We start from the raw sequence: 53,094 nt of genomic DNA on the forward strand, positions 1-53,094 counted from the left end.
CCTACATTTTTGATGTTTACAATGCCCATTGTGTGTAATACTGGAATTTCCTACTACCCGTGAACGCCTCATCTTTTACCTGACTGCCGGACATCCGCCTTTCCGCACACTTCGCTGAGTCCGCTCTGGGTGAGTGCTGCTGCTCTGCTTCTCCTCTTCTCTCCTAAATGTTTATAGTCTGTTTGTGCGATTTAACGAGTTCTTTTAGTGATTTATAAAGCCAACCGAGGTATAACTCATATTAGAGTAACACAGTGGTTGCTTTTTCTTAGTGAAACTTTGTCATTTTTGTATGTAAAAGGAGTGTTTGATGAGCTAACAACCCGATGCTAATGCCTAGCGCTCCTTTGAGCCCAGTGTGAAATGAAAATTTGACTGTGAACCACGGTTATCGTGTTGTTTTATTAATTACATTTGGTGTGTTTGTCAGTCTGTTACATAAGGTGCAGTTAGTTCTCTTCACAAATCAGTTGGTTAAAACAGCCTCATTCTTTATGCTGTAAAGATTTTAACGAACCGCCATCTTAGATTCAGTGTCAGCTGTCGGCAAGATCAAAGGAGCCATTTTATCGCCTCTGACCGAACACGGGAGAAAAAGAGTCACGTTTGTCCAGGTCTTGTGGATTAATTAAGAGAAAGGAGGGGGGGAGAAACTGAGGATTAAACATAGGCTATGTCCCCACATACACGGGTATTTTTGAAAACTGAGACTTTACGTTTTCGTTTTAAAAAACAATCCCGTCCACACATAAACGCAGAAATGAAGGAAAACTCTGCTAGGAACATACCAAAGCAACAGGTGGCGATATATTCCTAAAGTGTAGAAATGTTGGCCAATCAGAAGTCTAGAAGCCTCGGTGGGAAATGGCAAACAAAGATGGGGCATAAAAGCAGAACAGAGTCATATGTGTGGGGGGACAGTAACTGTGTGCGTATATGTAAGCATTTAAACACTGCAGAGAGAACAATTAACAGTAACCGTATTGTAGAAATGCATTTCATTGAAACAATAACGTGGCGCACAGTGTGACGTCAAAAAAGGTGCTGCGTTTTCTCCGTTTCCCTGTCCACACATAAATGCAAAAACGGAGTTTTCAAAAATATCCTGGCAAGCGTTTTTAGTTTTTCAGTGACCGAAAACGCCGTTTAAGTGTGGACGAAAGGTGCAAACGGATAGAAAAATCTCCATTTTCAAAAGTACCTGTGTACATGTGGACATAGCCCAAGAATATTAAGAACTCCTAATTTGTAGACTTTAATTTTTAAGAACTGTTTAACAAGGCTTGTTTGTGCCAACCTAAATCTGCAGCACAGTTTAAATTCTCACTTTGTGGAAAATTAATGAAATAAACAACAGCCCACCTTCACATAAATAAAATATGGCAGTATATTATTAGTAGTATGGTACATAGATATTTATTTTAAAACTACAGCATATTTAATGATACTATGTGCAGTTGGTAATATTTTAGGAAGTAGAATTTGAATGCAGACCACCTCAAATATTAAAGCCTTAAAAATATACACCGTGCAGTTTTTCATGTATGAGTGTTTTGCAATCTTAAATGAGATGTAGACCAAAGAAAACAGAGGAGAGTTGTTGTTTGTATTCCAGCTGTAGTAAACAAAGAAGTTTAGTGAATCTTTTTGACAACAGAGAGTGATGCAGTATTGATGCTGATTTGAGTTTTCTGATCCTGTACTTTTGTTCTTTGTCTTTTGTTACACAGAGTGAACTAGAAGCTTGGTTTTGCCTTTGCTGGTAAGTAAACAGTGATTGTAACTGAAGCAATATGAAATTGGGATTGTGTAACATGTTTAGCAATTTATATACAATAGTTTGGCTTTCTGTGATATCTTGCCATTTGCTCATGGGCAAAAACACATTTAGGATTTATAAGCAGTAAAGCCCCCCCCCCCCCCCCCCCCCCTACTAGATCTCTGAGTGTCCCTAAAAATGTCCCTGAAGTTTAATAGGCCATTTATGTCTAATTTTAATTTTAAAGGCTTATCAAAGCATTTCTCTAGTAATTATTGTTTTTATTACACATGTTAAGGCCATTTGAGACTCTGCAATTAAATTTTGCCCTCTTTAGACTAAAGTGAGTTCATTTTGTCTGAGGTACAGTGCTGGGAAAATTCTTTTTTTTCCTTGCAGATTTATTTTGTTCATGCTTTTTTGTCACATGTTTCAAATCATCTAACAGGGATGATATGAATAAATACAAAAAAGCATTTTAAAGTGATGATTTCACGTATGAAGCAGAGAAAACCAAACCAGAGCTATCTGTTCTAATGTGAGAACATGCTGGTCTCTAATACCCAGTTGTGGAAGCCCTGATACGAAGAACTACCATCAAGCATTTATAGTATCAAGTATTATTTGTGATTGTTGCATGCTTTGAAACTGTGATGTTATCATTTGATCAAGTGTGCAATGCGAGCAAATCATTGCTTGTGGTATCTGCTGTGTTATGTAATAGCACCAAAGTATTAGAGCTTTACGTTAATGAGGAATTTCTGTGGCTTATTGCAGATCGATAAAACGACACATCACCTTAATAAAGACAGAAATCTTTAATAAGGTGCAGAAAGAGAAGATCGGGTGTTTATAGTAAAGCTGTTGTAAACAAAGAATTTAACAGATTTTTTTTTTCACTACAGATTGTGATGCAGTATTGACTCTGATGCTGATTTTAGTTGTCTGATTCTGTATTTTTGTTCTTTTGTGAAACAGAACTTTGGTTTTGCGTTTGCTGGTAAGTAAGCAGCAATTGTAACTGCAGTAATATGACATTGTCACTGTGTAACATGTTTAGCAACTTACCTAACGTAGTTTGGTTTTTGTGAGATTACCATTTATTGATGGGCAAAATCAAATGGTCAGAATTTATAACTTGTAGCAGCAAAGGCCCCACACATGACCTCTGACTGTCCCTGAAGTTTAACAGGCCATTTGTGTCTGATTTTTATGTTTGAACACAAACAACTGTTTTTATACAGTTGTTTGTGTTCTCCGTTTGTTTGTGGATTTACGTAGCAGAGCACCACAGTTGTTGATTTATATCTTCACTCATATTCTGCTTATGTATTGATAATTTCCCCCAGGGATCAATAAAGTATTCTGATTCTGATTCTGATGTATTAAAGTCAGACCACTATAGAAGTATTTTTGCCTGAGTGAACAGAAGTGGTAGGTTAAACATTTAAGCAATAATAAAAAAACTCAGAGAACCAGAGTTGTGAGTAGGCAATGTTGTGTATGTTAAAGCCTGTGTGTAATTTATATACAATAAGTTTAAATCAGTTTCTTAATAATTTGCTTGATACATTGTGTTTAAAATTTTATATAAAAGGGAAATATTGCAAAATACAAAAAGATTCCTGCCAACAGGTACAATGGAAGGACTTTTTATTATAATTTTTGTAATTGCAAAATGGTGTGCCACTGTTGTTACTATAACATGTCAGAATTTACATGTATTTTAGGATTTACATATTCAGATCAGAACTAAAACCTGGTGAGGTTTTCCGTTGATTCTAACAGTTGTGGTTTTTCCACACTTTATTAAGCACTGACTTGTGATAGAAAATGATGGAGCTAAAAAGCCATAATCTGTACCAACAAATATTGGTGCCTCTTCTTTGCACTTCTGTAGTATGCATGCCTTTATTACACATGTTATCACCATGTGAGACTCTGTAACTGAAGTTTGTCCTCTTCAGACTACAGTGAGTTCATAAAGGCTTGGAGAAATTGAGGATTTTACTAGTTATTTCATGTCACAGTAAATTGGATTGTGTGCGAAGAGGTTCAACAGTCTAAGTCATTAAACAGTGATCTGATGTGTTGTTTCCTTTCTCTAGGATACTGATCTGATCGTCTCAAGTCTGGTAAGTAAAGGTTTTGTCTGCGGTACAGTGCTGAGAAAGGTCTTTCTTCCTTGCAGATTTATTTTGTTTATGCTTTTTTCACGTTTCAAATCATCTAACAAGGATGACCTGGATAAATACAAAAAGCAGTTTTAAAGTGATGATTTCATTTTTGAACCAGAACAACCTGGTCTAATGTAAAAACATGTTGGTCTCTAATACCCAGCTGTGGATGCCCTGATAGCAACAATTACCATCAAGCATTTACAGTAACTGGTAATGACTGGTTTACATCACTGGTTGATTTTGGTCCACTATAATTTCAGAATTGTCATAATTAGATCCAAACAGGACAGGCAAAAAAAGAAAAGAAAAAAGTCTTAATTAAGGCCCAATATAGGGTTTTCAAGTCATACCAAGAATCTTAATTTCATTAAAGTCCAGACTGATTCGTTTACACCATGTGTTTTGTTTCATTCATTCAATTGGACTTGCTTGTGTGCTTCAGATCCTAAGTGTGATTAAACTTAAGCCCAGGACCTGATGAGTTGATGTAGGTCCTGAAGTAGTAAAGGAACTCTGGGACATCACAGTAACAGCACCATGTTTGACTTTAATGCTGGTGTTTTTCTCTCACTATAGATGATTCAGTTTAGTGCAGTTAGTCAGCACAGCTGTTGGTTATCATCGAGATATTATTAGGCAACTTGTTTTTGCCTGTTCAGCTACAACGTCTGGGAGGGTTTCTGTTTTCTGGGGTCTCCAGATCCTTAGAAATCTCTTTGTAAACCTTTACAGAACTATATGTGTTTGTTTCACATTAGAGCAGCTCACGACTAGCAGTTTAGGGACAATTAAATATTCACATAGGACAGGGGTCTCAAACTCCACTCTTCAAGGGCCGGTGTCCTGAAGCTTTTCCATGCGTCCCTGTTACAAAACACCTGAATAACATTTGTAGGTCATTAGTGAGAGGATAGAATTTCACTGTGTGCTGAAGTGACATCCCCTAAGACTACTCAAATTTAAGTAATTTAAGTGTTTGGAAAAATGTCCTTCTAAAAGTACTTTCATTGCGTCATGTTCATTCACTCATGAGCTGCTATAACATGAATCAAATGGCTGAATTACCACCTCAGCATGCAGTCACGTTCTGTAGAGTTTTGCTAATGACCTACTAATGTTATTCAGGTGTGTTGCAACAGGGACACATAGAAAAGTTTCTGGACACCAGGCCTTAAGGACCAGAGTTTGAGACCACTGGTGGTAGGACATTGTGGATTTCAAAAGCTTCTTCCCTTAAATCACTGCCTAAAAACTGCTTTTTGTAATTTGTCATAATGACTTGCAAAATATAGGTGGGATGAAAACATAAACATAAGACATTTTATAGTGGCCTGATATTTTTATCAAGGCTGTTTTTTGAAAATAATCCTGCCCTAATTTACAAAAGATGAACTGTGTCTGAAAGTCATGTTTGTTTGTTTGTTTAAGAAATGTGGGAATCTCCAGCAAAGATCTTACATGCAACAGCTCAGATACAGCACTCACTTCTGTTCTTTTTTTTATCATGAAATGATCTACAAAGAAATTATCATCATACTAAATTTTGCTAATTAGGCCTTTATATCAGCTATGATACGTTTATTATAGATTTAGTGTAGTGCTTATTGCTGTGTATCAAACATGCCCCAAATGTGACTGAAATATGTAGAAACTGCTGTGTAGAAACTAGCTGTCTCCAAATTTCTCATTTTGCCAAAATTCATACAGAGTGGCCTGAAACTGTCTGCTGTAACCTCAGTGTGTTGGTTTTGTTGGACCATATAATATTTACAGTAAGTTACTGTAGCAGCACGTCTTGGTTTGAGTTTATAGACTTAGTTTATTGTTTTAATAGAACGTAAAAATGTCCTTATAACAGTTCCACCATCATTTGTTAAACATTGTCATTCTGTTCACTCCAATAATTTACTGTAGAAGTCTTTAGTATTTAAAGCCCTACATGTACTGTATTTTTGAGATTATAAGGCATAATGTCAATAAACAAGCCTGTTTTTAAGGCAGATTAAGCCAAACAAACAGTCAGATAAGTCAAACTTTATTCAAGTCATTCATAAACAACTCTCAACACTGTTCAGTTGTAACACATAAAATACAGAACAATACACTCACTTTTTCAGTTCATTCCTCATCCACAAATTCATCAAACTCTTCATGGGTTGATCAGTTTGAAATCTGCTTCTTAAGCATGTCTCTTAGCACGTGCCAGGTCCTTGTACACACACCATAATGTTATGTTGAAGCACCGTACGAATTACTCTACGAGGGTCCTGACTATGGTAGCCATAATGCTCTGACAATACATCAAGCAGCGCAGCTTTGTAGCTTACCGAAGTATTACTAAAATATTTGACAGAATTTTGAGCGCTGTGTACCACAGAAATCCCGTTTGAGGTCAGTAAGCATAACCAGAATCGATACGCTAGGCACATTGTATGTTTTTGAGATAATGACAGGATTTTAGGTGTGCCATATAGTCTGAAGAATATGGTAAATCCAAGCATGTTGGAAATATGACTAATTCCAGGCCTTTTGTGTCTTACAGGTGACCTGCTGCAGAAGATCCTCTCTCTCTCTATCATTATAAGCAATTCTGTCTATCCTATCACTCTCCCAACTCTATCTAATTTGAAAGCCATTCTATCTTGTATCCCTCTCTCTACTGCTCTATCTAATTTGAAAGCCATTCTATCTTGTATCCCTCTCTCTACCGCTCTATCTAATTTGAAAGCCATTCCATCTTGTATCCCTCTATCTCTACTGCTCTATCTAATTTGAGAATCCAAGTTTTCAGAAATCCTTTTCAGAATCCAATCTATCTGTTACAGAATTCTGAGAGATCTCTGCTCTCACTGCTCTTTCTTTCCTGTCTTTAAACTCTCTCACATTCAGTCATTTTGCTGGAAATTACAAGTTGAATATACAGTAGTAGAATTACAGTACAGTAGAACTTTTAGTAGAAACTACTTACACAGCCCTACATTTGTCATTTTAATTTTGCATTAGACTTTAGTTTGGACTGCTAGTTTGGCTTACTTTGATCAATTGTATAAAATATCACCTTTTTATAAGTTTATTTGTAATAAGATAATCTGGTTATTTTGTAATACATACATTCAGATAAATAATAAATTAGATCCAGTCTGTTAGTCTGTTTCATTGGCTATAACATTTGACTGCAAGTTTATAGTACTATTATTTAAGGACAAACCCATTTTGTCACTCAGTGTAAGTATTCAGTTAGTATTGTCATCGAGAAGCGCCTGAGGACTTCCTGTTTCCTGACTGCTGCAGAAAATCCAGCTGGAGAATCCTCATCACCAGTCATCTTATCACCACACCACCAAAGCTCCATATATTTGATTTCAATTTTAGATATCTGAAAGATTTACATAAACTCCCCTAAGAGCTAAGACTTTTAATATAGCCTGTTGATTGTTGAGATTTATTCTGCATATCATTTTACAGAAGTTGTAATTATTTACCAGTCTGGTTAAAAAAATATAAGTAAAATTATACAGTTTCAAAAAGAGCTACAATAAAACAGATCAAATTGTTTCCAGAGAACTTTGAATTTCCTTTATTTTGAGTTTGGAGTAGAAAATCAGCTTTTTATATATAATAGTACATTTCTCAGATTTAACAGTAATTTGAGGAGTTATACGTTTTTCTGTGTTTCAAGGTTCAGTTTTGTTTACATTTGTGTATAACCACATATAAGCTCCAGGTTGTACTTCAGCAAAATGCCAAGAAAAGGTCAAAGGTCGCAGTCCCAGAAGCTTAGATGGCAAAAGCAGAAAGAACAGCTGAATGTTTCTCAGAGCAGTGAGCAGGTAAAGGTGTGTGTTTCAACTTTTCCCAGCACTGAAGTGCAGAGCAGTGTTCAGACAGCCACAGTGTCTTATGCAGATGTGGTAAAGAGAAGTGTTCCCTCAGTGTCTGTCCCAGAGCCTGAAGTTATGCAGCTAATCCAGACTGAACCCCAGCTAACTGTACAAACACAGCATGATGAAGAGACAGCCACAGTGTCTTATGCAGATGTGGTAAAGAGAGGTGTTCCCTCAGTGTCTGTCCCAGAGCCTGAAGTTATGCAGCTAATCCAGACTGAACCACAGCTAACTGTACAAACACAGCATGATGGACACGCTCCAGTGCAGTCTCATGTACAGGTTACAAACAGTGAAAGTCGTCCACGAGTGAGTAGCGTCTGTGCTTCCCGAAGCCAGGCCGCTCCTAGGTATGGAAAGTACCGGAATCAGCAATGCATGGCTAACAGTTTGGTTTTCCTGTCATTCTTACACGAGGATGAATTTATTACCAGAGCAGATCTAAACCGTGTGTTGGACAAAGGCCATGCCGTCTATTCAGATGCCAGACTGAGGTTTGTGAACAGTGTGTTTCTAGCCTGCGATGAACTTCCTTCAGTTGTTACCAGCCGCAGACACGAGTATCAAGTCGACATGTCTCAGTTTGCTCATTACGGCACATTTGATGGTACAGATCACTTTCCGAGCCTTGAACAGGGATTACAGTGTTTGGCTTCAGACGTTCGCTATGCTTTGCTAGTCATGGGAGGAACAGTCATCGCTGTTAGCAGGCTGACTTCAGGTGAATATGCATATTTTGACCCTCACCCACGTAAGTCTACTGGTATGCCATTATCGCCAAGTGTAAGTGGTGGAACTGCAGTTATGTTGAAGTTCACACGTCTTAATGACATGATTGACAGGATCAAACGTTTGTACAGAATGTTCAGCATCGCACCAAGCTGCACTTATGAGCTACAGCCCATCGAGTTTCACAGTGAAAACGCTGCTGACCAAAGAGATGCTGATGAAAACAGACAAACAGCTACAACTGTTCCAGCACCAGCTTTAAATGAAGTTGTTCATGAAATAAACTCCCAAACATCTACTGACCAGACACAGAAGACTGTGAGAGACACTTTAACGACTGAAGTGACATCATCCAGAGTGGATTATTCAAATGAGACAGCTGCTACTGAAAACAACCATCTTCCTTCTGAGTATTTAGAAAAAGAAACATCTGCATCCTCTGTGAGAGAAACGCAGGTAACATCAGATTCTGTTCCTCAGAATGATTCAAACACTGCCTACTGTTTAACTAATATAACAGAGGAACCCTCAGATAAACTGCTGAAATATAATAAACAGCAAAGGAGAAAAATAAGGAGAAGATTATTAGCCCAAGAAAAAGTACCACAGAGAAAGGAAAATCAGAAGAAGAAAGAAAGGCAGATGTACACTTTTGATGAAAGTTTTAAGGCAAAGAAAAAAGGTTGTAGTAGAAAGTCTAATGATCCTGATCACAGACAGAAGAAGAGTGTGTACAAAAAATATCTGTATAAACTAAATGCTACATATAGAGAGAAACAGAGAGAACATTTCAGAAGAACCTATAGAGAAAGTGCTAAAATAAGAGAGAAAAAAAGAGAATGTGTCATAAGGATGTATAAAGACGATTCTTTATTCCGAGAAAAGCAGAAGGAACGTATGAGAAAAACATATAAAGAATCTTATAGACAATTTCCTATGTTTAGAGAACAGCAGAAGGAACGTATAAGAAGAAATTACAGAACTTGTGCTGAATTCAGAGAAAAACATAAAGCTTACATGAGGTCATATGTATATAACCTATATAAAAAAAGTGAAGATTTTAAACAGAAAAAACGATCTTATCTGACTAAGCGTTATGGAGAAGAAAAACAATTTCAGCAACAACACAAGGACAATATGAGAGAACGAATGAGAGTAAAATATTGGAACGGTTTTTCTTTCAGACAGATGCATAATATCAGATGTGCAATGAATATAAAACGGAAATATCGCCAGATGCATCGACCGGCTGAGACTTTACAGTGTCATCCAGAGAACACTTTAATGAATGAGGCCATATCTCGTTTCAGATCAAACATTAAGTCAGCACCATCTTATGTTTGTACTGTTTGTCTAAAAGCTTCTTTTCCTAATCAGGTAAAAATCTGCAAAAGAGAAAATTACTCAAAACACCAGACTGTAGCTCATCAGTGCCTAACTGGTAAATTTGTTCATGTGTGTGATGAAGCATGTCATGATCACTGCAGCTTTCCTGTTGAGAGAAAAAAAGAGTATATCTGTCACACATGTCACAGTTCCCTCAAAAGTGGATGCATGCCCAGGCTTGCTGCTGTTAATGGTTTAGAACTGCAGGATATTCCAGCTGAACTTTGTGATCTCAACATTCTGGAGAGACATCTGATTGCCAAATGCATACCATTTGCTAAGATTATTCCTCTTCCAAAGGGGAGACAGAGACTCATACGTGGTAATGTGGTGTGTGTACCATCTGAGGTCCAACAAACAGTTGACAGTTTACCGAGGATCAGAAGCCAATCACAGATCATGAGGATAAAGCTGAAAAGACGACTGTGCTACAAAGGCCATCAGCTGTTCCAGACTGTCACCTGGTCTAAACTCATTCAAGCTCTGCGTAAACTGAAACAAATTCATCCACAGTACACAGATATTGTTATTAGAGATGATGCATTGCTTTGTGATCCAACGTTACCTGATGATGACAGCAGTGATGAAGCCAGCATGGCAAGTGATGATTATAATGAAGCAGATTTAATGGAAATTGACAACTATGAAAAAGATGCCCTTTTGTGCGAAAGTGAGTCTCAAAGTGACCAAGATATTAATATGCAATCCTGTGATGAACAACCAGAGGAACAAAATCCAGATGAACCAGAAAGTGATTTGAACAATGGAGGTTTTGCTCTAGAAAGTTGTCTGCAGCCTGTAGACATTTCAGAAGAGATTCTCTGTTTCACTGATAACACATATTGTGTGGCTCCTGCAGAAAGAAACAATCCTGTTAGCTTCTTCAGAACTCCTCATTTGGAAGCCATGGCATTTCCTGTGCAGTTTCCTACTGGTCAGAATACACTGGATGAAAAGAGACGTCTTAAACTCACACCAAGTGCTTACTTCAAGTCAAGGCTTTTCAACATTGATGCAAGATTTGCTAAAGACACAAATTACCTGTTTTTCTCACAGTTTGTCACTGAAATACACTTGGCTAATTCCAGCATGACAATACAGCTAAGGAAAGGTAAAACTATGACCAAAGATGGACGCAAAATCACATCAGGAATGTTACAAAGTAAGACAGAAGTAGAGAAGCTGGTAAGAAATAAAGATGCAATCAGATTTATGCAGCCACTCAGAGGAACTCCAGCTTACTGGCAGAAAACTACCAGAGATCTATTCAGCATGGTTCGCCAAATAGGAACACCTCAGTTCTTTGTCACTTTCTCTGCTGCTGAGATGAGATGGCCTGAAGTGATTCAAGCAATAAAGAGACAGCAAGGTGAAGAGGTTGATTTTGAAGCCCTGGACTGGTCAGAAAAGTGTGAAATTCTAAGATCAAATCCAGTAACCACCATGCGAATGTTTGATAAACGTGTTGAGGCTTTGTTCAGAGATTTGCTTTTTTCTCCTGCACAGCCCCTTGGTGAGATCATTGATTACTTTTACAGAGTTGAGTTCCAGCACAGAGGTAGTCCACATATACACATGTTGCTGTGGATTCGAGAAAAGGTAGAAGCAGATGTGGATGACGACCAAACTGTCTGTGACTTTGTTGACAGATACATCTCAGCTCAACTCCCTGATCCAGAAAAACAACCTGAACTGCACAAAAAAGTCACTGAGCTACAAAAGCACAGCAAAAACCACACAAAGACATGCTTTAAGAGTGTGAACTCTGGTTGTAGATTTGGGTTTCCCAAACCACCAGCCACAAGAACAATGATTGTGAGACAGGATGAGGATTCAGACACTGAAGCTGCAAAAGCCAAACTCAGACCTTTGTTGAACCTGCTGAAGGAACCTGAAGCTGCTTCCCTCACCATAGAGCAGATTCTGTCACGATGCAACTTAACAATGAATGAGTATGAACAATGCCTCCAAGACATAAACAAGAAAACAGCTCTGATTCTGAAACGTGACCCAAATGAGTGTTGGATCAACAATTACAACCCAGACCTGCTTGAAGCCTGGAACTCTAATTTAGATGTCTCATTCATTTTGAATGCCTATTCATGTATAGAATACCTCTGTAAATATATAACAAAGAAAGAATCTGGCCTCTCTGAATACCTGAAGACAGTTATTGACAACTCTGATAAGAACACCGTCAATGAGTGTGATGAAATGAGAGCTGTGATGCAGGCTTACTCAAAAAAGAGAGAAATCAGCGCACAGGAGTGTGTGACTCGAGTCTGTGGCCTAAAAATGAAAAAATGTTCCCGCAGTGTTGTATTTGTACCAACAGATGATAACCCGGTAAAAATGAGTCGGCCCATGAGCTTCCTGGAAAGCACAACACACGACAGTTGTAATATTTGGATGACAAGTTTGAGTGATAAATACAAATGCAGACCTGAGACCCCAGAATATGAGGAAATGTCACTGGCTGATTTTGCTGCCTTGTGCAGGTTGGTGAGTGGTCCAAATGAAGGAAAAGATGTGCTTCCTCTTCTAAACCAGCTTGGATTTGTACAAAGGCGAAAGAATGATAAACCAGCTATAATCAGATATTACCACTGTTCACAGGAAAAAGATCCTGAGCAATATTATGGTCGACTGTTGAGACTTTACCTTCCACACAGATCAGAGCAGGAACTGAAACCACAAGGGTTCCAAACCTATCAGTCCTTCTACAACTCAGGTTTTGTACGACTTCCATGTTCAGACCACAGTGAGTCTGTGAAAAGGGTTGTGAAAAGAAATAAAGACAAGTATGAGAAGAACTCTGAGGATATTGAGAGTGCACTGGAAGAGTTTGAACAAAATAGGGATGTTGTGATTGATGAATGGTGTAATCTTGCTCCTGAATCTGAAGTTGTGAGGCTGCAATGTGATGAGAATCTTCCTGAGAGACATTCTGATGATGAGAACGAACAGGAGAATGTCCCCGACTACAGTCGTCAGTCTGATGCTGTAACAGAGATCAGAGCCATCAGAGAACAACCTGCAGTCGATCCAGCCGTGGTACGTGTAATGTATCAGAATCTGAACCAGAAGCAGGCCTGCGTGTTCTATGCCATAAGAGACTGGTGTATTCAGCGAGTTTGTGGTTTGAACCCAGATCCATTTTTCTTCTATATCAATGGTGGTGCAGGAACTGGAAAGTCACATCTGATTAAGTGTATTCACTCTGAAGCATCAAAGATCCTGAGCAGACTGCCTGCTAATGCAGAAGAAGCTGACATATCAAATCCAACTGTTTTACTGACTTCATTTACCGGTACAGCAGCTTTTTCTATCAATGGCTCTACATTACATTCTCTACTGAAACTACCCAGGAGTCTGAAACCACCCATTCAAGGACTTGGTAACCAACTGGATGAAGTCAGATCTGAGCTGATGAATGCTGAAATTATTGTTATTGATGAGATTTCAATGGTTTCAAAACCCCTTTTTGCTTATGTGGATGCAAGACTGAAACAAATCAAAGGCACTCAGAGACCTTTTGGTGGAATGTCAGTTTTAGCTGTTGGAGATTTTTACCAGCTGCCACCAGTGCGACAGTCTAAACCTCTCTGTGTTTACGATCCAGAACAGATTGACCTATGGCAGGAGCATTTTCAGATGATCACTCTAACCGAGATCATGCGTCAGAAAGATGATGTGGCCTTTGCAGAGATGCTGAACAGGATTAGAGTCAAAGAAAAGACAGATGAGCTTTCTCAGTGCGACAGAGATTTGTTGTCACAGGCTGTGACTGCACCAGAAGAATGTCCAACTGAGGTCTTACACATTTATGCCACCAACAAGAATGTGGAATCCCACAACACAGATACCCTGAAGAAGCTTCATTCAAACATCATAATCATCAATGCAGACGATTTCCAGAAGGATAAATGTACAGGCAGAATGGAACGAAGAGACAAACCATTTACAGGTGGGCGAAATGATTTACCTGACACTCTGAATGTTGCTGAAGGAGCTCGAGTCATGCTGACCAGAAACTTGGACACACTAAACGGTTTGGTCAACGGTGCTTTTGGTATACTGGTAAAGGTGGTGAGATCTGAAAATGATGGACACATAATTAAACTGGGGCTCAGGATGGACAACCGGCAGCCTATGAGACACAACCGCAGTGCTAATGCAGCTTCTGATGATCTGGTTTACATTGAGAGAGCAGAGGAGAGTCTGAAGTTTAAAGGAGCGGTACGCAGACAGTTTCCTGTAAAGCTAGCATTCGCTTGCACAATTCACAAAACTCAGGGTCTTACAACACAGACAGCTGTAGTTTCAATGAAGAACATTTTTGAACCAGGTATGGCTTACGTTGCTCTCAGCAGGGTGACGTCTCTCAGTGGACTCTATTTGCAGGACTTGGATGAGAAAAAGATTTACGCCAATCCCGAGGTAACTGCAGCGCTCCAAACCATGAGACAAGCCAGTGTTGAGGAAATGATGCCTCTTCTTCAGGTCAGAGAAACAGCCAGCAGACTTGACACTCTTACACTGATCCATCACAATACAGAGGGTTTGCCATCTCACATCAGTGACATCAAGAGTCATCATGAAATGTGTTTAGCAGATGTTTTGTGTCTCACTGAGTCTCACCTTCAAGGCTCCTTTGTTGCAGACAGTCTTCATTTGGACGGCTACACCATGTTCAAACGCAACAGACATGTGTCCTACACAAACTTTCCTCACATGGCCAGCAGAAGTGGTGGGGGAGTTGTTGTGTATTTAAGGAATCATTTTCAGGTTCAGGTAAAACAGTATCTGCATAATGTCACTGATCTTGAGTTTTTAGTGTTGAAGGTTCAGGCTCCATTCCCTGCACTCATTGCTGTTGTGTACAGACCCCCTGACTACAGTTTGACACCATTCATGCAAAACCTGGTAAGTCTTTTAGATTCACTTGAAATAATGGACTGTCACCCAATAATTGTGTGTGGAGATTTTAATGAGAACCAGTTGCAGAGTGGAAGAAAACAGATTCTGGAGCAGTTTCAGTCGAGAGGGTATTCACAGCTGATCACTTCTGGCACTACAGACAAGAACACCCTGCTTGACCTCATTTTTATTTCTCAGCCACAGAAATGTCTATATTCAGGTGTTCTGAGATCATATTACAGTTACCACAACCCTGTGTTTTGTGTCCTGTCCTCGAGCCAATCATGAAGTCATCTGGTGAGTTTTGAAACAATTACAGATCATGTTTGTTACAGAGTTTACTGATTGTAGAGCATGAAAAATATTTTTCATTGAAAAAATTGTCTTCCCTACTCTGTCTGTAAGAAGACCCTTTCTTATTGCAATGTTATTAATCATTTCACCAAATCATTGCTGAACTTCATGCAGAGCAGAGAACATCTGCTATCATGCACCTCTGATCTGAAATGTGCTGCAACATTTATTAAACCAACATCATTTCTTTTATTCTCATGTTTTAAATGACTAAATCTTTTTACTGTGACGTATGTAGCTCAACAAACGAGATCTTCCCCTCCAAGGGCTTGAAAATATGAAATAGTAAATAAATAAATCCCACATAAATGCAGGTATTTATTATGGGTCACATGAATAAATACAGACAATTATATTTTCTTGATTATAGTAGCTTTTGTAGAATCAAAAGTTTTTGTGATGAATGAGTTTTTGCTTATCATGTTTTACAGGTAAAAAATGTCAAAAGTTATAAACTATCTTTAGGCTACCAGAGATGTCTATAATGATACATTATGTAGAGAAAAACATTAGTACAGCTTACAGAATATGTATAAAAACTGATTTAGAAGTAAATGGATAGTTTTCTGAAAGTTCCCGACTACAGTTTAACACCACCCACCCAGATCAGCCCCCAAGTGTCTATGTAATGCTGGTATGGTGTGTGAGTTTGACTTGGCCTTTATCCGGGTGGGTTTGGGTTTGGGTGGATAAAGGCCAAGTCAGAATTCTCTGAGCAGCTGGAAAAAGCTGCTAATAAACAAAGACATCAAAAAGTGTGGGCTTTAGGTGTAGCCCCCGCTTTCTGATGCACTAATTAGACTTAGTAACCGACACCCCATACCAGCATTACATAGACACTTGGGGGCTGAGCTGGGTGGGTGGTGTTATAAGCACGTGTTTTGTTAGATATATTTTTTCAGACACCATCTTCATGAACTGCTGAGCCAAACCTGATCCATCAGTGCTGGACTGCACAGATAACTACATGCCACAAGGAGACTGCTGTGTTATGAATTGCCATACCAGTGTGTCTTCAATGGAGAAGATGACACACCCATCACCTGACCTCCTGCCTGATCTGGAGACCATCATCATGCTGCCACACTACACACCTCTGAGACCATCAATGATGACTCATACTGAGGAAACTGTATTTCCTGTCAGAGATGCTCAGTGATCCTCAGAGCAGAGAGAGGTATCATTCTTTATCTTTGATAAAAAAAAAATGTCAGTGTTTTTAATTCAATTAATTAATTAAAATCCTGTTTATTGCATAAATAATTCCACACTCAAATGATTATACTTGTTGACACTTTTTGAGTTTTAATTCACATTATGGATTACAAATCTATGCTTTTTCTACTCTGTCTCTCTGTGCAGGTATTGCTGTCTTCTGAGTTCTTCCGTGTCCCAACTGAGGCCTTCAAACCTCATTGCAGAGCTCATGTCTTTCCTCACCATCATGTGAGTGTGAGATTGCTCTGGATTCTGGTTATGTGGCCCGCAGCACCTATAAGGTATTTCAACATTGTTCATTGTATAACTTATTTGTAGTTTTTAGGGTTTCTACAGACAAAAAAAATGTTCCTTTTTCTGTATCTTTTAGAACAAGCTCGTCCAGTGTGCCTGCATTCCAGCTTCTTAGACTCTACGCAAGTGGACAGAGTATCAGTGTTTGGCCACTCTTACAGACACTGACTTCTGTCAATTCACTTCTACTGATCGGGTACCTCACTCCAGGAAGACAGAGGGCTGCAAGCCTGTCATCATTTCCAGTGTGGCTTTGTATTCTTGGGGTAGCATCAGATTTTTCCCACAAATATTCAAAGGTAACACTTGTTTTAAGCTTAGTTATTAAATCAAAAGTCTTCCCTTGTGTCATGTCTGTGAAGGTTCTCATGATGTCCTTTGATGTAGTCTCTCTCTTCACTTGCATACCCACTACAGAGGCAGTGGAGACTGTCAGAAAACGACTGCAAGAAGACAGCTCCTTGGAAGACAGGACCAACTTCACACCCGATCAGATGTGCACACTGTTAGACCTCTGCCTCACCACTACATATTTCAAATACAACGAGGGTTTCTACAGACAAAAACATGGCTGTGCCATGGGTTCCCCTGTGTCACCTGTTGTAGCCAACCTTTACATGGAGGAAGTGGAAAGGAAGGCTCTTGGCTCTTTCAAAGGAAGAGTACCCAGCCACTGGTAGAGATATGTAGACGACACCTGGGTCAAAATCAAAAGGCAAGAAGTGGAATCCTTCACTGCGCACATTAACGCCGTGGATAAAAACATCAAGTTCACCAGGGAAGACACAAAGGACGACTGTTTGCTTTTCCTGGACTGCGCTGTGCACATTGAAGAGAACGGCAAACTCAACATCGAAGTTTACTGGAAGCCCACACACACGGACCAGTACCTCCTCTTTGACTTCCATCACCCTCTGTAACACAAACTTGGAGTAATTAGGACACCCCCCCGGGCAGAACATGTTCCCTCTAAGCCTGAAGGGAAAAAGAAGGAACACACACATGTAAAGGAAGCACTCAAAACGTGTGGCTATCCTAATTGGGCGTTCTTAAAGTCAGCAAAGATGCACAGAAAAGAACATCAGATACCAGCGAGGGAGGATAAGAAAGACAGATGCAACAACATTGTCATCCCCTATGTACTAATTAGACTTAGTAACCGACACCCCATACCAGCATTACATAGACACTTGGGGGCTGAGCTGGGTGGGTGGTGTTAAAAGCACTTGTTTTGTAGATATATTTTTTCAGACACGGCACAGTCTCCTTTGTGGCAAAACCTTCAAACTTCACCATCCTCAGCTGACACAACAACATCTTAACACCATCTTCATGAACTGCTGAGCCAAACTTGATCCATCAGTGCTGGACTGCACAGATAACTACATGCCACAAGGAGACTGCTGTGTTATGAATTGCCATACCAGTGTGTCTTCAATGGAGAAGATGACACACCCATCACCTGACCTCCTGCCTGATCTGGAGACCATCATCATGCTGCCACACTACACACCTCTGAGACCATCAATGATGACTCATACTGAGGAAACTGTATTTCCTGTCAGAGATGCTCAGTGATCCTCAGAGCAGAGAGAGGTATGATTCTTTATCTTTGATTTTTTTAAAAATGTCAGTGTTTTTAATTCAATTAATTAATTAAAATCCTGTTTATTGCATAAATAATTCCACACTCAAATGATTATACTTGTTGACACTTTTTGAGTTTTAATTCACATTATGGATTACAAATCTATGCTTTTTCTACTCTGTCTCTCTGTGCAGGTATTGCTGTCTTCTGAGTTCTTCCGTGTCCCAACTGAGGCCTTCAAACCTCATTGCAGAGCTCATGTCTTTCCTCACCATCATGTGAGTGTGAGATTGCTCTGGATTCTGGTTATATGGCCTGCAAGGTATTACCTATACCTATACCTATAAGGTATTTCAATATTGTTCATTGTATAACTTATTTGTAGTTTTTAGGCCTTAACACAAAAAAAATGTTCCTTTTTCTGTATTTTTTTAGAATAAGCTCGTCCAGTGTGCCTGCATTCCAGCTTCACAGAAAAGAACATCAGACACCAGCGAGGGAGGATAAGAAAGACAGACACAACAACATTGTCATTCCCTATGTAGCCGGTGTATCAGAAAAACTCAGGAGAGTTTTCTCCAAATACGACATCCCAGTGTACTTCAGACCCAGTAACACACTCAGACAGAAACTGGTTCACCCGAAAGACAAAACTCCTAAACACAAACTTAACATTGTGGTGTACGCTGTACAGTGCAGCGAGGAATGCCCAGACTTCTACATCGGAGAGACCAAACAGCCACTTCACAAGCACATGGCACAACATAGAAGAGCCACCTCCACGGGACAAGACTCAGCAGTTCATCTGCATCTAAAGGACAAAGGTCAGTCTTTGAGGATGCCAATGTTCACATTTTGGACAGATGGAGGAGTGAAAGAAGCCATTTACGTCCACTGTGAGCGACCATCTTTAAACAGAGGCGGTGGTTTATGACACCAACTGTCTGCCATCTATAATCCAGTTTTGAGTTCCCTCCCCAGACACCGTAACGTCCACTCACACCCTGGGAGTGGGCGTGGGTGATTTCCTGACCTCGGGAAATCACATGATAGGGTGGGGCCAGGTTTCACAATGAGCTCACCCGAAACCCTGGCTGATTGGGACCCACACCCACTTTCACACCTTGGCTCATGTGATTAGGTAGAGGATCATCAGGGGGTTCTTTGTCCCTCTTTGGGGGGAAACTCCCACTGGGTTTAAATCTGGGACTCTCCACCATTGACCCTTAGAACTGAAGAAGCTTCTCGGATGAGAGGTGAAACGTCTTCAAGTAACTTAAACAAGTCCAGACGCTTTTCTTTCCAAGCTCCTTAGACTTCACTTGTGTTAATTACATTTTATTTGTTGTTGTTTTCTTTTAGATTTATATGCAGTGATTGGATGTGGTGGAGCTTTGTTAACCGTGTGGAAAACATCTGTTTGTGATGATATTTACAATGAGGCTTTAAGGTGACAGTTTCCATGTAATTTCAATCCTCTTACTAAGCAAAAACATGTTTGCAATTAACATATTTTTTCAGTTTTGTCTTTTGGATTTATGGTTAACATTCCTCTGTGACAGCAAATACTAAACTGGTCCAAGTAACCAGCATATCATTGGTCAAAGGCAAAAAGGACCACATGTCACACTAGCAATGAATTTTTGACTGTGTTTGTGTTAGTATAGAGTAGGTCTAACAGTGGTTTTCCACATCTGCTCTAATATATATAGATAATGGGTCAGACATATAAAGTCATTTTGAAAAGTTCATAAAGGTCATTTATATGTGTTCCTCTTTATCATTTTATATCAGGTCAAACAGCAGACTTGAGTTTTGATCAGGGTAGAACCATAACATTCATGCTAATGGTTCTACTGTTTACAGTTACTTTATGATGGATTTCACCCTGGTCACAGCACTATCTGAAAAGCTGTTAGAGGTAAAGTTAAGCCAATTAATACCTCATCATAAGTCACTCTCTAACGCAGGGCAGTGATTATTATTCACTGTAATTTATTCCACAACAATGTTCTTTATTTGATTCTTTAAATATGCACATCGATTGTTTAGCTGTGTGACTCTCCACACCTGAAATATATCACAATGTCGACTTCATTTCGACAGTATTTTGTAGATTGGTACCATATTTATCATCGAATCATCTTGTGCATTTATTAACTAAATGTTGTTTGGTTTTTTTTTGTTTGTTTGTTTGGGGTTTTTATGTTGCCATTTTTACATTTCACCAACTGTGTAAATTCTGCAATTTTACCTTGGTTTTGTTTCACATCAGTTTATCTGCTGGCTGGTATTCCTGTCTTCCTTCTCTCACCCCAACCGGTCGCAGCAGATGGCCGCCCCTCCCTGAGCCTGGTTCTGCTGGAGGTTTCTTCCTGTTAAAAGGGAGTTTTTCCTTCCCACTGTCGCCAAAGTGCTTGCTCATAGGGGTCATATGTCATATGATTGTTGGGTTTTTCTCTGTATCTATGAAGCGCCTTAAGGTGACTTTTGTTGTGATTTGGCGCTATATAAATTGAATTGAATTGGTTTTCTTTCTTTTCTAATGTTTCTGGTCATTTTTCACAGTTAAACAAGTAACTTTGAGGTTACTTCATCGTTTTCAGCTGTTATCTGTATAAATTTTTTTCCTAATAATTACATTTCTGCAAAATTATAGCAGTTCTGGTAAGTTGTAATATTTCTGCCAAGTTATTAATTTTTGACTAAATTATTACATTTCTGCTAAGTTGTAGCTTCTGGTAAACTACAACATTTCTGCTGAATTGTTATGTTTCTTCTAAGTTATTGCATTTCTGATAAGTTATTACATTTTTGCTAACTTGATGTTGTTCTGCAAAGTTATTAAAATTTCAACAACTTTTTAAACACTGACTTTGATTTCTTCAGCTTCTTCAGCTATTTTCAACTATTTTCAGCAGACAGCTTCAGCTTTACAGCATGCACACTGCATTTTCGCAGGAAATGCAAATTTTTCTAGTATAGATTTGTTTAACTGACTGAAGCAATGACAACAGTCTTCTCCTGAACAGCAACACCAAGGAGGTGGTAAAGAGTTCACCAGACCTAAAAACAAAACAAAACAATGCAGGACAGTCTGCAAAGATGTTGAGTCAGTCAGACATCGTGCAGAGCAGATGAGGAAGAAGTTGTAATCTAAAATGGAGAACAATAAATACAGCCACCTAAGCATCCTCACAGTACAAGATGAACTGCAGTGAGAGGGTCATCTTACTGCACTGCAGGACTCAGAGGTTCAGGAGGGTCTTTATCCCCATTGCCATGAGGCTTTTTAAAAGAAACTACTCACATGTTCTTCTCACATTTATTTCTTTTACTCTAATAAACACTGGTAGTAATCATATGAATTCTGAGCTAAATGGACTTGCCCTGATAGGCTTCAGCCAGCCCAGAAGCTAATACACCACAACACTTAGGGAAACTGAAACTGACTGTTATTAATGTTTTCAAACTGTTTAAGAAAAACATATATAATCTTTCAGCCTTCTAGAAAACACACATAAAAACAGTATTATATGATGTTGAACATACAGATAGGCAGTTGTTGGCCTACAGGAGTGTTCTTTATCGAAGGTTTTAAGTGCTTAAAAAGTCTGTTAAGCTCTGTACAGAGCATGCAATGTAACTGTACATTAGAGAGTGTTTTATAAACCATGTCTTCTGTTTCATTTAATAAACATGAGACTGCTTTATGCATTTTCAGCTATTTATTAGATTTTATCAGATTAAAAAACACTTAGCATAAGAATGCAGTTGAAACTATAACTTTTAAATATTGTTTAAATGAATGAACATAGCAACTTGAACATTTTAAAAAATACAAACAAAACAAATGAACTATATTTATATATATAGATCTATATATATATATACATATCTATATCTATATATATATCTATATATATCTATATCTATATATATTTATTCTGTTTTTTTATGTGTACTATTTGTTTTCCTTTGATTTTTACAGTAAAAGTGATCCTGTGCTTCTCAAACTCCTCCTCGTAGGGCTTCCACATCTCCTCTTCAATGAAGAGGGTTTCTCCAGTTAGAAGGAGAACTTGCAGCTGGGTGGACTGCAGTGCACTGCACTGCTCTGCAGTGTCCACACCAACTACAGTTACTTGAGTACGTTCATCTTCCTTTGTCTGTCAATACACAAAAAGCATATATTTAATATGGTAATCACATCTTGATGCATGCTCAATGATCCATGTAAGTAAATCCCAAAAGGATGATTCTGTTCATCTGGACGTAGCATTTTCAAGTGGGAGAAATGTTTTGTCACTCATCCAGGTGACTTCTTCAGTCTGTTTTACCCAATCTTTTAAACAGTACATTGCATAATGACTGAAACTAGCCCACTGAAGAAGCAATAGGCTGGGAGGTCAGTTAATTGGTCAGTAATATACAAATTGTCACGGGCACTGATCAAAGACCACAGAAACCTGCAGTCCGCTGAGACTGAAGAAGTCACTTGGATGAGTGATGAAACATTTCTCCCACTTGAAAATGCTACGTCCAGATGAACAGAGTCAATCTTTTGGACCACCTATAATTCTAAACATTTTGGCAAATGACATTGCTATTACATGTTGGTACAAACATATGGCTTCTTCATACCTCAGTCTTTGTATGGGAAGTTGACTGGAGCTGTACTCCATAGGCGGAGCGGTGCACTTTCACATGGGAGATCTTTACCTGATCTCCCACACGAACGTCAACAATTGACGCCTCCCTCCACAAGGAGACAGTCATGGTATGTCCATCCTGAAATCACAAAAATGACAGAATGAAACATTTATTCATTAACTAATGGAAATCTCAAATGTGCCTATTTTCACCATTTTCAATATTACACTTTAGTTGCACCATTACCTGTTTTAGCTGGAGAGTGCGTATTGGCACCAGTTGTTTGCCTGAGCAAACTGTCCTCACTGCCGAACACTGAAAATTCAATTAAAATATAATGTCAGTTATAGTGATTGCATAAATCTGTGTGTGTACATCTAGGTGCTACTTTCTTGACTTACTACATCTATTATTTTATTATTGTTGTTAATGATAAATCTACAACCATTTACAAAATAATAGTGGTTGATCTTGTTCTCACCATTTTGTGTTTGTTTGACAAGAACAATAAAATTATTATTTTTACTTTTAAAGACAAAAAAGTAATGGTTTCTTTGAAAACCTGAAGCAATATCAATTCTGATGGAACCACAAATATTTACCTCCACAACCTCCCCTTCCACTGTCATGAGCCCTCCAGATGTTGGGCTCATCTTTAGTGGTGTTACTGGGGAAGGTGGATTAAGCAGCTCCTCCGCCTTAATGATGAGGGCCTCCGAGACTGCCAGGGCAGGAGCTTTAAAGAACTGTGTCCTTGCAGTGATATTGATGAGATAAGGGGGAGCTTGGCCCCTCAGCTCATGTCCCCTCATCATGTAGGACATGTCCTGTTTTACTTTGGAGGAGAACTCTTCAAACAAGGTGATCTTCAGCACTGTTTCACCGTCTGTGATTGCTGCCACTTTATTTTTTTTTGTTGACAGTGCTTTGACCTCTCCATCCTCAGTAACCCAGCTGATCACCTGATAAATACATAAATAAAGAAATGTATTTCTATGATCTTACTCCATAGTCACGTTCATACATGTGAAAGTCTACATCATATGATTGTTGGGTTTTTCTCTGTATTTATTATTGTACGATCTACTGTACAATATAAAGCGCCTTAAAGCGACTGTTGTGATTTGATGCTATATAAATAAAATTGAATTGAATCACCTTTAGCTGGTCACAACATTTCAACACCCGGATATGAATGGGTGGGGGCCGGAAATACGGCGTCTCAGGCCGGTTGTCAGTCAGTTTCCTTAAGGCCATTCTGAAAAAAAAAAAAAGCAAAATAAACACATTAACAGGTTCATACATTTCTGCTGGATCCAGTTCTGACAGAATACAGTAACACCTGTTGCTTTCATGTCATCTCTTCACATTTTGATATAAAACAAACACATCATGAACTTCCTCAACCCTACGTGTGTTTCTGAGGTTCCTGCTTGATATTTACATACCTGAAAACATTTCAATATTTTTGTAAAAACACAAATTATCTTTACAAAATGTTGGTCTGAAAATTAATTAAACGCTTATGAGCCTTCATAAAATACATACAAATATTACAGCACATGTAAGTCTATCCAATTCACTCTGGATGGAACGCAGAAAAAAAATCACAATTTTCTTTTCCCCACTTAAAATTGTTTTCAGATAATAATTAAAATAATTATTAATTAAAATAATACTTGAAAATAGGTTACAGTGGACAATAGAAAACAATGAATCATCATAGGAAGATTATCTGAAAAAGGATTCATGCTCCTGAAGTGAAAAACAGCAACATTACAGACATCTTAAAGATTGCCTGCCTGCCCTTCCCCCTCCCCCAACACACACAGGCCAGGTGCACACACACAAACAAAAACATAGTGCGCCTGCTTGGTCTCTGTGGCTTTAGTTCATATTGGCTCCCCTTTTTAATCATTTGAGCCAATAAAATTATAGAATTACTGTCCCTGCTTTTTGGTCAGTCCCGCCCTCCTTAACTGGGCAGAAAATGGCAATTTTATGACCAGAAACAGCAAAGTTGGGAGACGGTTGCCAGGGCAGAGTGCCAGCCTTAAGCAATTCTTTCCTACTAACAGCCCAAACGTAACGTCTTAAAGTTTATAAAACTGTTATAGATCTGGAAGATTTGTCTGATTCTGTAAGATCTTAATATTTCATAAAAAAATAGATGCCATTTTCATGAATACATTCAGATAGTTTTTTCAATTAAATATCCCTGAAACAATAAGTTCATCAAACTATGACACCTACAAATACATTGCTATCAATACTAAATGTGAATTTATCAAAAGTAATTTTTTTTCTTCGAGAGAAAAATGGAGATACACATATCGTTAGCTTCATAGCATAAGTGCCTAAGTCATTGACTTAGGCAATTATGCTATGAAGCTAACGATATATAAAACATTCATAGGCCGATAGAAAAGTCAGACCAAATTTTAGGGGTACTTTGACGGTCTTTATATTCACAGGAACTTAAATGGCTAGATTTTTTATCTTTCACTACATTATAATGTGTTATACATGGTATAAAGGCACTAAAAAACGGTTTCAATATCAATACTTACGTTTTATGAAGTTCTTAATAGAGCACAAAGTAGAAGAGCTGTGACTGTGTCTGTAAGTTTCTTCAGAAAGACCGGGAAAGGGACCGCTGGTCTTTGATGTTACAAATTGTGATGCAATCTGTTGCCATCGGCCTGATTGGCTAACTATGATTGTTGTTTTTCCCAATTGTACTGCCTTGTGTTGATTTTGTCCCTTTACTTTAGGGCGGTTTTTGTTGGTGATCAGACCCGATTCTTGTCTAATTTGAATTATGAAATTATCAGTACTATTTTATAAGTCTCAAACTTACAATTTAAAACGTATAAAATTACTGGTCTTTTTTATTTTTTATGTAGTTAATGTATTATGTAGTTTTTTTAAAGTTCGACTGCTAAAGCCCTGCATGTATTTTTTTAGATGAGCTTTTATTTTGAAAGTGGCGATCTCTTTTCCTGGTGTCATGGAAGCACGCCTAACAGATCCACGTTACTGCTAGTCCCCGGGACAGAGTGCGGGAAATCAATGCGGTTCGAATACGTTCATAGACGCAGGAGTGCTAATTCCCTCCAGATTTCGTCCGAAGGCGCAGGTTTCAAGGCTGCACACGGTGACTGAGCATCCTAACATTTCAAAATTCAAAGGGTCAAGCTTCAAGGTTTTACTTCAAAAAGGTAAGCTAAACTTGGTCAACACATGACAGGAAAAGGTAAATGTATTAGCTATGTTAAATATAAGTGCCTAATCGTGATAGCTTGCTGTAGGGTAAAACACTTAAGGTCAGAAATCTTTACAGTTGTGTTCATTGTAAAGCTGTTGTTTAGGGTATGTTTAAAATAATGTATTATGTAGTTGCACCACCACAGTTATGAAACTCAGAAATGTAATGATGTAAAAGCTATAGTATGGTTGGGGTTTTGGCTTGGTGAGCTTACAGCCTCCTTAAAATCTGTCAGAATTATGTACAGACAGACTGTTTAATTCATATAACCATTTAATTCAACAAATATATGAAGAAATATGTCAAAGTTAGTATGACTTTAAATTTATCATTGTAAACGACCACGGCAGACCCAGTGGCATTTTGATATTTTTTTATTAATCCCTACATGGTTGCTGTACATTCGCACTCAGAGCTGCAGCTCTCCTGCTGCCAGCTCAACATAACACCAACAACCCAACCACAGGACCCAGTACAATATTTAATTCGGCGGGGCGTGATTGCGGATGCCGTACAGGTGTGTCCGCCTCCTCTGCACGGCACCGCAGGCTACGCCTCGCCACATACCCCCATCGCCTGACTGAGGCCGGGGAACCATCCGGCCGAACGTACTCCCCCCACCGCAGGCGGAAGGTCGGCCGCGTGGCAGGTGAACGCGGCGCGGTCGGCACGGTCGTGCGCCCCGGCTCGCAGGCGGCTGGGCAGATGTCCGGCAGGCACCGGCCTCTGGTGGAGGTGAGGCCGCTCTGCTCACCCCGCCAACCTCGGGCTTCGGTGCCGCGGACTCCCCTAGCACGGGCACCACCGACTTATCCCGCGGCTTCTCCGCCCCTCCCGGTGGGAGCAGCTGCCTCCGCCGCTGCCTCTCCCGGCTGGAGCGGGTCCTCGGGCACCGCCTCCGCCGCTGTCTCTCTCGGCTGGAGCGGCTCCTCGGGCGCCGCCTCCGCCGCTGTCTCTCCCGGCTGGAGCGACTCCTCGGGTGCCGCCTCCGCTGCTATCTCTCCCGGTTGGAGCGACTCCTCGGGTGCCGCTTCAGTCTCTCCCGGCTGGAGCGGCTCCTCGGGCGCCGCCTCCACCGCTGCCGGCTCCGCCGCCTTCTTCCGGGGCGCAGGAACAGGCACCGGTCCCTGCCGAGCCCCAGCGGCTCCCACGCGAGGTGTGGGGACAGGCGTATATACATGTGTGTGTATGTGTATGTGTATATATATATATATGTGTATATATATATGTGTATATATATGTGTGTGTGTGTGTATATATATATATATATATATGTGTATATATATATATATATATATATATATATATATATAATTTAGAAGTAAAGGCTTTAAAACCAAGTAATTGCTGAAAGTACAAACATCACTAATGTCACATAACTTTGCCGACATGTGGCCAACAGTAATGTTTTAATGTTCTTCATTAAACATTCGCACAAAAATCAGTGACGTTATATTCATTGACAGTTCACTCTTCGGCCGCTGCCTTTTGCCATATTTTGCTGCAAAATTATCTACACCCACTGCCGCGCTATGAATTGTGGGATATATGGGACCACAAAGCGTGCACCGGACCACGCTTGATATTTGGGGAAATCGACGGCGCATTTGGAGTATGCATTTGAAGTACACTTGGAATTGGGACAGCCGTTGTCCCGTGGCGGTGACGTAATCACACTCAAAGTGTGCGGTCTCTTAATTGGGACACAGCCATAGTGTGTGTGTTCACCTCTGTTTTCGTTAGATTGTCTGCGTTACTTCTACGTTCTCTGCTATCTATCAGCCCCTGTGTTTTCTCTGCTGGACATCCCCTCTGAGTTTCCACGTCTCAGGTTTTCTAATGATGTTTCAGGTATAGCTTTCCCAGCTTAGGTTTTGTTTTTTCTTTTTTGTCTCTTTCTCCTAATGCCACACACTTTGCCTCAGTAACTGTAACATTCAGATGACTACTATCCAATTATTTCTCTGATGGTTATGCAAGAAGAGCCTAATAAACTTAAAGCCAGAAGACCGTAAAGCAGAGGTATAACTGTATGAGCTACAAAGTTTAAATGTTTTATCACAATCATAGTGTGCAGCTCACAAACAGCTGATTGTTTTAGTGTTTTCTCTGAAATATCAGATGTAACTAGTGATGTCACAATGAAAATGAAATAATATTGAACAGTATAGAATCAGACATGTTAGAATTTGCTTAAAATTCTACTTGTTTTATTTTTAAAAATTGTGCAACATTTTGTTTTTCAGATGTTTTTGCTGAATTGATCAAGACTGACTGTAAGAGTGTAAACATCGAGTAACTATGATGTTCGAGCCCTCTCAAGAACAGGTAAATAGTCATTTAGAGATTAAATTTGTCCCAGTTACTTTGCTCTACTCTGTCTGTAAAGCTTCACTTTTGTCACACTTCCTGCCTCCAAGAAGCTGAAGTAGAAGTAGAACTCTGCACCAGAACCTTTTTGTGACTTTTGTGACATTTCTGTCAATGGTGTAATTGTTGGTCTTTTGTGAATTCTAAGTAGGTGATTACTGAAAGGCAAGAGAGAAACCGAAGGCATCAGGTGACCTGTGATATGTCAGAGCTACAGAGAGGAATATTTGTGACAAGTATCCAACATTTGGGGAAAAATAGTTTCAAAGATGCATATTAAACAGGCAAGCTTTCATATTTAGAGGACAAAAACTATTACTTACTTTTAATCATTATTATGTGGTTAAGTACTGGACTGTGTGCTTTTGAGGCCAAGTCACACAGGGTTTCTTAGCTTAGACTGATGAGTATTTGAAATGTCAGCAATTCTTGATTGTAACACCTTTTATTGTAGTTTTAACACTGATGAATCAGCTTTCATAAATGAAGCAAATGTTTCATTTATCTATATTAATACCGTAAGTAATGCTTAGTAGAATCATCTTTGCTGAATCCAATGGTGAAACATGGAGAATTTTTCCTCTACTCTGAGTAGAGCTAGATTTGGTTAAAAATGACAAAAATAAGTATGGCATTTGACAAAATACTAAAGGTTTTTTGCTTTGCTTTTTGGAATGTTTGTAAGTTGTGCATTGATAACTTCCCTTTTTAACCAGTGTCAAACAATGACTGGGTGACCAGTGTTGTCATCATCAGGGCAGGCCAGCACAGCAGGAAAAGTGAAATGGCCAGGCTGAGAGTTACAGTGTGATGCAAAAGTTTGGGCAACCTTGTTAATAGTCATTATTTTCCTGTATAAATTGTTGGTTGTTACAATGAAAAATGTCAGTTAAATATATCATATAGGAGACACACACAGTGATATTTGAGAAGTGAAATGCAGTGTATTGGATTTACAGAAAGTGTGCAATATTTTTTTTTTTAGACAAAATCAGGCCGGTGCATAAATTTGGGCACCACAAAAAAAGACATGAAATCAATATTTAGTAGATTCACCCTTTGCAGAAATTACAGCCTCTAAACACTTCCTGTAGGTTCCAATGAGAGTCTGGATTGTGGTTGAAGGTATTTTGGACCACTCCTCTTTACAAAACATCTCTAGTTCATTCAGGTTTGATGGCTTCCAAGCATGGACAGTCACACCACAGATTTTCAATAATATTCAGGTCTGGGGACTGAGACGTTGTACTTGTTCCTCTGCATGAAAGCCTTAGTGGATTTTGAGCAGTGTTTCGGGTCGTTGTCTTGTTGAAAGATCCAGCCTCAGCGCAGCTTCAGCTTTGTCACTGATTCCTGGACATTGGTCTCCAGAATCTGGTGATACTGAGTGGAATCCATGTGTCCCTGCACTGGCCACACAGCCCCACAGCATGATGGAGCCACCACCATATTTTACTGCAGGTAGCAGGTGTTTTTCTTGGAATACTGTATTCTTTTTCCTTGATGCACTACGCCCCTTGTTATGCCCAAATAACTCAGTTTTAGTTTCATCAGTCCACAGCACCTTATTCCAGAATGAAGCTGGTTTGTCCAAATGTGCTTTAGCAAACCTCAAGCGGCTCTGTTTGTGCTGTGGGTGGAGAAAGGCTTCCTCTGCATCACTCTCGCATACAGCATCTGCTCGTGTAAAGTGCGCCGAATGGTTGAACGATGCACAGTGACTCCATCTGCTGCAAGATGATGTTGTAGGTCTTTGGTGCTGGTCTGTGGATCGACTCTGAATGTTCTGACCATTCGTCGCTTCTGTCTATCCGAGATTTTTCTTGGTCTGCCACTTCCAGCCTTAACTTGAACTGAGCCTGTGGTCTTCCATTTTCTCAATATGTTCCTAACTGTGGAAACCGACAGCTTAAATCTCTGAGATAGCTTTGTGTGTCCTCCCCCTAATTCATGATGGTGAACAATCTTTGTCTTCAGGTCATTTGAGAGTTGTTTTGAGCCGCTATGTTGCTACTCTCCAGAGAAAATTAAAATAGGAGGGAAACTTACAGTAGACCCCCTTAAATACTCTTTCTCATTATTGGATTCACCTGTGTATGTAGGTCAGGGGTCACTGAGATTACCGAGCCAATTTGAGTTCCAACAATTAGTTCTAAAGGTTTTGGAATCAATAAAATGACAACAGTGCCCAATTTTATGCACCTGCCTGATTTTGTTTAAACAATTATCACACACTTTCTGGTCATTTCACTTTTCAAATATCACTGTGTGTGTCTCCTATATGATATATTTAACTGACATTTTTTATCATAACAATCAATCATTTATACAGGAAAATAATGACTATTAACAATTTTGCCCAAACTTTTGCATCACACTGTAAGTTAGGCATCGGCTGGGTGTTCAGTTCTCACCTGTTCCTGTTTAGGGAGAGACATCAAGCCTCTTAGGGTAAGAAAGAACAGTAGAGAACTCAGCGATTATGACAAGTCCCCTTATTACCACTGTTTGTCTCACAACCAATACCATTTTTTTCCTGAAGCCTAAAGCTTACCATATTGTTTTAATTAAACCTGCAGCAATGTGCTTTTTTTCTTAACAAAATGGCACATAAGAAAAAGGTTTAATTTTGACACTTAAATTTATTCCCAGAAATAACTTTTAATACTCAGGTAAATTTAATATCAGTTATTTGTACTCAAATGCTATTTATTAAAATTATTTATACTTGTATTAGAATGTTACTGTGATAAAGGTATCCTTTTAGGTACTGTACTCTGTAGGACACTAAGAAAGGACAGTGATCATATTCTGTGAGCCCTGGTAAATAATGGTTGTTCACAGAATTATAAATGACTTTGACTGTAACTCCTGCTCCATCTTGAGCGCCATCATCTAACCCTGAAAAAGTCTCTAGCCTTTGTCAGTATGTGTAAGACTGGCTTTCTATATGGTTTAGTGCAGACTGAGCTTCGGGACCCTGTTGTCCTTTTTTTCTGATCGGTGCTGGTGTGTAGCTGGCAATGCAGTGTGTAAGCACACTGTTTTGCCCTTTCAAACAGTACATTTTTCAGAACTGAAGCTGCAGGTTGTATCTTCACACCAGCACCGAGACAGACCAACAGTGGGACAAATCCAAACAGCAGTAAGTGCTGAGATTCATATTCAGGACTGACCCTTTAATGTTCTTTTATAACCTGTTATAAGTAATATGTATAAGTATTTTTTTTCTTTTATATTTGTTATTGCTATTTTTTTTTTTTCAGGGTTTGGAACCAGGGCCAGTTCCATGGATCAATGAACTCAAAGACATTTTTGAATAATGATGCAGGTACAATGTCAAGTTGTTGTTGTTATTATTATTATTGTTATTGTTATTGCCTAGATGACTTTCACAGTGCCTTGTTTTATCCTCACATTATTATGGTCCTTTAAAGGAGTACGCTGTACAAGAACTTGGCTGGTGACCCACTTTACATCTCCTTGCTAAACACTGGAAAATCATGCAAAGACATTGATGTAACAAATTGACCTCTTACCGCAACCATGGCCTTCAGTGACAAGAAGACCAGTCTTAAGACAGCATTGGTGAGCGTGTTCTCTAACCAGGAGCCCAGATTACCCACAAAATCTGTAAACATTTACCAAGATCCTCCTCTTTACCTGCCACTGCCACTCAGTACAGGCTGGATCCCACACAGAGTGTGCATGTCTACAGTGAGGAGGAACTCTTCAACCTTGAAAGCTTACTGGTCACAGAGGACATGGTACATAAGATTGAGACAGCAAAAGGAGAACAGACAGCTGACCAGGAATGGCATCAGCTCAACAATGCAAGGATCACATCTTCATCTTGTTATGTGAGGGGTGAAATTGTACAGAGAATGCTCTATTTTGAGACATATGTCAGAATACTGGAGAACAAGGAGAACAAAATATTTGACACCATTATTGTGCCCACTCTATCAGATGAGCTATTTTTCTGTTTAACTCATTACTATTGTGCTAAATCATACTATTTCTGCTTTTAATAGGATTTGTGCCAAATATAGTATTTCTGCTTTTTATAGGATTTGTGCTTAATATACTATTTCTGCTTTTTATAGGATTTGTGCTTAATATAGTATTTCTGCTTTTTATAAGATTTGTGCTTAATATAGTATTTCTGCTTTTTATAAGATTTGTGCTTAATATAGTATTTCTGCTTTTTATAGGATTTGTGCTTAATATAGTATTTCTGCTTTTTATAAGATTTGTGCTTAATATAGTATTTCTGCTTTTTATAAGATTTGTGCTTAATATAGTATTTCTGCTTTTTATAAGAATTGTGCTTAATATAGTATTTCTGCTAAATGTAGTATTTATGCTTAATCATACTATTTCTGCTTTTCATAGGATTTGTGCTTAATATAGTATTTCTGCTAAATTTAGTATTTCTGATTAATTATAGTTTTTCTACTAAATCATAGTACAGTATTTCTGCTTTTTATGGGATTTGTGCTAAAACAAAGTATTTCTACTACATGTAGTATTTATGCTTAATCATACCATTTCTGCTTTTTATAGGATTTGTGCTTAATATAGTAATTCTGCTAAATTATAGTATTTCTGCCAAATTATAATATTTGTGCTAAAACATAGTCTTAATTTAAAATTACAATATTCATAGTTCATCACAGTGTCTCTGGTAAATCACAATATTTCTGCTCTGTTGTACTATTTTTCTAAATCATAGTGTTTCTGTAATGTTTAAGTATTTTTGGCTAAATATATTCTTTCTGTTATCTTATACTATTTCTCCTAAATTCTTGTATTTTTGAGAAGTTATCATGTTTCTGGTAAGTTACAATATTTCTGCTAAATTCTGCTATGCTATTGTATTTCTGCCAAGTATTATGTTTCCTCTAAGATATTGCAGTTCTGCTAAGTTATTCCATTTTAGCAAACTTCTTTTGCTTCTGCAAAGTTTTTACAATTTCTGCAACTTTTCAGCTTTTTCAGCTACTTTTTGCATGCAGCTTCAGCTTTAAGCATCCACACTGCATTTTCGCAGGAAATGCAAATTTTTCTAGTTATTATTATTATTCTAGTTGCTTCCGTACACTTTTTGGCACTTAACTACTTCCACAATTTTCAGCCGATTTTCACCGTTCAAATTTTAAACTATTCTGCTATTTCTGCTAATTTACGCTACGATTTTTGCTATTTTTAACTATTATACTTTTTAAAATATTAAGCTTTTTTCCTTTAATTTGTCCCATTGAAATGAATGGGAAACTTCTGCAATTCTGCTAAAATTTGCTTGTTTTTGAAACTTAACTACTTCCTCATATTTTCACCTAGAACAACCATTCAAACTTTAAAATGTTCACAAATTATTGGGCTATTCAGGTATGATTCAGCTTTTTCAAATGTTTTACTGTTTTACTTTTATGCCTCTTAAAGTTTTGAGTTGCAAAATTGTGATTTTTCACAAAATACATGCGTTGTTATGGTTGCTATGCTCTTGGCTTCCAGTGTGCCACTGAAGGTTTTGCAATTTTCACTTCATGTCCGAACAACTTCTTGCTACTTGCTCAATTTTCACTCAACTTCCACAAATTATACATCAAAACGTAGGTATTTTTGCTGGCTTTCAGAAAATGTCACTATCATTGTTGTGGGATTCATAGAATTTTTGCAAATCTCCTCAGACCAACACAAGGTCTCAAAACTCTCCATATAAAGTCAATGGAGAGCTTGTTCAAAATCATCGCTGGATTTCTGTAATGAGAGGCATATTCGAATCGTCATATCTCCTTAACGAAGCGACTTTAAGACATGAGGCTTGTCCCCGAATATCTTCAGACACCCCTGACGCTCACAATTCAAGAATTTCTTTCTCACCTATTACCGTTCTGAAATGAGTTGGACTTGTTTGAGGGTAGGAAATTCGTCCTTCGCTCAGATTTCTTCAGATTTCAAACTGTGGAAATGAACCACTTTTTTCTCTCGTCATAACTTTTTGTTGGATTTCCACAGAGACCTGAAAATTTCCATGATTGTTCACCAAAGCCTGCTGTCTCTTACGGTGAAAGAATGATATCGATACTCCAAATAGATTTCAAGTCACAAAGCGTTGTTTGAGGGCAAGTCAAGGCAGTTTTTGCTTCGCTCTACTCAGTTATGGTGCATTAGAAGTCAAATATCTTTAATAATTCATATTTTAATGATAAATTGTAAACACTGGAAGATTCCCCCATCTCTTCTGAACAAAACGGTGTAAGAATGACCGCTCTAGCCCCTACGGTTTGGAAATTATGGTCATTTGTTTGAGGGGAGTCCTCACTATGAGAAATAGGCTGCAATAATCCTGTGCATCTCTGTGCTGCGTGTGTAAAAAGAGGAACATGTTTTGGCGGGAAAAAGTACACAGGCTCTCTGATTGGTGGATTCAAATTCAGCAGCTCCCAGGCTGACCTAGAAACTTACTTCTCTCTCCCTGTGCATTTTTTTGCTGATTTTTTCATTTAACAAGTATATTTGAGGGACCCTCAGCATGTTCAGCATTTTTTCAGCTGTCCATTTTGCTTTTCCAATTTTTCTGTTTAACTTATTACTATTGTGCTAAATAATACTATTTCTGCTATTTTATAGGATTTGTGCCTAATATAGAATTTCTGCTAAATTACAATATTTCTGCTTTTTATACTATTTGTGCTAAAACATAGTATTTCTACTAAATGTAGTATTTATGCTAAATCATACTATTTATGCTTTTTATGGGATTTGTGCCTAATATAGTATTTCTGCTTTTTATAGGATTTTTGCTCAAACATAGTATTTCTACTAAATGTAGTGTTTATGCTTAATCATCCTATTTCTGCTTTTTATAGGATTTGTGCTTAATATAGTATTTCTGCTAAATTATAGTATTTCTGCTTTTTATAGTATTTGTGCTAAAACATAGTATTTCTACTAAATGTAGTATTTATGCTTAATCATAGTATTTCTATATATTTCTGCCAGGTCCCCAGGCAGCCAATCCTCTGTGAGGACTGAGAAATTCAAATTTTCAAATCAGGGCCTGCACGGCTTCCCAGCCAATCATATATGTGTCCTGAGGCATTCAAATTTGCATATTGGGGCCTTCATGGCTTCTAAGCCAGCCAATCATATCTGAGGGCTGAGGAATTCAAATCCACAAATCAGGGCCTGCACAGCTTCCCAGCCAGCCAATCATGTATGTGGGCTCCAGGTATTCAAATTTGCATATTGGGGAATTCGTGGCTTCTAAGTCAACAAGTCATCCATGTCATATATCTCTAAAAATTCATATTTTAATATTAAATTATCAACACTTGAAGATTCCCCCACCTCTTCTGAACAAAACGGTGTAAGAATGACCGCTCTAGCCCCTATGGTTAGGAAATTATGGTCATTTGTTTGAGGGGAATCCTCACTATGTGAAATAAACTGAAAGAAGCAGGTCTATGTCTCTGTGCTGCGTGTGTAAAAAGATGCACCTGTTTTGGCGGGAAAACGTAAACAGCCTCTCTGATTGGTGGATTCAAATTCAGCAGCTCCCAGGCTGACCTAGAAACTTAGTCCTCTCTCCCTGTGTGTGTGTGTGTGTGTGTGTGTGTTTAGTGGGAGAGAGAGGACCCTGCCCTTATTTGGCAGCATGTCATTGTAGGATTTAAATTGAACATAGTTAGACTGGTTGACTGGATTAGAGCCTGTGTTTGTGTGTCCCTCTGTGCATTTGTGTTTCAATAAGTTATTACTATTCTGCTAAATCATAGTATTTCTGGTACTTTTCGGTACTTGTGCTAAATACAGTATTTCTGCTAAATCATACTATTTCTGCTTTTCATAGGATTTATGCCTAATATAGTATTTCTGCTAAATTATAGTATTTCTGCTTTTTATAGGATTTGTGCCTAACATAGTATTTCTGCTAAATTATAGTATTTCTGCTTTTTATAGGATTTGTGCCTAACATAGTATTTCTGCTAAATTATAGTATTTCTGCTTTTTATACTATTTGTTCTAAATTATAGTATTTCTGCTTTTTATAGGATTTGTGCTTAATATAGTATTTCTGCTAAATTATAGTTTTTCTTCTTTTTATAGGATTTTTGCTCAAACATAGTATTTCTACTAAATGTAGTATTTATGCTTAATCATAGTATTTCTATATATTTCTGCCAGGTCCCCAGGCAGCCAATCCTCTGTGAGGACTGAGAAATTCAAATTTTCAAATCAGGGCCTGCACGGCTTCCCAGCCAATCATATATGTGTCCTGAGGCATTCAAATTTGCATATTGGGGCCTTCATGGCTTCTAAGCCAGCCAATCATATCTGAGGGCTGAGGAATTCAAATCCACAAATCAGGGCCTGCACAGCTTCCCAGCCAGCCAATCATGTATGTGGGCTCCAGGTATTCAAATTTGCATATTGGGGAATTCGTGGCTTCTAAGTCAACAAGTCATCCATGTCATATATCTCTAAAAATCCATATGTTAATGATAAATTGTAAACACTTGAAGATTCCCCCATCTCTTCTGAACAAAACGGTGTAAGAATGACCGCTCTAGCCCCTATGGTTAGGAAATTATGGTCATTTGTTTGAGGGGAATCCTCACTATGTAAAATAAACTGAAAGAAGCAGGTCTATGTCTCTGTGCTGCGTGTGTAAAAAGATGCACCTGTTTTGGCGGGAAAACGTAAACAGCCTCTCTGATTGGTGGATTCAAATTCAGCAGCTCCCAGGCTGACCTAGAAACTTAGTCCTCTCTCCCTGTGTGTGTGTGTGTGTGTGTTTAGTGGGAGAGAGAAGACCCTGCCCTTATTTGGCAGCATGTCATTGTAGGATTTAAATTGAACATAGTTAGACTGGTTGACTGGATTAGAGCCTGTGTTTGTGTGTCCCTCTGTGCATTTGTGTTTCAATAAGTTATTACTATTCTGCTAAATCATAGTATTTCTGGTACTTTTCGGTACTTGTGCTAAATACAGTATTTCTGCTAAATCATAATATTTCTGCTTTTCATAGGATTTATGCCTAATATAGTATTTCTGCTAAATTATAGTATTTCTGCTTTTTATAGGATTTGTGCCTAACATAGTATTTCTGCTAAATTATAGTATTTCTGCTTTTTATACTATTTGTTCTAAATTATAGTATTTCTGCTTTTTATAGGATTTGTGCTAAAACATAGTATTTCTACTAAATGTAGTATTTATGCTTAATAATAGTATTTCTATATACTTCTGCCAGGTCCCCAGGCAGCCAATCCTCTGTGAGGACTGAGACATTCAAATTTTCAAATCAGGGCCTGCACAGTTTCCCAGCCAATCAAATAAGTGTCCTGAGGCATTCAAATTTGCATATTGGGGCCTTCGTGGCTTCTAAGCCAGCCAATCATATCTGAGGGCTGAGGAATTCAAATCCACAAATCAGGGCCTGCACGGCTTCCCAGCCAGCCAATCACATATGTGGTCTCAGGCATTCAAATTTGCATATTGGGGAATTCGTGGCTTCTAAGTCAACAAGTCATCCATGTCATATATCTCTAAAAATTCATATTTTAATATTAAATTGTCAATACTTGAAGATTCCCCCATCTCTTCTGAACAAAACGGTGTAAGAATGACCGTTCTAGCCCCTACGGTTAGGAAATTACGGTCATTTGTTTGAGGGGAGTCGTCACTATGAGAAATAGACTGCAAAAATCCTGTGTCTCTCTGTGCTGCTGCGTGTGTAAACAGATGCACCTGTTTTGGTGGGGAAAAGTGCACAGCCTCTCTGATTGGTGGATTCAAATTCACCAGCTCCCAGGCTGACCTAGAAACTTACTTCTCTCTCCCTGTGTGTGTGTGTGTGTGTGTGTGTGTGTGTGTGTGTGTGTGTGTGTGTGTGTGTTTGTGTGTGTGTGTGACAGAGAGAGAGAGAGAGAGAAAGCCTTTTAATGGGATGATCCCATTGTAAGATTCAAATTCAATATATTTAGACTGGTTGACTGAATTGGATCTTGTGTGTGTGTCTCTCTGTGCATGTGTGTTTCCTCATGTGTACATATTTGTAATTGTGTGGCAGTCATAAATTTTTTTGCTGATTTTTGTCATTTAACAAGTATATTTGAGGCAACCTCAGCATGTTCAGCATTTTTTCAGCTGTCCATTTTGCTTTTCCAATTTTTCTGTTTAACTTATTACTATTGTGCTAAATCACACTATTTCTGCTATTTTATAAGATTTGTGCTTAATATACTATTTCTGCTTTTATAGGATTTGTGCTTAATATAGTATTTCTGCTTTTTATAAGATTTGTGCTTAATATAGTATTTCTGCTAAATGTAGTATTTATGCTTAATCATACTATTTCTGCTTTTCATAGTATTTGTGCTTAATATAGTATTTCTGCTAAATTTAGTATTTCTGATTAATTATAGTTTTTCTACTAAATCATAGTACAGTATTTCTGCTTTTTATGGGATTTGTGCTAAAACAAAGTATTTCTACTAAATGTAGTATTTGTGCTTAATCATACCATTTCTGCTTTTTATAGGATTTGTGCTTAATATAGTATTTCTGCTAAATTATAGTATTTCTGCCAAATTATAATATTTGTGCTAAAACATAGTCTCAATTTAAAATTACAATATTCATAGTTCATCACAGTGTCTCTGGTAAATCACAATATTTCTGCTCTGTTGTACTATTTTTCTAAATCATAGTGTTTCTGTAATGTTTAAGTATTTTTGGCTAAATATATTCTTTCTGTTATCTTATACTATTTCTCCTAAATTCTTGTATTTTTGAGAAGTTATCATGTTTCTGGTAAGTTACAATATTTCTGCTAAATTCTGCTATGCTATTGTATTTCTGCCAAGTATTATGTTTCCTCTAAGATATTGCAGTTCTGCTAAGTTATTCCATTTTAGCAAACTTCTTTTGCTTCTGCAAAGTTTTTACAATTTCTGCAACTTTTCAGCTTTTTCAGCTAGTTTTTGCATACAGCTTCAGCTTTAAGCATCCACACTGCATTTTCGCAGGAAATGCAAATTTTTCTAGTTATTATTATTATTCTAGTTGCTTCCGTACACTTTTTGGCACTTAACTACTTCCACAATTTTCAGCCGATTTTCACCGTTCAAATTTTAAACTATTCTGCTATTTCTGCTAATTTACGCTACGATTTTTGCTATTTTTAACTATTATACTTTTTAAAATATTCCACTTTTTTCCTTTAATTTGTCCCATTGAAATGAATGGGAAACTTCAGCAATTCTGCTAAAATTTGCTTGTTTTTGAAACTTAACTACTTCCTCATATTTTCACCTAGAACAACCATTCAAACTTTAAAATGTTCACAAATTATTGGGCTATTCAGGTATGATTCAGCTTTTTCAAATCTTTTACTGTTTTACTTTTATGCCTCTTAAAGTTTTGAGTTGCAAAATTGTGATTTTTCACAAAATACATGTGTTGTTATGGTTGCTATGCTCTTGGCTTCCAGTGTGCCACTGAAGGTTTTGCAATTTTCACTTCATGTCCGAACAACTTCCTGCTACTTGCTCAATTTTCACTCAACTTCCACAAATTATACATCAAAACGTAGGTATTTTTGCTGGCTTTCAGAAAATGTCACCATCATTGTTGTGGGATTTATAGAATTTTTGCAAATCTCCTCAGACTAACACAAGGTCAGAAAACTCTCCATATAAAGTGAATGGAGAGCTTGTTCAAAATCACCGCTGGATTTCTGTAATGAGAGGCATATTCGAATCGTCATATCTCCTTAACGAAGCAAAGTTAAGACATGAGGCTTGTCCCCGAATATCTTCAGACACCCCTGATGCTCACAATTCAAGAATTTCTTTCTCACCTATTACCGTTCTGAAATGAGTTGGACTTGTTTGAGGGTAGGAAATTCGTCCTTCGCTCAGATTTCTTCAGATTTCAAACTGTGGAAATGAACCACTTTTTTCTCTCATCATAACTTTTTGTTGGATTTCCACAGAGACCTGAAAATTTCCATGATTGTTCACCAAAGCCTGCTGTCTCTTACGGTGAAAGAATGATATCGATACTCCAAATAGATTTCGAGTTAGAAAGCGTTGTTTGAGGGCAAGTCAAGGCAGTTTTTGCTTCGCTCTACTCAGTTATGGTGCATTACAAGTCAAATATCTTTAATAATTCATATTTTAATGAAAAATTGTAAACACTGGAAGATTCCCCCATCTCTTCTGAACAAAACGGTGTAAGAATGACCGCTCTAGCCCCTACGGTTTGGAAATTATGGTCATTTGTTTGAGGGGAGTCCTCACTATGAGAAATAGGCTGCAATAATCCTGTGCCTCTCTGTGCTGCATGTGTAAAAAGAGGCACATGTTTTGGCGGGAAAAAGTACACAGGCTCTCTGATTGGTGGATTCAAATTCAGCAGCTCCCAGGCTGACCTAGAAACTTACTTCTCTCTCCCTGTGCATTTTTTTGCTGATTTTTTCATTTAACAAGTATATTTGAGGGACCCTCAGCATGTTCAGCATTTTTTCAGCTGTCCATTTTGCTTTTCCAATTTTTCTGTTTAACTTATTACTATTGTGCTAAATAATACTATTTCTGCTATTTTATAAGATTTGTGCCTAATATAGTATTTCTGCTAAATTACAATATTTCTGCTTTTTATACTATTTGTGCTAAAACATAGTATTTCTACTAAATGTAGTATTTATGCTTAATCATACTATTTCTGCTTTTTATGGGATTTGTGCCTAATATAGTATTTCTGCTTTTTATAGGATTTTTGCTCAAACATAGTATTTCTACTAAATGTAGTGTTTATGCTTAATCATAGTATTTCTATATATTTCTGCCAGGTCCCCAGGCAGCCAATCCTCTGTGAGGACTGAGAAATTCAAATTTTCAAATCAGGGCCTGCACGGCTTCCCAGCCAATCATATATGTGTCCTGAGGCATTCAAATTTGCATATTGGGGCCTTCATGGCTTCTAAGCCAGCCAATCATATCTGAGGGCTGAGGAATTCAAATCCACAAATCAGGGCCTGCACAGCTTCCCAGCCAGCCAATCATGTATGTGGGCTCCAGGTATTCAAATTTGCATATTGGGGAATTCGTGGCTTCTAAGTCAACAAGTCATCCATGTCATATATCTCTAAAAATTCACATTTTAATGATAAATTGTCAACACTTGAAGATTCCCCCATCTCTTCTGAACAAAATGGTGTAAGAATGACCGCTCTAGCCCCTATGGTTAGGAAATTATGGTCATTTGTTTGAGGGGAATCCTCACTATGTGAAATAAACTGAAAGAAGCAGGTCTATGTCTCTGTGCTGCGTGTGTAAAAAGATGCACCTGTTTTGGCGGGAAAACGTAAACAGCCTCTCTGATTGGTGGATTCAAATTCAGCAGCTCCCAGGCTGACCTAGAAACTTAGTCCTCTCTCCCTGTGTGTGTGTGTGTGTGTGTGTGTGTGTGTGTGTGTGTGTGTGTGTGTGTGTGTGTGTGTGTGTGTGTGTGTGTGTGTTTAGTGGGAGAGAGAGGACCCTGCCCTTATTTGACAGCATGTCATTGTAGGATTTAAATTGAACATAGTTAGACTGGTTGACTGGATTAGAGCCTGTGTTTGTGTGTCCCTCTGTGCATTTGTGTTTCAATAAGTTATTACTATTCTGCTAAATCATAGTATTTCTGGTACTTTTCGGTACTTGTGCTAAATACAGTATTTCTGCTAAATCATACTATTTCTGCTTTTCATAGGATTTATGCCTAATATAGTATTTCTGCTAAATTATAGTATTTCTGCTTTTTATAGGATTTGTGCCTAACATAGTATTTCTGCTAAATTATAGTATTTCTGCTTTTTATAGGATTTGTGCCTAACATAGTATTTCTGCTAAATTATAGTATTTCTGCTTTTTATACTATTTGTTCTAAATTATAGTATTTCTGCTTTTTATAGGATTTGTGCTTAATATAGTATTTCTGCTAAATTATAGTATTTCTTCTTTTTATAGTATTTGTGCTAAAACATAGTATTTCTACTAAATGTAGTATTTATGCTTAATAATAGTATTTCTATATATTTCTGCCAGGTCCCCAGGCAGCCAATCCTCTGTGAGGACTGAGACATTCAAATTTTCAAATCAGGGCCTGCACAGTTTCCCAGCCAATCAAATAAGTGTCCTGAGGCATTCAAATTTGCATATTGGGGCCTTCGTGGCTTCTAAGCCAGCCAATCATATCTGAGGGCTGAGGAATTCAAATCCACAAATCAGGGCCTGCACGGCTTCCCAGCCAGCCAATCACATATGTGGTCTCAGGCATTCAAATTTGCATATTGGGGAATTCGTGGCTTCTAAGTCAACAAGTCATCCATGTCATATATCTCTAAAAATTCATATTTTAATATTAAATTGTCAACACTTGAAGATTCCCCCATCTCTTCTGAACAAAACGGTGTAAGAATGACCGTTCTAGCCCCTACGGTTAGGAAATTACGGTCATTTGTTTGAGGGGAGTCGTCACTATGAGAAATAGACTGCAAAAATCCTGTGTCTCTGTGCTGCTGCGTGTGTAAACAGATGCACCTGTTTTGGTGGGGAAAAGTGCACAGCCTCTCTGATTGGTGGATTCAAATTCACCAGCTCCCAGGCTGACCTAGAAACTTACTTCTCTCTCCCTGTGTGTGTGTGTGTGTGTGTGTGTGTGTGACAGAGAGAGAGAGAGAGAGAGAAAGCCTTTTAATGGGATGATCCCATTGTAAGATTCAAATTCAATATATTTAGACTGGTTGACTGAATTGGATCTTGTGTGTGTGTCTCTCTGTGCATGTGTGTTTCCTCATGTGTACATATTTGTAATTGTGTGGCAGTCATAAATTTTTTTGCTGATTTTTGTCATTTAACAAGTATATTTGAGGGAACCTCAGCATGTTCAGCATTTTTTCAGCTGTCCATTTTGCTTTTCCAATTTTTCTGTTTAACTTATTACTATTGTGCTAAATCACACTATTTCTGCTATTTTATAAGATTTGTGCTTAATATACTATTTCTGCTTTTATAGGATTTGTGCTTAATATAGTATTTCTGCTTTTTATAAGATTTGTGCTTAATATAGTATTTCTGCTAAATGTAGTATTTATGCTTAATCATACTATTTCTGCTTTTCATAGGATTTGTGCTTAATATAGTATTTCTGCTAAATGTAGTATTTATGCTTAATTAGTTTTTCTACTAAATCATAGTACAGTATTTCTGCTTTTTATGGGATTTGTGCTAAAACAAAGTATTTCTACTAAATGTAGTATTTGTGCTTAATCATACCATTTCTGCTTTTAATAGGATTTGTGCTTAATATAGTATTTCTGCTAAATTATAGTATTTCTGCCAAATTATAATATTTGTGCTAAAACATAGTCTCAATTTAAAATTACAATATTCATAGTTCATCACAGTGTCTCTGGTAAATCACAATATTTCTGCTCTGTTGTACTATTTTTCTAAATCATAGTGTTTCTGTAATGTTTAAGTATTTTTGGCTAAATATATTCTTTCTGTTATCTTATACTATTTCTCCTAAATTCTTGTATTTTTGAGAAGTTATCATGTTTCTGGTAAGTTACAATATTTCTGCTAAATTCTGCTATGCTATTGTATTTCTGCCAAGTATTATGTTTCCTCTAAGATATTGCAGTTCTGCTAAGTTATTCCATTTTAGCAAACTTCTTTTGCTTCTGCAAAGTTTTTACAATTTCTGCAACTTTTCAGCTTTTTCAGCTACTTTTTGCATACAGCTTCAGCTTTAAGCATCCACACTGCATTTTCGCAGGAAATGCAAATTTTTCTAGTTATTATTCTAGTTGCTTCCGTACACTTTTTGGCACTTAACTACTTCCACAATTTTCAGCCGATTTTCACCGTTCAAATTTTAAACTATTCTGCTATTTCTGCTAATTTACGCTACGATTTTTGCTATTTTTAACTATTATACTTTTTAAAATATTAAGCTTTTTTCCTTTAATTTGTCCCATTGAAATGAATGGGAAACTTCTGCAATTCTGCTAAAATTTGCTTGTTTTTGAAACTTAACTACTTCCTCATATTTTCACCTAGAACAACCATTCAAACTTTAAAATGTTCATAAATTATTGGGCTATTCAGGTATGATTCAGCTTTTTCAAATCTTTTACTGTTTTACTTTTATGCCTCTTAAAGTTTTGAGTTGCAAAATTGTGATTTTTCACAAAATACATGCGTTGTTATGGTTGCTATGCTCTTGGCTTCCAGTGTGCCACTGAAGGTTTTGCAATTTTCACTTCATGTCCGAACAACTTCTTGCTACTTGCTCAATTTTCACTCAACTTCCACAAATTATACATCAAAACGTAGGTATTTTTGCTGGCTTTCAGAAAATGTCACTATCATTGTTGTGGGATTTATAGAATTTTTGCAAATCTCCTCAGACCAACACAAGGTCTCAAAACTCTCCATATAAAGTCAATGGAGAGCTTGTTCAAAATCATCGCTGGATTTCTGTAATGAGAGGCATATTCGAATCGTCATATCTCCTTAACGAAGCGACTTTAAGACATGAGGCTTGTCCCCGAATATCTTCAGACACCCCTGACGCTCACAATTCAAGAATTTCTTTCTCACCTATTACCGTTCTGAAATGAGTTGGACTTGTTTGAGGGTAGGAAATTCGTCCTTCGCTCAGATTTCTTCAGATTTCAAACTGTGGAAATGAACCACTTTTTTCTCTCGTCATAACTTTTTGTTGGATTTCCACAGAGACCTGAAAATTTCCATGATTGTTCACCAAAGCCTGCTGTCTCTTACGGTGAAAGAATGATATCGATACTCCAAATAGATTTCGAGTTACAAAGCGTTGTTTGAGGGCAAGTCAAGGCAGTTTTTGCTTCGCTCTACTCAGTTATGGTGCATTAGAAGTCAAATATCTTTAATAATTCATATTTTAATGATAAATTGTAAACACTGGAAGATTCCCCCATCTCTTCTGAACAAAACGGTGTAAGAATGACCGCTCTAGCCCCTACGGTTTGGAAATTATGGTCATTTGTTTGAGGGGAGTCCTCACTATGAGAAATAGGCTGCAATAATCCTGTGCATCTCTGTGCTGCGTGTGTAAAAAGAGGCACCTGTTTTGGCGGGAAAACGTAAACAGCCACTCTGATTGGTGGATTTAAATTCGGCAGCTCTCTCCCTCTGTGTGTGTGTGTGTGTGTGTGTGTGTGTGTGTGTGTGTGTGTGTGTGTGTTTAGTGGGAGAGAGAGGACCCTGCCCTTATTTGGCAGCATGTCATTGTAGGATTTAAATTGAATATAGTTAGACTGGTTGACTGGATTAGAGCCTGTGTTTGTGTGTCCCTCTGTGCATTTGTGTTTCAATAAGTTATTACTATTCTGCTAAATCATAGTATTTCTGGTACTTTTCGGTACTTGTGCTAAATACAGTGTTTCTGCTAAATCATACTATTTCTGCTTTTCATAGGATTTGTGCCTAACATAGTATTTCTGCTAAATTATAGTATTTCTGCTTTTTATCGGATTTGTGCCTAACATAGTATTTCTGCTAAATTATAGTATTTCTGCTTTTTATACTATTTGTTCTAAATTATAGTATTTCTGCTTTTTATAGGATTTTTGCCTAATATAGTATTTCTGCTTTTTATAGGATTTGTACCTAATATAGTATTTCTGCTTTTTATACTATTTGTGCCTAATATAGTATTTCTGCTAAATTACAGTATTTCTGCTTTTTATACGATTTGTGCTAAAACATAGTATTTCTACTAAATGTAGTATTTATGCTTAATCATACTATTTCTGCTTTTTATGGGATTTGTGCCTAATATAGTATTTCTGCTTTTTATAGGATTTTTGCTCAAACATAGTATTTCTACTAAATGTAGTGTTTATGCTTAATCATCCTATTTCTGCTTTTTATAGGATTTGTGCTTAATATAGTATTTCTGCTAAATTATAGTATTTCTGCTTTTTATAGTATTTGTGCTAAAACATAGTATTTCTACTAAATGTAGTATTTATGCTTAATAATAGTATTTCTATATATTTCTGCCAGGTCCCCAGGCAGCCAATCCTCTGTGAGGACTGAGACATTCAAATTTTCAAATCAGGGCCTGCACAGTTTCCCAGCCAATCAAATAAGTGTCCTGAGGCATTCAAATTTGCATATTGGGGAATTCGTGGCTTCTAAGCCAGCCAATCATATCTGAGGGCTGAGGAATTCAAATCCACAAATCAGGGCCTGCACAGTTTCCCAGCCAATCAAATAAGTGTCCTGAGGCATTCAAATTTGCATATTGGGGAATTCGTGGCTTCTAAGTCAACAAGTCATCCATGTCATATATCTCTAAAAATTCATATTTTAATGATAAATTGTCAACACTTGAAGATTCCCCCATCTCTTCTGAACAAAACGGTGTAAGAATGACCGCTCTAGCCCCCATGGTTAGGAAATTATGGTCATTTGTTTGAGGGGAATCCTCACTATGTGAAATAAACTGAAAGAAGCAGGTCTATGTCTCTGTGCTGCGTGTGTAAAAAGATGCACCTGTTTTGGCGGGAAAACGTAAACAGCCTCTCTGATTGGTGGATTCAAATTCAGCAGCTCCCAGGCTGACCTAGAAACTTAGTCCTCTCTCCCTGTGTGTGTGTGTGTGTGTGTGTGTGTGTGTGTGTGTGTGTGTGTGTGTTTAGTGGGAGAGAGAGGACCCTGCCCTTATTTGACAGCATGTCATTGTAGGATTTAAATTGAACATAGTTAGACTGGTTGACTGGATTAGAGCCTGTGTTTGTGTGTCCCTCTGTGCATTTGTGTTTCAATAAGTTATTACTATTCTGCTAAATCATAGTATTTCTGGTACTTTTCGGTACTTGTGCTAAATACAGTATTTCTGCTAAATCATACTATTTCTGCTTTTCATAGGATTTGTGCTTAATATAGTATTTCTGCTAAATTATAGTTTTTCTTCTTTTTATAATATTTGTGCTAAAACATAGTATTTCTACTAAATGTAGTATTTATGCTTAATAATAGTATTTCTATATATTTCTGCCAGGTCCCCAGGCAGCCAATCCTCTGTGAGGACTGAGACATTCAAATTTTCAAATCAGGGCCTGCACAGTTTCCCAGCCAATCAAATAAGTGTCCTGAGGCATTCAAATTTGCATATTGGGGCCTTCGTGGCTTCTAAGCCAGCCAATCATATCTGAGGGCTGAGGAATTCAAATCCACAAATCAGGGCCTGCACGGCTTCCCAGCCAGCCAATCACATATGTGGTCTCAGGCATTCAAATTTGCATATTGGGGAATTCGTGGCTTCTAAGTCAACAAGTCATCCATGTCATATATCTCTAAAAATTCATATTTTAATATTAAATTGTCAACACTTGAAGATTCCCCCATCTCTTCTGAACAAAACGGTGTAAGAATGACCGTTCTAGCCCCTACGGTTTGGAAATTACGGTCATTTGTTTGAGGGGAGTCGTCATTATGAGAAATAGACTGCAAAAATCCTGTGTCTCTCTGTGCTGCTGCGTGTGTAAACAGATGCACCTGTTTTGGTGGGGAAAAGTGCACAGCCTCTCTGATTGGTGGATTCAAATTCACCAGCTCCCAGGCTGACCTAGAAACTTACTTCTCTCTCCCTGTGTGTGTGTGTGTGTGTGTGAGAGAGAGAGAGAGAGAGAGAGAGAGAGAGAGAGAGAGAGAGAGAGAGAGAGAGAGAGAAGGCTTTTAATGGGATGATCTCATTCTAAGATTTAAATTCAATATATTTAGACTGGTTGACTGAATTGGATCTTGTGTGTGGGTCTCTCTGTGCATGTGTGTTTCCTCATGTGTACATATTTGTGATTGTGTGGCTGTAATAAATTTTTTTGCAGATTTTTGTCATTTAACAAGTATATTTGAGGGACCCTCAGCATGTTCAGCATTTTTTCAGCTGTCCATTTTGCTTTTCCAATTTTTCTGTTTAACTTATTACTATTGTGCTAAATCATACTGTTTCTGCTATTTTATAAGATTTGTGCTTAATATACTATTTCTGCTTTTATAGGATTTGTGCTTAATATAGTATTTCTGCTAAATGTAGTATTTATGCTTAATCATACTATTTCTGCTTTTCATAGTATTTGTGCTTAATATAGTATTTCTGCTAAATTTAGTATTTCTGATTAATTATAGTTTTTCTACTAAATCATAGTACAGTATTTCTGCTTTTTATGGGATTTGTGCTAAAACAAAGTATTTCTACTAAATGTAGTATTTGTGCTTAATCATACCATTTCTGCTTTTTATAGGATTTGTGCTTAATATAGTATTTCTGCTAAATTATAGTATTTCTGCCAAATTATAATATTTGTGCTAAAACATAGTCTCAATTTAAAATTACAATATTCATAGTTCATCACAGTGTCTCTGGTAAATCACAATATTTCTGCTCTGTTGTACTATTTTTCTAAATCATAGTGTTTCTGTAATGTTTAAGTATTTTTGGCTAAATATATTCTTTCTGTTATCTTATACTATTTCTCCTAAATTCTTGTATTTTTGAGAAGTTATCATGTTTCTGGTAAGTTACAATATTTCTGCTAAATTCTGCTATGCTATTGTATTTCTGCCAAGTATTATGTTTCCTCTAAGATATTGCAGTTCTGCTAAGTTATTCCATTTTAGCAAACTTCTTTTGCTTCTGCAAAGTTTTTACAATTTCTGCAACTTTTCAGCTTTTTCAGCTACTTTTTGCATACAGCTTCAGCTTTAAGCATCCACACTGCATTTTCGCAGGAAATGCAAATTTTTCTAGTTCTTTATTATTGTGTGGATGCTTTAAGCATCCACACTATTGAGTTCCTGTTTCTCTTTATTCTTTATTATTATTGTGTGGATGCTTTAAGCATCCACACTATTGAGTTCCTGTTTCTCTTTATTCTTTATTGTGTGGATGCTTTAAGCATCCACACTATTGAGTTCCTGTTTCTCTTTATTCTTTATTATTATTATTATTATTATTCTAGTTGCTTCCGTACACTTTTTGGCACTTAACTACTTCCACAATTTTCAGCCGATTTTCACCGTTCAAATTTTAAACTATTCTGCTATTTCTGCTAATTTACGCTACGATTTTTGCTATTTTTAACTATTATACTTTTTAAAATATTAAGCTTTTTTCCTTTAATTTGTCCCATTGAAATGAATGGGAAACTTCTGCAATTCTGCTAAAATTTGCTTGTTTTTGAAACTTAACTACTTCCTCATATTTTCACCTAGAACAACCATTCAAACTTTAAAATGTTCACAAATTATTGGGCTATTCAGGTATGATTCAGCTTTTTCAAATGTTTTACTGTTTTACTTTTATGCCTCTTAAAGTTTTGAGTTGCAAAATTGTGATTTTTCACAAAATACATGCGTTGTTATGGTTGCTATGCTCTTGGCTTCCAGTGTGCCACTGAAGGTTTTGCAATTTTCACTTCATGTCCGAACAACTTCTTGCTACTTGCTCAATTTTCACTCAACTTCCACAAATTATACATCAAAACGTAGGTATTTTTGCTGGCTTTCAGAAAATGTCACTATCATTGTTGTGGGATTTATAGAATTTTTGCAAATCTCCTCAGACCAACACAAGGTCTCAAAACTCTCCATATAAAGTGAATGGAGAGCTTGTTCAAAATCATCGCTGGATTTTTGTAATGAGAGGCATATTCGAATCGTCATATCTCCTTAACGAAGCAAAGTTAAGACATGAGGCTTGTCCCCGAATATCTTCAGACACCCCTGACGCTCACAATTCAAGAATTTCTTTCTCACCTATTACCGTTCTGAAATGAGTTGGACTTGTTTGAGGGTAGGAAATTCGTCCTTCGCTCAGATTTCTTCAGATTTAAAACTCTGGAAATGAACCACTTTTTTCTCTCGTCATAATTTTTTTTTGGATTCCCACAGAGACCTGAAAATTTCCATGACTGTTCACCAAAGCCTGCTGTCTCTTACGGTGAAAGAATGATATCGATACTCCAAATAGATTTCGAGTTACAAAGCGTTGTTTGAGGGCAAGTCAAGGCAGTTTTTGCTTCGCTCTACTCAGTTATGGTGCATTAGAAGTCAAATATCTTTAATAATTCATATTTTAATGATAAATTGTAAACACTCGAAGATTCCCCCATCTCTTCTGAACAAAACGGTGTAAGAATGACCGCTCTAGCCCCTACGGTTTGGGAATTATGGTCATTTGTTTGAGGGGAGTCCTCACTATGAGAAATAGGCTGCAATAATCCTGTGCCTCTCTCTGCTGCGTGTGTAAAAAGAGGCACATGTTTTGGCGGGAAAAAGTACACAGGCTCTCTGATTGGTGGATTCAAATTCAGCAGCTCCCAGGCTGACCTAGAAACTTACTTCTCTCTCCCTGTGTATTTTTTTGCTGATTTTTTCATTTAACAAGTATATTTGAGGGACCCTCAGCATGTTCAGCATTTTTTCAGCTGTCCATTTTGCTTTTCCAATTTTTCTGTTTAACTGATTACTATTGTGCTAAATCATACTATTTCTGCTATTTTATAAGATTTGTGCCTAATATAGTATTTCTGCTAAATTACAGTATTTCTGCTTTTTATACTATTTGTGCTAAAACATAGTATTTCTACTAAATGTAGTATTTATGCTTAATCATACTATTTCTGCTTTTTATGGGATTTGTGCCTAATATAGTATTTCTGCTTTTTATAGGATTTTTGCTCAAACATAATATTTCTACTAAATGTAGTGTTTATGCTTAATCATCCTATTTCTGCTTTTTATAGGATTTGTGCTTAATATAGTATTTCTGCTAAATTATAGTATTTCTGCTTTTTATAGTATTTGTGCTAAAACATAGTATTTCTACTAAATGTAGTATTTATGCTTAATCATAGTATTTCTATATATTTCTGCCAGGTCCCCAGGCAGCCAATCCTCTGTGAGGACTTAGACATTCAAATCCACAAATCAGGGCCTGCACAGCTTCCCAGCCAGCCAATCATGTATGTGGGCTCCAGGTATTCAAATTTGCATATTGGGGAATTCGTGGCTTCTAAGTCAACAAGTCATCCATGTCATATATCTCTAAAAATTCATATTTTAATGATAAATTGTCAACACTTGAAGATTCCCCCATCTCTTCTGAACAAAACGGTGTAAGAATGACCGCTCTAGCCCCTATGGTTAGGAAATTATGGTCATTTGTTTGAGGGGAATCCTCACTATGTGAAATAAACTGAAAGAAGCAGGTCTATGTCTCTGTGCTGCGTGTGTAAAAAGATGCACCTGTTTTGGCGGGAAAACGTAAACAGCCTCTCTGATTGGTGGATTCAAATTCAGCAGCTCCCAGGCTGACCTAGAAACTTAGTCCTCTCTCCCTGTGTGTGTGTGTGTGTGTGTGTGTGTGTGTGTGTGTGTGTGTGTGTGTGTGTGTGTGTTTAGTGGGAGAGAGAGGACCCTGCCCTTATTTGGCAGCATGTCATTGTAGGATTTAAATTGAACATAGTTAGACTGGTTGACTGGATTAGAGCCTGTGTTTGTGTGTCCCTCTGTGCATTTGTGTTTCAATAAGTTATTACTATTCTGCTAAATCATAGTATTTCTGGTACTTTTCGGTACTTGTGCTAAATACAGTATTTCTGCTAAATTATAGTATTTCTGCTTTTTATAGGATTTGTGCCTAACATAGTATTTCTGCTAAATTATAGTATTTCTGCTTTTTATAGGATTTGTGCCTAACATAGTATTTCTGCTAAATTATAGTATTTCTGCTTTTTATACTATTTGTTCTAAATTATAGTATTTCTGCTTTTTATAGGATTTGTGCTTAATATAGTATTTCTGCTAAATTATAGTTTTTCTTCTTTTTATAGTATTTGTGCTAAAACATAGTATTTCTACTAAATGTAGTATTTATGCTTAATAATAGTATTTCTATATATTTCTGCCAGGTCCCCAGGCAGCCAATCCTCTGTGAGGACTGAGACATTCAAATTTTCAAATCAGGGCCTGCACAGTTTCCCAGCCAATCAAATAAGTGTCCTGAGGCATTCAAATTTGCATATTGGGGCCTTCGTGGCTTCTAAGCCAGCCAATCATATCTGAGGGCTGAGGAATTCAAATCCACAAATCAGGGCCTGCACGGCTTCCCAGCCAGCCAATCACATATGTGGTCTCAGGCATTCAAATTTGCATATTGGGGAATTCGTGGCTTCTAAGTCAACAAGTCATCCATGTCATATATCTCTAAAAATTCATATTTTAATATTAAATTGTCAACACTTGAAGATTCCCCCATCTCTTCTGAACAAAACGGTGTAAGAATGACCATTCTAGCCCCTACGGTTAGGAAATTACGGTCATTTGTTTGAGGGGAGTCGTCACTATGAGAAATAGACTGCAAAAATCCTGTGTCTCTCT

General features: G+C 37.7%; 2 protein-coding genes, 1 long non-coding RNA gene and 1 pseudogene across 3 annotated transcripts; 3 read left to right on the plus strand and 1 right to left on the minus strand.

The window, feature by feature from the left end:
- The first annotated feature begins 2,715 nt into the window (after positions 1-2,715).
- Positions 2,716-7,080, plus strand: LOC146686077 (uncharacterized). Its single transcript, XR_014916634.1, has 3 exons — positions 2,716-2,759; positions 3,868-3,894; positions 6,482-7,080. It is a non-coding gene; the product is annotated as an uncharacterized LOC146686077 (long non-coding RNA).
- A 599-nt stretch (positions 7,081-7,679) lies between these two features.
- Positions 7,680-14,780, plus strand: LOC146686078 (uncharacterized). The gene is made up of 2 exons (XM_085440968.1): positions 7,680-14,441; positions 14,602-14,780. Exons 1-2 carry the CDS (start codon positions 7,680-7,682, stop codon positions 14,710-14,712), a joined length of 6,873 nt encoding a protein of 2,290 aa, XP_085297094.1. The 3' UTR covers positions 14,713-14,780.
- A 2,260-nt stretch (positions 14,781-17,040) lies between these two features.
- On the plus strand, positions 17,041-21,180 carry LOC146686079 (uncharacterized; annotated as a pseudogene).
- Positions 21,181-21,369: 189 nt separating this feature from the next.
- Positions 21,370-27,389, minus strand: LOC146686080 (uncharacterized). The gene is made up of 7 exons (XM_085440969.1): positions 26,801-27,389; positions 24,124-24,223; positions 23,568-23,927; positions 23,212-23,280; positions 22,957-23,103; positions 22,278-22,481; positions 21,370-21,378 (listed from the first exon to the last, which is right to left on the minus strand). The coding sequence occupies exons 2-7, from the start codon at positions 24,220-24,222 to the stop codon at positions 21,370-21,372; spliced, it is 888 nt and encodes a 295-aa protein (XP_085297095.1). The 5' UTR covers position 24,223; positions 26,801-27,389.
- Between the last annotated feature and the right edge of the window lie 25,705 nt (positions 27,390-53,094).

This window comes from Copadichromis virginalis, linkage group LG19 (genome assembly GCF_057382275.1).
Source record: "Copadichromis virginalis isolate Kocher_CV1m ecotype Utaka linkage group LG19, C_Virginalis_male_GT1.1, whole genome shotgun sequence".
NCBI classification, from domain to species: Eukaryota; Metazoa; Chordata; class Actinopteri; order Cichliformes; family Cichlidae; genus Copadichromis; species Copadichromis virginalis.

Excerpts from the sequence above, each read along its gene's own strand:
- LOC146686078 (XM_085440968.1), top strand. The coding sequence starts at position 7,680 with ATGCCAAGAAAAGGTCAAAGGTCGCAGTCCCAGAAGCTTAGATGGCAA. Across the intron at positions 14,442-14,601 it reads AAATGATGCCTCTTCTTCAG|ACAGTCTTCATTTGGACGGC; the intron begins GTCAGAGAAACA and ends CCTTTGTTGCAG.
- LOC146686080 (XM_085440969.1), bottom strand. The coding sequence starts at position 24,222 with ATGGCCTTAAGGAAACTGACTGACAACCGGCCTGAGACGCCGTATTTC. Across the intron at positions 23,104-23,211 it reads GCACTCTCCAGCTAAAACAG|GATGGACATACCATGACTGT; the intron begins GTAATGGTGCAA and ends TTGTGATTTCAG. Across the intron at positions 22,482-22,956 it reads CTTCCCATACAAAGACTGAG|ACAAAGGAAGATGAACGTAC; the intron begins GTATGAAGAAGC and ends GTGTATTGACAG.